The following is a 65438-nucleotide window of genomic DNA, read 5'->3' as shown; positions in this document are numbered from 1 at the left end:
TCTCTCTTCTCACGGGGTGCTCATGTCAAACATTGAGTTTGGATCCGCCGCCGCCTCGAGCACTTCCCTGCTTCTGAGCTTATCAAACGCCTTGGCACTGTGTTTGCGCCGGTTGTGCTGGCGCATCGTCGACGATCCCGCCGCGACTGCCTCTGGAACGTGTCTCACGACCTGCTGCCGGGGCTCAACGGAGGCAGCCAGCGTTCCCGAGTGCGCCAACGAGCCGCTGCCACCGCTCAGGAGGTAGACGCCGGCCGCTGCACCCAAGGCGCCGATGAGCAGCAGCGCCGCGCGTGGGCGACTTTTCTCGTCATCCATCCAGGTGTACTCCTGCGTGGCGGTGGGGGGGGGAGAGCGGTATGTTTTGCGCGCAAGCACGCGCGTGGCAATGGCGAGCGGCGGCCGAACGAGAAAAAGAATTTCGAAAGACAACAGGCAATATTGCAAGAATCTCCCATCCCTCCGTAGGGTTGTCTGTTCTTTCTTTTCTTTTATGCCAATAATCTCGTGGGGGCGTTCAGGGCGGCTCGCACACACACACACACACACACACACACACACACACACACACACACACACACACACACACACACACACACACACACACACACACACACACACACACACATGCATGCACAGACACACAGCCCCTTCCCCTCCCCCCTCAAGACCTTCCCAAGGGTGAGGACACGCGCAGGCCGCACCTCTAGTGAGGCCCGCATAGTATGTGGGAGACTCATGCCGCCGCCCCTGCCACCCCTGTGTCAGTGTGCCCGTGGTAGTGAGAGACTGCCGGTGAGAAGCCGGAGGAAGGTCGCTAGACTGAGATGAGACCGCCAGTGGAGTTGGGATTCCACCGTGCACCGCGCTGCGAGCCTGTCGTGTCCCTTGTCAGGAGCAGGAGAGCCCACCTGTGCCCCTGATCGTCCTTCCAAAATCCTGCTCGTGCAGGTGGGGAGGGGTGGAGGGGACGGATTGAAGATCCCTCACACCAAGATCGTGCAGGGCGGGGACACATGTCCCTAAATCCCATCTCGTCTCAGATAAATAAATAAATAAAAACGGACACCTCTACTGTGAGATGGGTAAAAAGGAACAGGTCCCCGCCCTTGCGATCTTTGTGCAGGGTTCTTTGTGGGTGTGGTCGGCGACTAGCCGGGGTCGTCCTCCCGATGGGGGACTAGCACTAGCCGTCTTGGTCCACACATGGTCCCTCGGGTCCCTGCTGCTCCTAATCTCTTCGTACATCCTCCTGCTGATCTCCGCAAAGTCCTCCTCCCTCCCTCGTCTCGCCCTGCGCGTCTGCTCCGCCTCACCGTCTTCTGCCCTGCGTCGTCTGGCGACGGGTCCTCCATAGTCGGTCGAGGTCGCCGCCCTCCTCGTGCCTCTTCCCAACGTTCCCTCGGCGGCCGATGCCGTCTGGTCCGGCTCCGCCGTCCCCGGGTCTGCCCTGCTCTCTTCTGCGCTAGTTTCTGTTTCGTCATCACTGGCGTTCCTCCTCTTCTTTCTCCCCTTCTTGTATGCTTTGTACATCGCGTCGATTCCCTTTCGCGTGAGCACCATCCTGAAGCCCGCCCAGCAGCTGAACCGCTCCCTAGGTCGAAGGAGCATCGTCAGTCTCACCCACTTCGCTCGCTGCCCACCGTCTCCGCTCCCTCCCGCTTGAGCCGCCGTCGCGGCCCTCGTTCGTCCCACTGGCTGCTGGCCTGTCTGCACGTTACCTCCGTTATCCCTCCTCCTCCGCGACTCCCTCAAGGCCGGCCGGGCCTCCTTCCACCCAGTGAAGAGCTTCCTCAGCCACTCGATGTGTTCCTCTCTCTTCATTATGCGCGCCGTAGCCTCACCATTGAGCTGGATCCACCTCTGCACCGCTCCCGTCGCCGCCTCGGCCACGATTTGCAAGTTCCTCGTGACCCCGGCGCCAAGGTCCCTCCGACTCTTCTCCGAGAGATCATCTACCAGCGCCGGCAACACCCCCCCGACGGCTGGGGCTAGTGCATCGTACCCGTCCTTCATCCAGCACCCTATAGCGTGAGCCCTTCAGCGCAGCGACATGCGCCATCCTCAGCGTCTTCAGCGTATCCTTGGAGTCGGGTGCCGCCTGTGCTACTTTGCTGATCGTCGTCCCCGTCTGCGCTCGCGCTACTCTGAGGAACCATCTGGCCTGCTCCCTATTCCCCAGGCAGGCGCCGCTAAGCAAGTGCGCCATCGTTGCTCTAGGCGGGTTCTCATCTTCCTCGGTCCATTGCTGCGCGGCTTTCCGCACGATCGGACACAGCGGGTCTCGCTTTAGTGCTGCCCTCCTCGCCGCGTCCCTCGCGGCCTTACAGACGAGGCAGCCCCTGAGTTCGCTCCTTGTGGCGGCGCCCGGGGTCTCTCTCTCCCCGCCTCTCCCCGCATAGTCCTCTCATAGTCCTCTCGTGGTGCGCTCCGTGTGGCACCCCCGCCTGCTGCCGCACCCGCGCTCCCATGACGGTCTTTGTCACCACGTTGTGATCATCCACGTCGGCGAATTGTATCTCGCGCTCGCCGTGCTGATCCTCGATCCGCTGGCGCTTGTCCCATTTGTGTCTCGTCGTTCCCCTGACCACATCGCTCCACAGCGGCCCCGTCACCCCTGCCGTGTGCGACCCCGCCGTGAGCCCCTCGCCGAGCCGTCCTCGCACCCACTCGTTCGTGTGGCCGCGCGTGGCGTAATAGGTCCTCATCTGGTCTCAGATCTCGTCTCAGAGTTTTTGACCGTTTAAATTATTTATTTATTTACCCTGTCCTCCTCCCCTATCCCTCGTTTGGTTTGTCTGTTTTCTTTCTTTCTTTTTACAATAATCTATGCATAAAGAGAACGGGGACGAGAAAGCGCCTCTACACGCCCGCGTAGCCGAGCTCCTGGTCGTGGGGAGGGAGCGGGCTTGAGCGCACCAGTGAGGACGTGGCGTGGGGTGGTGGGGGTTGCCGGGGCGGGCCCAGTGTATGCCGCGAGGGGGAGCTCGCGCCTCGTTCAGCCGCAGCATCTCTGCAACCTTCGCGTCCCGCTCCGCCTGCGCGCGAGACACCGGCGGGAGGGGAATGGACGGTGCAGTGGCTTGCGCGCGTGCGGGGCCGCGCCGCCGCGCCGCCTCCGCCGCCGCCGCCGCTAAGCGCTGCGCGGGCGGGGGGGCTGCGCCTCCTCGTCCTCGAAGCGAAACGCCTCGACCTCGGCGATCTCGAGCTCAAAGGGCGCCGTCTGCTTGTCTGCGACGAGCAGGCCGACCTCCTTGAGCGTCTCGAGGTTCATCGCCTGGCTGTGCTGCACGTAGCCGCGGGAGGTGAGCACGAAGGCGGAGAAGGGGAGGCGCAGCTCGCACCAGTCGCCCAGGACCGGAGACGGAGGCATGCGCGCCTGGTAGATGTCGACGTCCTCCCCGCCGAGGATGCCCACCGTCCGCAGGTTGAGCATGTAGCCGCGCCCGTCCGGCCGCACCCGCAGCCGGATCCCGTGGAAGTCCTTGAGGTCCCAGCCGTCGCCCTCGACGTCCGTCCGCATCGCGGCCCAGCCCGCGTACACCGCTCGCTTACCCGTCTCTGGGCTGACTGACGAGTTATCGCTGTCTATCTCTGTCACCGTTTGGCCGGCAAAGCGGGCGGTGCCCTCGCCCTCGGCCTCGCCCTGCTGCAGCTCGACGGTCGAGCTGCCGCCGTACTCGGCGTCGCAGTGGAGGGACCACCGGTCGCGCCAGCCCGCCGTGTCGAAGCGGAGCAGCGTCTGCTGCTTGCTGAGGTGCAAGAAGTCCTCGAGCCAGTCGTCGGTGCCGTGAGCGCCGCGCTGACGCAGGCGGGATAGGCGTCGCCACATGCAGGCACGGAGGAGAGGCTCGCCAATGCAAAACGGGTACCGCGCTCGATGCGGCGAGGTGGCGGGTGCGGCCGAAATCAGCCGGCGGGGTGCCTGGCTCGCGGGCGGCGAGAGTGAGGTTTTGACCAAGAATTCTTAAATCCGCGGGCCCCCTCAGCGGAGCTGGGAATAGGACCGCCGCAAGCGGCGTGGCGTGGAGCGGTTGAGCATCCCTCCGGGGGCCCCTCTGCGCCGGGGAGGCGTTGTTGGAGGCTAGGACGCAAGCGTCCGTCGCCCTTTGCAAACTCGGGGCCCACTCCGCTACGGCCTACGCGCCGACCCGAATTTGGAGGGCCTAAAAGTGTAAGGTGTTGCTGCGAAAAAGGGTTCGGACACATGGCGCAGCTCATGCCAAGAGCTAGAAGGGGAGCTAGAGAGAACGACCACCCTGTCCCGTTATTGCGTACACCAACACCACAAAAGCTCTCTCCTTGTCCTCACTCAGGGGGGTCACAACTACCGAGTCCCTCGACTAGCTGCCACGTTGCCGACCGAGAGCGGATCTCCTCCTGCTCCGCAAGGAGGGTGGCCAAGGCTAAAGTCTTGCCGGAGCCGGGCGCGTTGACGACTTGGAGAAGGTCGCCCTTGTACTTGTACTTGTAGAGATGCTCGAGGGGGTGCTTTGTGGGGCGGTGCGCAGCCAGGCCAGCAGTGAGGGGAGGCGCACCCTCACTCTCCTCGGTTGCAGAGCTCGTCGGAGGCTGCGGCACGACGGGAGGGTCGCGATAGCAGTCCTCGGGCGAGCCGACGCGCATGTCCAACCAGTGCTGGGACTCGTTGTGACGGCAGACGCCGGCTGCCTCTCCAACGCTTCTGCAGCGTCCTTCTTTGCCCGGTGCATGGGCTCGAGTGGAGCCGACTGCATCACAACGACGGCATCGGTTTCTTCCTCATTACGAATGGCGCTGTCTACATAGACAACATTGCGCCCACTGTTTGCTGCACCACCACGATGCGGTGCGCTGCGCGCGCCACGAGCTGAAGCTGCTCAAGACGCGTGACTTTGCCAACTTGCTCGAGTTCGTCGCCGATGACAGTCAGTCACCGTCTGAACCACACGTGTCCCTCCATTCACACTCTCCCAGTCCTTCCTGGTCTAGTGCCCGTCTGAACCACACGTGTCCCTCCATTCACACTCTCCCAGTCCTTCCTGGTCTAGTGCCCGACTTTTCCGCCCGTCGTGCTGAGTTGGTCGCACCTCCGTGCATCTTCGTCCTTTAGACGTTTCACCTAGAGCAAGCGGGGCGGCACGCCCCTTGGTCCACCCGCCAGCCGGGTGGGGCTTGCACGACCCACACGTGGCATGAAGCCACTTCAGACGACTCCACCCCTCGCCGGCGTGTGCGCTGGCGGCGGCTTTCTGTACGTGCTCGATAAGTGCCGAGTGATCAAAATGTCTCTTCCAGGATTGTCGCCCGTCGGCTTGTTCACGATCACCGGCCGATTACCCACTCGATCGTACTACCCACCCTGATCGTACCCACCCGTTCGCCGGAGCACATGCGCTGGCCTACCTAAACGGCCATCTGTTTGTTAGTTGCGCTGGCCATGGATGGGACGCCGGGCGCAACGCCGGCATCTCCATCATTGATGTGCGATCTGAGATGACGCAGCAGCCTGTGGTGAGTTCTCAAGACGAGTTTTGTGTGCGGGTGTACAATGGGGCTTTCCACCTCGTGCAGCAAATCGCAATCGCGACGCGCAGCCGCAGCCCTGCGGCAGGAAACGGGGTCGTGGGCACCGGCATCACGGTCGATGGGGCGCGCATGTGGGTGGCCCTTAGCGATTTGATCGAGAGCGAGGCCAACAGAGGGCGCGAAATGCTGGCGGGTAAGCTGGCCCTATTCGTGCAAGCGGGATGAACCGAATGAACACGCGACTCTCCGCAAGTACGACGGACTTGCCTGACTCGCTATGTGGTCTAGTATGTGGTGACACGGTGACGGCTGGAACGGCAATCAAGGCTTGACCGAGTAGTCCCACAACAGTCGGGACGAGGGGGGCAATAGCCTGGCGTTTGTGCCCCGTTTGTGCCGCGTCCCGTGCCCCCGAGTTCATTTTACACACCACGGGAGCCGCCTAAGCTCAAGATCGCCGCCTGGGACGCCGGCGCGGTATGGGCAGTCGGGGCGGGTCATTCTTTTTCTCTGTGAGAGGGGATGCCCGGCTCGCGCGGCGCGGGCGGCGCATGCTCGGGCGAGGCGGCCTCTTCCGGCCTTCTGGGCAGCCTTCCCAAAGAGGCCGTGCAAGCGGCTGCGGAAGGCGACGAGGCGGCGCTGCTGGCGTGGCTCGACAGCGACGGGCAGGTCAACGCGACTTGCGTGGTAGGCAATGGGAGCGGCGTCACCGCGCTGATGCTTGCCACCCACCACGGCCACGAGCGGGTGGTCGAGTTGCTGCTGCTGCGCGGCGCCTATATCAACCAGCAGAACAGCCACGGCGACACCGCGCTGATGACCGCCGCCGCTCACGGCCACGAGCGGGCGGTCGAGCTGCTGCTGCAGAGAGGCGCGGGTATCAACCTGCGGAACAGCGACAGCGACACCGCGCTGATGAACGCCGCCTTCAAAGGCCACGAGCGGGTGGTCGAGCTGCTGATGCAGCACGGCGCGGAGATCAACCAGCAGATGAGCGACGGCGTCACCGCGCTGATGCTAGCCGCCGGTTTTTGCCACGAGCGGGTGGTCGAGCTGCTGCTGCAGCGCGGGGCGGAGATCAACCTGCAGGCCAGCGACGGCCTCACCGCGCTGATGAGCGCCGCCATCCACGGCGCCGCCGCCATTGTGACCCGCCTGCTTCGGGCGGGCGCGGATACGAGGCTGCGCTCTGCGGACGGCAGGTCCGCGCTGCAGCATGCCAAGGAGAACGGCCACAGCGCGTGCGTCGACGCCTTCCGGCAGCACATCGCGGAGGTGACTGCGAGCCGGCGCGAGGCGGCGGCGGGCGGCGCGGGCGGCGCTTCCTCGGGCGAGGCGGCGGCGGGAGCGAGTGCCGCGTCCTCTTCCAGCTCGTTGGGCAGCCTTCCCGCAGAGGCGGCGAGAGCGGCTGGGCGAGGCGACGAGACGGCGCTGCTGGCGTGGCTCGACAGCGGCGGGCGGGTCAACGCGACTTGCGGGGTAGGCGATGTGAGCGGCATCACCGCGCTGGCGCTCGCCGCCATGGGAGGCCACGAGCGGATGGTCGAGCTGCTGCTGCAACGCGGCGCGGATGCCAACTTGCAGAGGAGCGAAGGCGGCACCGCGCTGATGCTAGCCGCCGCTCACGGCCACGAGCGAGTGGTCGACTTGCTGCTGCAGCGCGGCGCGGAGATCAACATGCAGAACAGCAAAGGCCGCACCGCGCTGATGCTCGCCGCCATCCAAGGCCACCCCGCCGTCGTGCTCCGTTTGCTGCGGGCGGGCGCAGACATGACGCTGCGCACTGAAAGCGGCAGGACGGCGCTGCAGCTGGCCAGGAAGAATGGCCACGCCGAGTGCGTGCGCGCCTTCGAGGAGCATGCGGCGGCGGAGGCGGAGGCGGAGGCAGCGGCGAGGGAGGCGGAGAGAGCGGCGGCAGAGGCGGATGCGGCGCGGCATGCCGAGGCGCTGCTGGCGGAGGAGGAGGCGGAGAAGGAGGCGGGGGGGCGCGACAAGGAGAGCAAGAAGGGCAAGAAGAAGAAGAAGAAGGGGAAGGGCGGAGGTGGAGGCGCTGGGCCGTCGCGGGAGCCCGAGGATGAGGCAGCGCTGGCGGCGGGAGAGGAGGCAGAGTTGGCGGCGGCGCTAGAGGAGAGCGCGAGGCTGGAGGAGAGGCGGGCGCCCGACGAGCAAGCGTCGTCCTCTTTGGCTGCAGAGAGGCCGCCTTCGGTGGAGGAGGAGGAGCCGCCGGACGACTTCGTCTGCCCAATCACGACCGAGGTGATGAGCGACCCGGTGATGGCGGCGGATGGGCACTCATACGAGCGGACGGCGATCGAGCGTTGGCTCGCGACCAAGTCGACGAGCCCTCTGACGGGCGGCGAGCTCGACCACACTTGTATCTTCCCAAACCACTCGCTGCGTCGGATGATCCGAGAGTGGCAGAAGGCGCAGTGACCCCCCCCCCCCCCTCTCTAGTGTCCTCTTTCTCGCATGCACTGACGTGGCATCCACGCACGCGCGCACCCCGCACACCGAGGGCTTGGATTACTACACGTGTATACAGCGAGCTGGGAAAAGAAAAACCCCGTTCGCGCTACCCAGCCTGCTAGCTGTACTGCACACATGCATGCATGCACAGACACACAACCCCTTCCCCTCGCCGCTCCAAGACCTTCTCCCAAGGGCGAGGACACGCGCAGGCCGCACCTCTAGTGAGGCCCGCACAGTATGTGGGAGACTCATGCCGCCGCCCCCTCGTGCAGGTGTGGACCCTGTCCTCCTCCCCTATCCTCGTTTGGGTTCTCAATTTTCTTCTTTCTGCGGCGAGGGCGGTCGAGTGCACGGAGCTAAGTGCCTCGCCGTCCTCGCGGGAGTCGCTTAGGCGGCTCCAGTGGTGTACCTGTGTTAGTGCCAGTGCGCGCCAGTCCCGTGCCCAGTGTAAAGAAAGAAAGAAAACATACAGCGCAAGGGAGGGATGGGAGGACGGCGTGCCCAGTGTAAAGAAAGAAAGAAAACATACAAGCCAAGGGAGGGATGGGAGGACGGCACGCCGCGAGGGAAGACATCTAAAATTCTTCTTTCTCTTGCTAGCTGTCCGGGTACCCCGGTACTGGCTGGGCATGCCTGCGCGGGCCCGCCAGTTGCTTGGCGCTCGTCTGACGCGGCAGCGACGCCCCGCGCCGCCGCCCCTCCCGCAATCGCCCGGTACGGCGCCGGCGTGGGAGCTGCTCCTCTTCTCCCTGCTTGGCGCACTATTGGTTTCTCTCGTCTTACGGCGCCGCACCCGCCGGAGCTGGAGCCGGAGTGCTGGTGGTGGCATCGCATCGGCGCGGAGGGTGCGCCAGTTCGTCCGCGCCGAGTTCGATAAGATCTCCGCCGCTGACGCTCGCGCCGAGTTCGAAAAGATCTCCGCCGCGGACGCTCGCGCTGAGTTCGGAAACGCTGGCACCGAGTTCGGAAAGGCCTCCGCCGCGGACGTCTCGCCGCCTCCGGGGCCGGACAGGGCGGAGCCCGCTCAAGCGACGCCTGCAGTGGCAGAGCCAACGTGCGACGTGCTCTCCCCGCAGCTTCCCTTCCCGTGGTCGCCTCCCACCGTGGCGGACGTGGAGGAGGACTCGGAGGAGGAGTACTTGCGAGGGTACGTGACGCGCCGCAGCGCCGTCGGCGCCACCCCCTCGCCCCAGTCGCCGTCCCGTCTGACGGCCCGCTCGCACAGCTCCGGCTACCTCGGCTCGCCCTACAAGACAGCGGCCAGCGCGGAGGCAGTGGACGATGCGGGCGATGCGGGCGATGCCGCTGCGATTGAGGCGGAGGCGGCACAGGCCGAGACACAAGCCAAGGCGGCACAGGCCGACGCGGTGGCAGCGGCAGAGATTGCGGCGAGAAGGGCGGCAGAGGCGGCGGCAGCAGCGGCAGCGGCGGCGGCGGCGGAAGCAACGGCGGAGGCGGAGGCGGCGGCGGCATCGGTGGAGCCGGTCGCTGCGTCGCCCGGCGGCGGGACGTGCCTTGCTGACGGCGGGCGGCGGGCGGGGAGAAAGTTTCGGAGGGCGGGCGGGGGCTTGCTGCCCCCACGCCCCTCTGGTGCGCCGAGCAGCGGCAGCGTCGACCTGCGCTCGAACGGCGCGCTGCGAGAGTACGAGGCTGGCGGCCGCGCAGCGCCGGGCCGCGCTGGCGCCTCGGCCTCGTACACGGATGAGGCGCGAGCACGCCCTCCCTCCCTCCCGTCCCTCTCCCCTGCCCTGCCCTGCCCCCCCCCCCTGCCTCGGCTGCTGCATTGCGGCAGCTGGCCCACCGGCGGACCTGCTTTGCCGCCGCAGGAGATGCGCGAGATGGTCGACTGCTACGTCCCCCTCCCGCCCGACGTCCAGCCTATGGTGTTCACACCCGCGTCCGACCCCGCCTCCGCCCTCGACCCGTACTACGGCACGCTCGAGTACCTCCAGTCGTCCGAGCGGCGCGGCAAGGCGAGCCCGCCCGCCCTCGAGCCGACCCGGCCAACCCGAGCTCAGCCGAGACACGCCCGACGCGCAGGCGAGGCAGCTCGCCGTCATCATCGGCGAGCGCCTCTCGCGGCCGGCGGAGGAGCTCGCCGACGGCGCGGCGGCGGTGGGGGAGGGAGGGGGGGAGGGCACGGGAGAGGGGCGAGGCCTCGCCGGTGGGGCGGAGGAGGCACGCGTGCCGCTCGCCGCGCGCAAGTCGCCGCAGCAGAACCGGCCGACGAGCGGCCTGCTGCACGGCCTGCAGCATGGCAAGCCGCCCCCCGCTGGAGGTGTTCGGCCGAGGCAGCGGCGCAGGGCGGGCGGGCCGGCCTGACGCCGCCGCGGAGAGGCGACTCCGCTCGAGCAGAGGGACCGGAGAAGGCGACAGCACTTGGACGCGTGCCACGCGCCGAGGGCATGTTGTTGTCCATCCGCCGAGCACGCGGGGAGGCGGTCGGCTAGCCAGGTGAGTGCACTCGCCGTGCGGGGCCCCGCATGGGCCGCTCGATTCTAGCTCGAGCCAGGCCCAGGGAGCGCGCTTGCGCAACAGTCGCCCAGTCGCCCAGTCGCCGCAGCTGCCAGATCGCGTCTCGCGAGAGACCGTCCCGCCGCACTAGGCTCATTGCGTCTGCGAGATCGTTCCGCGCGCGCACGCCGCACGCGCATAGTCCACTCGCGCTGCCGACGACTCTCTGCGTGTTATATTTGAGGGCCCGTTCGCCGACGACTGTAGGCGCCGCCGCCGGTCCACGCGCGCGTGTTCGCCTTTAGACACATATTTAGTGGCTCTTATATTTATTGTGTTGACACACGATACAGCTCTATAAAGAATCCAGCCCCTCTTGGTGGAAAGGCTTTGGTGGAAAGGCTTCGTTCCCTCCGGTCTACTCGTGTGAGGAGACCGGAGAGCCAGCGCGCGGGTGCGCGCCGGCGCCCCCCGCGCGCGCCGCCGGGGCGTGCGCGGTGGCCCCGGGGCGCCGGCGCGCGCCGGCCGCCGCCGCGCGGCGGCCAAGCTGCAGAACATGTGCGATCCAGCGCCTACGCCGCTCAAGGAGTCAGGCGCGGAGCGCGCCCCGAAAAGAAAATTTTGAGGGTTGCGTCGGTTGAGGAGGGCTAGGTGCGATTTCTATTAAGAGTTGACTCACACGCTAGGAACCACTCGGCCCACCCACAGGCCCAATCTCAAGTGGCGGCGCTCCGCGCCTGTGCAGCGGCGCGCTCCGCGCGTGTTCTGCAGCGGCGCGCTCCGCGCGTGTCTCTGGGCGCTACATGCGGCCGTCGCCGTGCCCTTCATCAACCGTGCGCTCGAGAACTGGGGCGGGCTCACTCAACTGGGAAGACCGCTTTTCACCACAACGACAGGTCACATGCACAGAGGGGCGGCAGGGGCGGCATTGGAGCTTCATGCAGTGGGGTGTGGTCATGACGCGGAAGAAGGCAGAGACCCCTCGTCTGCCAGACGCGTGCTACGACGTCAGGCCAGCTTCGAAGCAGCGTGGCCACAACTGACTGCAACAGACTGTCTTCATGTGTCTAGACTCTACCGGTACGCCGCGGTGCGCTCCGCGCACATAGGTGCCAGCGCGCTCTCCGCGCGGTATCTAGCCAGCGCGCGGCCGCGCGTGTGTCTAGCTAGCGCGCTCCGCGCGTGTGTCCAGCTAGCGCGCTCCGCGCGTGTGTCCGGGTAGCACCAGCGCGCTCCGCGCGCACGATAATCCAGTGCCTACACTTGTGACGTTGTGAGTAGGCAGTGTGAAAGCTTGTTTTTCTGCAGCTTGGTGCGGCGGGGGCGCCCCGCCGACGCGGCCCGAGCGAAAACGTAATAAACGAAAGCACAGCTGTTCGAGTGTATAGAATCGATACAGCCACACCAGGGGCGGCCGCCTCTCAGCTCTAAAAAGCCATATTTCTCGCTTGTGTGAGTCGACAGGTTACAGCGCGTGACAGTGTGTGGGACAGGGGGTGTCGCCCTGTCGGCGGTCGGCTCTCGACCCGCGACCGGCGCCATGCGGACAGGCCTCGGTCATCGCATCAGCTCTCTGTGATTTCTCATGGAGTGGGCGTGCCACTCGAGCTGATCGAGCATTCGTTCGCAGAGCTTGAACCCCATCGCGTCCTCCGCTAGCAGGCCATCCTCGCCAAACGTGCCCGGCTTCCACGCGCCGGTCAGCTGCATCGTTGCGCTCACGGGCAGGCAGCCCAGCTCGGAGAGATAGGCGCGCAGGGCGACGCCACAGCGGGCTCCGCCCCACATGCCGGCGGAGTAGGTGCAGATGCCGGAGGGCTTGTACGCATACGTCTGGGCTCCAAAGTGATTCATCATGTTGGTGAGGGCAGGCGCGATGGTGTGGTTCATCTCGGGCGTGCAGACTACGTACGCGTCCGCCGCGCGCAGGGCCTCCGCCGCGGCATCGAGCTCCGGCGGAACGGCCTCTCCTTCCTTGTAGTGGAAGTGAGCCTTCTCCATGAGCCGCATGAAGCAGCCGCCGAACGACTCTCGCGGATCAAACACGTCCACCGTGTGGCCTCTCGCGGCGATCCGCTGCTCGACGTGGCGGGCCACACTCGGACCGACGCGCTTCGCCCGCGACGATCCGAGGAGGAGGCTGACCCGCAGTGGACGTGGCATGGTAAAGGAAACGGGTGCCGCCAATGGCGGCAAAACACTTAAAATGAGCTCCATCACAAAAAACTTAAATAAAACTCCCCTTTCTCCCGGCCGGGGTGGGCGCGCGCGGGGGGCGGCGGGTGTGCGGGATGTCTGTGGGCCCGAGAGCGATATGCCATGTCCGCCCTGCGTTTGTTTCATAACATCGAAGGCATGTACGTAAGAGCTACATACACTAAAAAAATAAAATCAAGTCAGACTCCCGGCGGAAGGCTCCGGGCACCGCCGCCGCCAACGCGGAAGAGCAAGCCCCCGGGCCGTTCAGTCGAGTTCAGCATGCTAAGGTCAGCTCTGCGGCCCGCGGGCGCTGCTGCTCGGGCCACGCGGCCCGCGCTGCACACGGCAATGCGGGCGTGCGCCTCTGCGGTCACCAAGGTGACGGGCGGCTCGACGGGCGTCTTTCCGCAGGCGCCGAGCCCTCTGCAGGAGTTTTCGGTCGTCTACACCGACCGTGCGCTCAACCACATGTCGGAGCCGTTCAAGAAGGTGATGCTCGACATGGACGAGCTTCTCTGCGACATCTACGGCGCCGATACCGCTGTCATCATCCCCGGGTCTGGGACGTACGGCATGGAGGCGGTCGCGCGGCAGTTTGCGACGGGCAAGAAGGCGATGGTGCTGCGGAACGGCTACTTCTCTTGGCGATGGACCGACATCTTCGACACGGGCGACATCCCGTCCGAGTCGGTGGTGGTGCAGGCGCGGCCCTGCAACGTCGTCGAGGGCAAGCAGCAGTTTGCCCCGCCGCCGATCGAGGAGATGGAGGAGCGGATCCGCGCCGAGAAGCCGGCCGTCTTCTTCACGCCGCAGGTCGAGACGTCGACGGGGATCCTGCTGCCGGACGAGTACATCGCCCGGCTCGCGGCCGCGGTGCACGAGGTGGGCGGCATCTTTGTGCTCGACGCGATCGCCTCGGGCACCGTCTGGATCGACATGAAGAAGAACGGGATCGACGCGCTCATCACCGCGCCGCAAAAGGGCTGGTCGGGCCCGGCGTGTGCTGCGATCGTGATGCTGTCGGAGCGCGGCGTCGAGGCGACGCGGGCCACCCCGGGCACCTCGCTCGCATGCAACCTGGGCAAGTGGCTCTCGGCGCGCCGCCGCCGCCCGCCACACCTCTCTCACCCCAGCCCCACGGCGCATGTCCATGTCGCAAGAGGGTACGTTCGAGAGGCGAGGGGCGGAGGAGGGAGGGACGGCTGACGGGCTGGCCTCCTCCCGCAGGTGATGGACTCGTACAAGTCTGGCGGCTTCGCCTACCACACCACAATGCCGACCGATGCCCTCGTCGTGGCGCGCGCCTCGCCTCCGCCTCTCGCCTCCGCCTCTCGCCTCGCCTCTCGCCTCCCGCCTCGCCTCTCGCCTCCGCCTCTCGCCTCCGCCTCTCGCCTCCGCCTCTCGCCTCCGCCTCTCGCTCTCGCCTCTGCCGCATGGCTTGCGGCGTGGCTTGAGGAGCCTCCGCGAGGAGGCTGACGGCAGCCCCTCCCCCCCCCCCCCTCCTCGCGGCAGGCGCGTGACGCCATGATGGTGACGCGCGACTTCGGGTTCGACCGCGCCAAGCAGGCGCCGCCCCGGAGCCGAGGCGGACACGGACACGTCCAGGGACCCGTCCACCACCACCGGACCTGTCCTCAGGCCGCCTTCGAGCTTGGCGGTCTGGTGCGCGGCGTGCTGCAGGGCGACCGCGGCCTCGTCTCCGTCGCGGCGCCCGGGTTCGAGTCGCCGGGCGTGGTTGTCGTCCACACCGACGACTCGGCGGTCCTCTCCAAGTTCCTCTCCGCCGGCACGCAGATCGCGGCGGGCGTCCCGTTCAAGCTCGGCGAGAGTGAAGACACGAAGACCTTTCGCATCGGCAGCCCCTGACCCGCCTCCTAGACCCTTCCCACACCTTCCTACACCTTCCTACACCTTCCTACACCTTGCTAGACCTTGCTAGACCTTCCGCATCGGCAGCCTGCCCCGCCTCCGCCCCCCTCTCCCAGCAGCACGCCCCGTCGCTCTCGCCAGGCCTCTTCGGTATCGACAAGCTCGCCGACCCCACCGCCACCGTGAAGCACTTTGAGCGCGCGCTCGACGTCGCCGTCCCTCCGGCCATCGCTGCGCCTGCGGCGGCGGCTGCCTGAGGGATCCACCCTGGAGGGCCAAGGTTCTGGCTGCTGCAGAACTTTGGCGCCCGCTTCGAGGCGAACATAGGCTCTCACACACCCACTTGGAAGCTACGCGCGGCGAGGCGCCGCCTTACTGAACTGTCCTCCCACTGCCTACGCACATCTCGCATGCGCATCTCGGGCTCACATGGGTCATGGCACTTAAGTACGGCATATCGAGGGGCGCGCGCACAGATAGCCACGCACAGCCAGCCCGAGGCGGAGCAGAGGCGGAGAGACTAAGATAGACGGTATAAACAAGAACTTTAGTGGCCGCCCAGCCGCATTCAGCTACAAACCCACACAAATGCCCTCATCGTTCTGCGCGCACACACATACACACACAACTCACTCAGACCTCCCCATCGGGTTTTGCAGAAGCTCGTTGTGCAAACAAACGAGGTCCCGGTCAAGGATGAAAAATGTGCGCGCCTCCGCACCGCCCGCGTAGACTTTGATCTCGCTCGACTTGAGCTGCGTCCGAACCTTCTGCTGTCGGACGCGCGGCATGCAGCAGGTTTTGCTGTAGCAAGGGGTCCGCTTGAAGATGCAGCTGGCTAGGCTATTGAGCACGCGGTGGATCAGGGTTGCCTTAGACAATACGCTCAGCTCTAGGTCCTCAACCGTGTCCATATCCTTGACTTCGATATGCGTGATGGCGCAGCGGGGAATCACGATGAGCGACTCCTTGTTGGCTGTGTAGAGTTGGAGCACAGAAGGCGTGCAGCAGAGCTGCCACGAAGCAGCGGAGTCATCGGGCTTGAATTTCGGGTCCGAAATGGATGGACGCTTCCCAGATCGCTCCTCGGCGGCGTCAGCGTCTTTCCGCGCGAGCTGAACCATGTCTGCATGCTCCTGCCACTCCGCATGCCGAATGAGCTGATCCATTGTCGTAAAGATGGGCGTGCCATCGTCACCGTCCAGTAACTCGCACAAGTACGACCGGCGCTTCTCGAGCCTCGCCACGCCGCCGCTGCTCTTTGCGCCAGGCTGCTTGCGCGCCGGGTGTGGAGAGTCCTCGGTGGTCATTGTCAGGCCGGGGGTGCAGCCACCGACTTGCTGAATCAAATCAGGCTGTGTGGGTTGTGAAGGTATTAAATTCTCGCCCAGTTTGGCCGCTTTGTGTATCTCGAGACCTCGAGAGAAGGCCGCCCGCAGGCGAGGGCCCAACTGACTTGGCTTTCTTTTCGGCGGGCAATCGCCCAGTACTATTCTTTTTCCGTATCCTTTCCGTATTCTTGTCCCAAACAGGGTCTACGCCTAGTCCCCGCAGCAGCACATCCGCGGCGATGGACAGGTCGCCCATCGTCAGCGGCGGCAGCTCGTGCCTGCCGGCGAGCGGCACGGCTCAGTGGCATCTCGCCCCATCACGCGCCAACGCCGCCCGTCCTACTCGCCTCTCTCTCTCTCTCTCTCAGCGGGAGATGCGCGCCAGTGGCTGTCCGAATCGGCCGCGTCCGCCGCATCGTTCACCGCCATCCCCGGCCGGCACCCGGTCTGCCGCGCGAAGCACAAGTAGGCGTTCATGATGAAGGCCACGTTCACCTCAAACGGCTCCATCAGCTGTGTGTCCTGCATCTGGTACTCTCCCACCTGGAAGAGGTGCTGCCTCATGCACGGCTTCGTCGTCGCCTCGCGCAGCTCGGCCATCGTCCGCCGGCTCGCCTCGGCGCTCGCCCTCTCGCTCGCCGCCCGCTGCGCCGCCTCGCTCTGCCCGTGCGACGCGCTCTCCCGCGCCGCCTCGCGGCCCGCCGCCCGGCCGGCGGCTCCTGCCGCGTCCTTCATCCCGCCGCCGCCGCCGTCGAACAGCGACATCACCTGGTTGGTCACCAGCCGCCAGTACTGCCTCGCGTCGCTCGGCATCGCCGGCCAGATCTCGCGCCACACGTGGTTCTTCAACATGTGCTGCAGCGCGACGTAGACCGTGTTCTCGCCGCGACCCGTGCGCACCGTCGGCTCCTCCTCCCGCGCGTCGCCCCGCTCGGTCGCGTGCCACCGGCTCGCCCTCAATGCTCTGACTCGCGTCGTCGCCAGCCACTTGCCGAAGCGGATCGTCCACCGCATCGTCGGGTGCAGACCGAGGGCCGTCCGCTGCATCGGCACGCTCTTCCCTGCCGCGGCCTGCGTTGCCAGGAACTCGCGCAGCCGCAGGCGCACGACCCGAAGGTGCGCCGACAGCGCCGGCCCGTGGGGCGCTAGCATCGGCCGCTCATCGCCACGCGCAGCCTCGTCCTGCCGCTCGTCATCCTCCGCCTCGAGGACGTCCGCCAGCGCGCTGCGCCGCACACCCCGGCGCGCGGGAGGCGGCGCCGGCCGCGCCTCGGCCGCCTCGGCGTCGCGCACGGCGTGGGCGCCCTCGCCGTCCGCGCGGTCCATCGCCGCATCCCCATCCCCGTCTGCGGCAGCGCCGCCTGCGCCCGTGCCGGCCTGCTCTGGGACGGCTCGCCACCGCTCGTCGTCCAGCATGTGCCACCACCGCCGATCCGGGTAGCCGTCGTACTCGACCTGGTGCGCGATCCGTCCGTCCCGGTCCTCCTCCCGCCCCATGACGGTCGCGGGGTACCACCGCTCGGTGTTGCAGAAGATCTCGAGGCGCGATCCGGTGGGCAGGACAGTGTGGCCGTTGAGCGCCGCCCTGACATCCTCGCGCTGTCGCTTCCGCCGCTTCGCCTTCGTCTCCTTCCTGCGTAGCAGGGTGTAGTTCGGGCCCACCTCCGCCACGCTGTCCAGCAGCTGGGCGGCGCTCACCATCTCGACCGCGTCGTCCTCCGGCGGAAGCTCCGCGTTGCCCGCGGCCGCCTCCCGAGCGCTCGTCGCGCATCCGCTCGTGGTGGGCCTGCCGACGCGCCACGCCGGCGCCCGTGTGCCTCGCCGCCGCGTCCGGCGACGGCATCGATGCTGTCTGCCCGAGCGTGACTCGCAACTCCACGATTTGCGGTCCACCGACAAATTTGGCTGCCCCCACCCATCCAAAGTTGACTTGATTCCTTAGATACATACATAAAGATACATACATACATAAACAAGAACCTCGCGGCGCGCTTGCTTCGCAGCGCGCCAGAGAAAGTTTCGGCGGGCCGCGCGCGGCGCGGTGGCGGGTCGGGCGCGACGTACCGAGGTCCGTCTCTCTGCGTGTACTCCGCTCAATCCTCAAACGAGCGTGTCGAGCTCGGCGCCCCTTAAGGTGCACCTTAAGGCACACGGCTAGCTACTCCTCCCTGCCTCCGACTCTCCGAATCTCGTCGTCGTCCGGCCGGGCGTCGGCCGAGAAGTCGTGCAGCACAAGCGTGTTGTCGCACCCGTCCGAGACGAGCCGAGCCCCGTCGGAGCACACCGAGCCGAGCCACACCTGGTGAGTTGGAATGAGTTCTCAAGGCTCCAATGATCAATCAGAGGAGCACACCCAGTCGAGCCACACCTTGTAGCCGCCCAGCCCGTACAAGCAGCGCTCCTCTGCGCCGCGCCGCAAGTCCCACACGCGCAAGGTCCCGTCGCGCGCCCCGGAGACGAGCAGCCCGGCGGCGGCGGCAGCGAGGCCGACCACCGCGCCGCCGTGCGAAGGAAAAAACTGCTCCTCCTCGCGAGCCTCGTCGAAGCCCGCTGCCACCGAGGCCGCTCCGCCCGCCGCCTCGCCGCCTGCCGCCTGCGCCTCTCTCAGCCAGCGGCGGTGGATCGAGCCGTCGGCCCCGCCCACCACGACGCTCCACCCCTCCTCCTCGCCGCGCACAAACGCGACGCTCCTCGCCGACCCGACCTCGGGCGGCGCCCAACAGCCGCGCGGCGAGCCTGTGACCAGCGCAGCTGTAAAGAGGGGAGTGTGTGGCAAGCCTGCCCAGCAGCCGCGTGGGGCGAGCCGTCGCGCGTCGAGAAGAGCTCGACCTCGCCTGCGGAGGTTGCGGCCGCGACCAGCTCCAGCGGCGCGCAGCAGGCGGCGGCGAGGGCGGCGGCGGAGCACGAGACGACGAGCGACGGCTCCTCTCCGCCGAGAGAGCTCCAGCGGCAGAGGGAGCCGTCGAGGAAGGAGGCCCAGAGGGGCCCCTCCTCGCCGGCAGGCAGCAGGAGCGAAGAGGCCAGCGCGCCGACCTTGAGCTCGGCGGTCGGGACCAGCTCGTCGCCGTCCAGCCGCCACAGCCGCACGCCGCCCTCGCGCCCCGCCGAGGCGACGCGAGAGCCACACAGCGCCACGCTCAGGACGCCATTGCCGTCGTACTCGCCGTGGAGCTCGCGCATCGCCGAGCGCACCTCGGGCGTGTCCACCACCGACGGGTGCGCGTCCTGCGCGCACGCGAGCATGTCGCCCGACGAGAGGTCTGCGAGCACGAGGCCGCCGCGCGCGGTGCCGCATGCCGCCAGCGGCCAGTCGAGGGCGACGCGGCGAATCCAGTCGTTGAGAGCAACCGGGACGCTCGAGACCGGCGCGGCCTCGCGCCAACGCTCCGCGACCTCACGCTCGATCTCGAGGCTGCGGGCGCGAAGCGACGCGAACAGCGCGAGCTGCGCCTCGTCGGGAGCGCCCGCCGCCGCCGCACAGGAGCGAGGCGGCGCGTGACGCGCGCCGCGGGTTGAGAGCGAGAGCGGAGCGAGGAGCAGTGCCGACAACATGGATCTGGGCTGTCGGCGCGGTCGGTTCAGTTATAGTGGGCCCGGGCTGTGGGACGAACGAGACCTCGAGATAGGATTCGAGCGCGCCAGCGACTAGCGCCCGAAAGTGCCACTTTCGGGCAAGGCTCTGAGCCACGCCCCGTGCGTTGCTCGGCTCGAAGTGACCCGGCAGGACCTTCGTCCGGGCCCACGGCCGGCACGCCGTCAAATTTTCTCGCCGACCGATCCCGCGCGCTCGGCCGCCACCGCGGCGCCTTCGAGAGCGCCGTTTCGACACGCTGCAGCCACGGGCCGCGGCACCTCGACACACCGCCTCTCGCGCCGCCTCGAGGTGCTCCGATCGTGCACGCGGGTCGGCTCGGCACGGTGCGGTGCGGTCAAGACTCAAGAGTCAAGTGGGAGAGCGACTCCGGACTCGGACGAGAACAACTCGGACAACGAGGAGGACCTGATGGTCTAGTGGCCGCCCTCTGCCCGCGCTCCGCGCGCGCTAGCGCGCTCCGCGCGCTCTCCGCTCCGCGCGCTCTCCGCGCCGCGCGCTCGCTGCGCGCTTCCGCGCGCTTCCGCGCGCCTGCACAACTAGCTAGAGGTGCTCCGCGGCTCGGCACGGTGCGGGTAGCCCGCCTTGGTGCGCTTGATGCGGAGCTGGAGCGCCTCGTGGCAATAGACGAGGCGGTTGGAGACGGAGTGGCGCATGCGATTGCGGCGGTCGGTCTTAATGGAGCGGTAGATCGACCAGTTGCGCTCCGCTGCCGACGCGCAGACCGGCTGCGAGAGCACCGTGCACGCGACCTTGGAGAGGGCCGGGAGGTTCTTGCCGTACATGCTCCACCAATGCGCCGGCGGGAGCGTCTTGGCCTGGTCCTTCACGAATGGCCTCGAGAGAACGCCCGCGCTGCCTGGTAGGACGCGAGCTCGACGCAGGCCTCGCCCGCCAGCCTCTGCACCCCCGGATCGTCGACGGATCGGTGAGCGCGCGCATCGGGCCGGAGAGGGAGTCGGGGTTCGAGGTGAGGCGGGAGTACTCGTAGCGCATCGCCATCTTCTCGATGATCGAGATGAGCGCCTCCTGGACGTCGCCGCTCATGTCGTGCGCGAGGTACTCGGGGTCGAGCGCGTAGCCCGCGAGGTGCATCGGCGACTTGAGGTACTCCCAGCGCGCGTCGTGGATGTTGAGCGCCCCCTCCTTCCATGGGACGGTGGAGTTGGCGATCACCCCCCGAATGCTGTTCATCCGCGGCATCACCTTGCCCATGGCGGGGGCGGCGCCATCGCAGAGGCGGAGGAGCTTCACGACCGGCGTCGCAATCTTGAGCACCTCCACGAGCGGCGCCCAGAAGCCGCTCTCGTTGAGGATGATGGCCTTGACAGGGTGATCGTGGCCGGAGAAGGTGGCGCGGTGTCGTCGTCGTTGCCCTTCTTGAACTTCTGCTCACCAAACTCGGAGGAGACGACGACCTGCTGGAGGTCGGCCTTGACGCGCAGCATCCGCCCGAGCGCACGCATGTTGCCGGCGAAGCGGGTCGCCTTGGGGCGGTAGAGGCCGAACTCCTTTTTGTGGTTGACGGCGATGACCTCGCGCAGCTTGGTCCGCGGCCAGCGCTTCTTGCCCCAGAAGAGGTTCAGGATGGCGTTGGACTTCTTGATGACCGCCGCGACCTCTTCGATCTTGCCGAGGTCCTTGAGGTAGAGGTTGAGCACGTGCGGGCCACAGCACGTGCACGTAATCCACGGGAACTTGGTCTCCACGAGCTTCCACGCAGCCTTCATGACGGAGCACGTGTCCGTCACGACCTGCACGACCATGGGGGGGCCGATGCGCGTGATCTGCTCGATGAGCAGCTTGGCGACCGCGTACCAGGAGAGCAATCACCGTCAGGGGGGGAGGGGGGGGACTGGGGCAACACCGGGGGTGGCGGGATTGCCTCGGCGTTCTCAGAGTCAGCGCTCTTGAGTTGGTAGGTGCCCTCAAAGAAGGTCGTGGTCGCGGAGCCGATGAGGACGTTGATGAGATGCGACGAGTGCACGTCGTCCCATCCATCAGATATGATGCTTCCGCCGTACTTGAGCACCTCGCCGCGGACCGGCCGCTCCTCGGCCTTGAGCGTGTCGGTGGTCTTCTCGAGGAGGTCCCCAAGCATCCGCTGGCGCGTCGGCGGCTGGTAGGAGGCGGGGGCGGTCTTGAGCGCCTCGACGAGGTCCTTGAAGAGCGGGTGCGACACCTTGCTCGCCCCGACGTTGAGGCCGTAGAAGAACTCTCCGATCGCCTTGTCGCACGTCTCCGACTTGCCGGAGTACATCGAGGACTGGATGCTCACTTCTGCCCAAGCTTGGCCTTGGCCTTCGCCTCGCCCGCGGCGACAGAGTCGGCAACCTCGTCGTGCGCGCGCTTGGCCGCCAGCGTCTTGCCCTTCTCGCCCTTCGCGCCCAGAAGCGACTCCTTGAGCGCGAGGAACTCCGGGGAGTCGTCGGTGCACTTGTCACAGAGGTGCTCCTTGATGCGCGTGGCGCCGCCGCAGAACTTGACCCCGCAGAAGTTGCACTCGACCTGCGGCGACGTGTCGTGGTCGTTGAGAATCTTGACCGATCCCCAGACAGGGCCTTTGCGGATTGCCGGCTTTGTCGCAGCCTTGCGGACGCCGCCATTGCCTCCGACGCGGGCTGGCCCGGACTGCTGCAATCCAAGCTGCTGCTGCGGCGGCGGCTGGGCCGCCGGGGCGCCCTCTGGGCTGGTGGTGGTAGCATTGACTGCTGGAAGCTAAATGCGTGGTGTCTTGCCGCCGAAATGTTTGCCGCCGCCAGCTGATTTTGAGCGCTCGAAACGCGGAAATTCTTTTTTCTTGAATTCAAGGGTTGTATTCATGAATTCAAGATTTCTGGCCTTGAATACTGAGCGTTTACGCTCGTAATCCTACATCTTTTAGGACTAAGAGCAGCTCCGCTCCCAAGGTGACTGGTGACGCCTACGGCTACTCACCAGGCTCGCAACCCGAGCAAAGGTCTAGGCAGGGTTGCGCGAGCGAGCGCGCCCGCGGGGTTTCCACAGCTCTGCAGGCCCGCCGATCGTGCTGGGTGCCACGATTTTGGCACGAGAGCGAGCGCAGGACCACCTCCTCATCCTCACCGCCTCGGCAGCCACCTCATGCCAACCTCGCGGGAGATGCTGCCCCGGCAGCGTACTGACGGTGCCAGCCACCGCAGCTTCCGCCGCTGGAGCGACGAGCTCTACTGCGCCGGCGCCCTCGACCAGCGGTGTCCAGCCCTGGGCGACAGCGTCACGGCGGGCCGGTGCTACTGGGAGGTCCCTCCGACCTGGCGCGCCGCGACGGAGGATGACATGAACAGGACGCTGCACTTTCAGCGCTGGTCGATGGACCGATTCAACCCGCCCGCCGCCGGCGTCGGCTCCTACCGCCACTATTCCGCGAGCGAGGCTGCCAGCTGCGCGCGCGGCAAGCGCTTGCTGATCGCGGGCGACTCGACGACGCGAGACACGTACTACGCCCTGCTCGCCGCGCTCGGCCATCCCATCTCCAAGGGCTACCCCAGCGACCCGCAGCGGTACTGGCCCGAGGGCCAGTTTGACCCGCACCCGCTGCCGACCGGCGCCGTTGACGCGCACGGCCTCTGCCTGGGCAACTTTGACAAGCGGAGGACGTGCTCGCGCGACGTGCGGTGGGACGGCAACCGCAGCTCCGCGGCCTTCCACTTCCTCACCCGCTCCAACTCGAGCTGGGAGCTCGACCTCTTCTCGAGCAGCCTCGGCGACGAGCCGCTCGACGCGGCGTCTTGTGCGGTGCCCGGTGTGCGAGTCGTTGGAGGCACGGCCATGACATGTCCGGGACGTGCCCACAGGCGTTTGTGCAGTGCCCGGTGTACGAGTGGATGAAGCCGGACGCGTACAACTACGAGCTCTCCAAGGAGGAGCGCGCGCGCGTGCTCGACGACTGGGAGGCGGGAGATATGGGGAGAATAGGGGAGATATGGGGAGATCTGCTCGACGACTGGGAGGCCCGCGCCACTTCGCGGCGCAGCAAGCACCACCCGGGGCGGTACGCCAGAGGGGATGCCATAGGTCGGCCCGCGCCACTTTGAGGGCATCGGCGCCGCCTGCCTGCAGTACATCGAGGCGGTGGTGTGGCGGCGACACCCGCGCGCGGCCGTGTTCCTGCTCGGTCTCACGCCGCTGCCGCAGTGGACTCGCGTGCACGGCACGGCGCAGGTGGAGCCGAGGATGTTCGCGTCGGTCCACGCGGCGCTCGGGCTGCGCTGCTCACGCGGCTCGGCGGGCGGGAGGTACCCCCTCGTGTCGGAGCGAGGGATCGTCCCCATCGACCGGTACAACGTGGTTGGGCCGAGGCGGAGAGACGCCATCCACCCGCTGTACAACGCGCAGTTTGCGATCGTGCAAATCATGCTCAACCACCTCTGCCGCTGACCCGGCCAGGGCCTCCGCGCGTCCCTGAACACGACGGCGCGCACAGCGTTGCAACAGCCGCGCGTTCAATTCCCGTGGCTCCTCTCGAGGCGCAGTGCTAGCTCAATAGAGCTGCTCGCGCCGCGGCTGGCCCCGGCGCGGCTAGCGCTGCACGCCCCCTGCTCTCCCCCCGGGTCCTCTCGCGACCGAGAGTCGGCGCGGGTTTGTCCTTGTGTACTCCGCCTCAGCCCCCCCGCCCCGGCCCGCCTCTGCGCCCCCGCGCAGAGAAAAAAATGCTTTAGAAGAAAAACGGGCACGCATACTCTCCCGTTTTAACAACGCTCAAAGAGCTCAGCGGGTACGGTGCCCGAGCGCGACGCGAGGTACAAAACACGAGAATACGAACGCCGAACGGTGGTACCCACCTTCGTACAGACATAATACGTTACAACATGTGCATGCACATGTGCATGCACATGTCCCTTGCAATGCGAGTCGCTTCCCTAGAGTGCCGCCTGCAGACGACCGAGCGCTAGGCCCGGCCAGTAGCCATCCCTCCCCGCATACAAATACCCACAGATCGCTCTTCCAGCCCCGGGGTCCTACACGGAGCGTCTCCTCTTCGTGCCTCCCCTCATGCCTGCGTGGACGGCGATTAACGGTAGCCGCCCGACCCAGTCGCACCTTAGCCAGCGGCGACCAAACTCACTGTCACGTTGGCGACGCCACTCGGGCGGCTCAAAGCCTGCCCGATGGCTCGAAGCTGCCAGCCCGTCGGCGCTCATTCTCCATCCCAGATTGCGCACGAGATAGTTCAGGCCTCGATCAGATCGTCCCACGACGGCCCTGACGCGACCTCGTTGTACTTGACCTTGCGCTCCCTCTGTGCGGTCCAGCTGTCGCCGAAGTTGGGCACGTACTCAGAGCAAATCCGCCGCCCGATGAGGTAGCCGAGCGCCTCGTCGACGGCGGCGACGCTCGGCACGGGGCACGCCGGGAGCGACAAGGCGACTTGGACGTCAGCCTTGCGCTCGACATCCTCGCCAGCCTCCTCGCCCTCTTCCTCGCCCTCCTCCTCGCCCGCTTCCTCGCCCGCTTCCTCGCCCTCCTCCTCGGCCTCCTCCTCGCCCGCTTCCTCGGCCTCCTCCTCGGCCTCCTCCTCCTCCTCGTCCTCCTCGTCCTCCTCGCCCTCCTCCTCCTCCTCGGCCTCCTCGGCCTCCTCGCCCTCCTCCTCGCTCTCCTCCTCGCCCTCCTCCTCGCCATCCTCCTCGCCCTCCTCCTCGCCCTCCTCCTCGCCCTCCTCCTCGCCGGCCGCAAGCCCGCCCGCCCGCCCGCGCCCCACGCCGCCAGCGCCGCCAGCCGAGTCCTCCTCGCCGTCCGAGTACACCTCCGCCTCCCGTTCTCCATCAATTCCGTCCCAAGGCGTCCATCCGATCGGCCGCCGCACCACCCGCAGAGTGACGAGGACGTCGCGGAAGCCGTCGCGCACGCGGTTCACCAGGTCACTCCGGGCCAGCGGCTGCTGCTGCGAGAGCACGCGCACGATGGCACGGCGGATTGCAGCCCGCTGGGGCATGGCGCGAGCAGCAGCCAACTCGCGCGCCGCGCAGCTCTCGCACCCGCATCTGAAGGTGAAGCGGCAGCCTCCGTCGCCATCGCCCTTCAGATCGTTTAGCCACCACCTCACCATCGATGCGCGCCGCTCGAGGCCCAAGTCGTGCGAGTCGTCTTCGTTCCGGGCCCTGTAAATCGTTTCACTCACGACTCGCTTGCACTCGGTCACGTCAATCGGGCAGCCTGCGACGACTGCCCACTGAAGGCAGCGCTGGTGCCCGCCTTGCGCGGCCGCGGAGCACGTGGCCTCGTCCATAGCTACGCCATGCTCGTCATGTAGCCATTGCAGAGTACTCAGGTGTCCCGACCTCGCAGCGGACGCGCATGTCATCGGCCCACACGGGCAGCCGTTGGCGACGAGCCACTTGAGCACCGGCAGGCCGTGTGCAAAGCTCGCGGCAGACACGCAAGCCGATTCGCCCCACGGCACATCGCGGCTACGCAGGTACTTGAGCAGCTCGATCTGGAACTTGCCACCTCCAGCGGGGGTCCAGGCGAGAGCCGCTTCGGCGCACGCGCGCTCGTCGGACGGGCAGGCGCCCTCCTGAAGCAGCCACTTCACCAGGCCGACGTTCCGCTTTCTCCCGGCCTCACAGACAGCAATCGAGAGTATCTCCGCGTCGAGCGGTGGCGAGCTCGGCTGGCGCAGCAAGAGCTTAAGCGTCGCGATCTGCCCGATGAAGCGCACCGGCCGGGAGAGGTTCGTCGGCGAGGCAAGCACTCGCGAGCCGAGGACGGCCACGAGGTAGCATCCGTCAGCCTCGGTGGTGGAGAGCACCTTGCCGACGGAGCCATTGAACTCCGGCTTGTTGACCAGTCCGTCTAGCACGACGGTGTCGCCAACGGCAGGCGCGCGGGCATTCTCGTCAACAGTGATGTCGTCCTCCTCGTCCTCGTCCTCGTCCTCGTCCTCGTCCTCGTCCTCGTCCTCGTCCTCGTCCTCGTCCTCGTCGTCGTCGCCGCAGAAGTACCCAGCAACCGCTGTCAGCGCGAGCCGTGTCACGCGGCCACCTTGCCGAAGTAGCCATCCGAGCATCGAGCGATTTCCGGCGCGCGCCGCTGCAGCCACTTCTCGCTCGTCGCTAAAGCGATCGCCACCCTTCGACACGAGGAACTCGACAACAGCCACGGTGCTATGCTCGATAGCCCAGTCGATGACATTCGAGGTTTCCCAAAACTCCCAGCCCATGATCTCGAAGCAGCTGTCGTCTCGAAGCTTGGGCTTGACGTCCTCATCGAGATAGAAGCCGTGCCAGAAGCCCGGGTCGGAGGACTCGAGGAACTTGACCAGCTCGAGGCACTTCGACGGCGAGCACCCGAGGAGCTTGAAGGACGACACCGCCATCAGCATCGTGAACCCATCCCACGGGCAGCCCTTCTCGCGCAGCCAGCGGAGCGTGGGAATCACCTCGTCAAGACGAAAGGACTCAAAGACCATCGCCGGCACGCGACTGTCAAAGGGTACCCCGTGCCGCTGCAGCGTCTGCAACTTCTCGAGGTCGCCTTCTTGCGCCACCGCGAAGGACAGCTTCTCGTCTGTTGGGCAATTCTCCTCGAGGGCCCACACGACGTCATCCCACTTCCCTGGGTCGGAGGTGGAGGGTGCAGGTGGGGAGGCAGGGAGGTGCACAGGTACAGGTGGCTGTGGAGGGGGGCGGGCGTGCCTTCTATGAAGCACTGCAGAGCGACGTCTTCGTCGAGATGCCCGCCGTGCAACCGCGCCCACTTCATGAGCTCAAAGTGCCCGCCGTACGCGGCGGCGGCACAAGCTTGCCCCAGCGGCACACCGCGGTGCGCCAGCCACTCGAGCACGTCCTTCTGGTTGTGACACGCCGCCGCTTCTGCCAGGGACGCGTCAAGCGAGTAGCCGTGCCGCACAAGCCGCTGCAGGGCCTCGAGCTGCCCCTTGCCGGCCGCCGTCAGGCCCGGGCAGTCCCCAAACGGCGCCCCGTTTTGGATCGCCCAATCGAGAACCTCGAGGTGCCCGTGCGAAGCCGCCTGCTCAACCGTGGATAGGCGGCGTTCCTTGTTGTCCTTGTAGGGGCTGCCGTGGCGGCGCTGCGACTCCCAAGCGTCAAGCGGCACAATCGACTCCCAGGGGCACCCAGCGGCACGCGCTCGCTGCAACAGCTCGAGCCGTCCGTGCTCGGCAGCGTACTGGCAGAGCCGGTCGGTCTTCAACGTCTCGGGCCAGGGCATGCCGGCCTGAACCGACCAGTCAAAGAGCGATTCGCTAGCGCACATGGCGTGAAGCGACGTAAAGAGCGGCGATCCCGACTTGCGCTGCTTTGGCAGGAAGGCGTGCACAGCGTCGCGCGCCTCGCGGCAAGAGAGCGCGAAGGGGAAGGCGGCGTTCGCGCCGATCCACCGGACAATCTCAATGAGCTCGTCGCCGCTGAGCAGATTGAAGCCTTGCGCGTCCTCGTCAATCGCGCCGGCCTCCATCAGCATCAGCGCGCACTGGCATGCGCCAGCCTCGCGAGCTTGTCGCAGCACCGGGACGCCGCCCGACATCTTGCTCCGATCGAGGCTCACGCGCCCGTCATCGAGCAGCAGCTTGAGAGCCGCGAAATGGTTACCGCGCACGGACACCTGGAGCGCCTTCACCAGCTCGTCTGATGCAGCACCGAGGACATCGGCGTCCTCAGCAGCGCCGAGGAGGGCTGCCACCACCACCGCGTGGCCGGCACCGGCTGCGGCGCAAAGCGGCGTGCACCCGCTTGGGCCCGGGCTCAGCGCACTCACGCCGGCATCAAGCAGCGTGGCCACCGAATCCGCGCAGCCGGCGCGTGCCGCGTCGAAGAGCGCACTGCCACCGCAAGCGCCAGCTGCGAGAAGGAGCCTAGCGCAAGCCGTGTCCGCCACAACGCGCAGCGGTGGGAGGCGGTCGGGCGGACCAGCAAACGACACGCCATCCTCGACGGAGGTGGCGAAGTTTGGGTCAGCTCGCGCCTCGAGGAGCAGCGACATGCAAATCGCCGATCCCACCTCCGCAGCCAGGTGCAGCGGCGTGTTGCCCTCGGCGTCCGTGTGGCGCAGGACGCCGCGCACCTTGTTGCGCGAGCCGCGCGCGCTGGCGTCGGCAAGGAGCGCCGCCAACAGACGTGCGTCGCCAGCAGCCGCCGCATGGTGGAGCGGCGTGCTGCCTCCGCCGTCCACGTGGTCGACAAAGTGCTTGAGCAACGGGACCGGGCCGGAGCCGCGCGCGACGTCGAGCATGCACTCAGACTGGCACGCCTCTGGGTACGCGTGCGCCTCGGGGATGCTCAGAATCGTGCGCAGGGAAGGCTCTGCACGAAGGAGAGCTGCCAGCCGCTCCCATAGCGCAAACTGCCAGTCGTCATCGTCGACGAGCTCCCACTCGGCATGCGACAGCTCGCTTTCGAGCGCCGCAAGCGTCGCCGCGCCTCGGCCCTTTGACAGCACACACGGGAAGCAGAAAGTGGCGCCGCACGCCGAGCAGGTCCAGAGGTCGCCCCCGTGCTCGCAGGCGCAAGCGCACGAGAAACGCTCGTCGAGGTAGAGCGGCACCATCTCGTGTCCCGCGATCTCGCACCGAGTCAAGCACGCCTTGGTAGCCGCGCCGGCGGCGGTGGGCTCGAAGGACGGAAGCGACAGATAGGTGCGCAGGTGCGGCTTCGCGTTGAGAAGCACCCGAACCTCCTCCCACAGCGCCTCGCGGCCGGCCACAGGCTCCCACTCATCGTGCGAGAGCAACACCTCAAGCTGTGCCAGCCGGGGGTCGCCATGTCCCCGCTGCTCAAGGGGCGACTCGACAGCAGCATCGTCCTCGAACGCGGCCGACTCCTCGAGTGCGTTGTGCACGGCGGGCGTCGGAGACCCACTGCGCGCCTCTTCCAGCTGCCTCTCAAGATCGGTGCGCGCGCGCTTCGCGGCGCGAATCTCGTCCATCAGCTCGCGCTCACGCTTGGCCGCGGCGCTCAGCACGCTCTTCTCGCGCTTGGCCACGAGGCTGGCGTGGTACTGCACGTTGTCGGCGCAGTGCTTGGGCAGTTCCGAGCGGAGCATGCGCGCCGGGCAGCCTTGGTGGGCAAAGACGCAGCTCACAGGCGCGCGAGGGCACACGTTTTTGTGCGCGAGCAGCTCCTGGCGGGCGACAGTCTTCCCGCAGCCGAGCGGGCAGGGCATCGGCACCATTGGGCAAACGGTGAGGTGGTCGACCGCACGGTTCGAGCGGACTGACCCGCCACACGCGCAGCACAGCAGCAGCCGCCGCTCGCACACCTTTTCATGGTCGCGCATCCGGCCGGCCGTGTCGCTCAGGCCGCACCCGAGCGGACAGGAAACCAACCGCTGCTGGCAGACAGCACGGTGAGCGTTCAGCTCCGAGATGGTGCCCGCCCAGTGGCAGCCAAAGCTGTCGCACCGGGAGTGCATCGCATCGATCCGCTCGCGGATCTCGTTGGCGGGCGTGAAGCCACTCGGGTCGATCTCCTCGCAGCAGCACGGGCAAAGAGCCGCGCCGTCGTGGCTGCTGCTGCGCACGCACCACACGAAGAGGCACTTCTCGCAGGCAGCATGCCCCGCAGAGCACGCTGATGTCGGGTTGCACATGACCATCTGACAGATGGCGCACAGGCACGAGGTGTCGGAGCCAAGCTCCACCAGGAGCGGCTCGACAGGGTAGCCGCTTGCAGCCTCATTCTGGGCGACGCTTGACACAGGCTCGAGCTCTGACGCAGACTCGAGCTCGATTGGCATACGGAAAGAGAGCATCCGAGCCGAGGCGCCAGCGTTGATCTCCGTGGCATACGAGGAAAGGTGGCGGGACTCCCGCATCCGTTCGCCGTGCAGCCACAAGTGCAGGAGGGAGGCATCGTCCACGGCGAGGGACCATGCCCGTGCGCGAACGCGTGGGATGAGTTGCTGTATGAAGCGCTCGACGGTGACAGCCTCAGGGTCGCCGACGTACATGGTGATTGTCCCGCTCTCACTCAGAGCGACGCGGACTATCATCGTCCCGGGCTCTCCAGCAGGCACCGACAGGCACCGACAGGCTCTCCAGCAGCACCGACAGGCACCGACAGGGCGTCGTCCGGCCAGCGTTGCCGCCGATTCTTTTTATTTTTATCGCCTTCTCCCTTTGAAGGAGGTGGATATCCTTTGGTCGCGTTGGGTAGCGAGGATTGGTGTAATCCGAGCCACGGAGGCGTGTTTTCTGACGGCCGACCGTCAGTGCACGGAGTTGCCACTTCTCCGACTGCCCCGGCTATAGTTCCCGAGGTCGTCGGGTGTGACCCCTGCGTCCCCCGAGACCTAGCGCGGGTGGGTTGGAGGGGGCTCGCTGCAAGGAAGGGCTGTGTAAGAAGCCGATCCCCGTAGTCCGCCCCGCTCCTCCCCATCGGGCCGCATGAGCGGCCACGCCTCGCAGATTCGTTTTCGCGCCTGGGTCAGGCGCGCGGGGCATCCCCCGGGTCGCTCGACCAGCGATCCGAAGAGTGGCCGCTATGCGAAGGAAAGAGCCGACATCGTTGTGTGTGTGTGTGTGTGTGTGTGTGTGTGTGTGTGTGTGTGTGTGTGTGTGTGTGTGTGTGTGTGTGTGTGTGTGTGTGTGTGTGTGTGTGTGTGTGTGTGTGTGTGTGTGTGTGTGTGTGTGTTTGCGCGATGGCAGGGCAGGGCAGGGCAGCGGCGAGCAGCAAGTGGCGTCGGCGACGCGGCGAGGACGCGATGGTGACGCACACAGCGGCAGCGGGAGAGGACTGGATTAAGCAAAAAAGAAACGCCAGTCATGGGGCGGGCACATGGTGGGCGCTGGCTCCGTGGCTGGTGCGGGCTCGGGACAGCCATGGGGCGCCAGCACAGGGCTTACGCACATGCCACAGGCAAATTTGCGCTGCGCGTGTGTGTTTGCGTGCGCGCGGGGACGTACGCGCGGATTGCACGCGGTGTGCGTGGAGAAGGGCATGAGAGGCGCCGGCCGCGCGCGGCTCGGCGTGTGCGAGTGCGTGGTTCGTGTGGTTTTCGGTGCCCGGAGGGCGGCTGTGACCAGTCTTCGTGCCCCTCGCGCCTCGCCGCTCGCGGAACGAGGTCGTTTACAAGAAAGGTGCGCCCCCGCGCGCAGAGAGCACACCCACTCTCAGCACCGTCCACCCCGTACCCCGAGGACTCCGTGGACGACTCGCGACGCCAACGCGGTGGGTCGACGCGGTGGGGTACAGCTACAGGGGTAGCCGGTACTCCTTTTATGATTTATGGAAAATTTTATGGATTGCTTTTTGCTATGCGGAATGCGCGATTGCGCACTCTTTGTACTTTGTAGACGCTTTTTTGTTTTTCGATTTTCCCCGCTTTGTTTTGATTCTCTGAATACTGAGCTTTCCACGGAAAACACGAATACAACATACTGGGGACACATCACGAGAGACGAGCACATCCAAAACTGGCTGGAATTCCGAGAGCGCGCGGCGTGTCGCGACCGACACTCCAGAGACGCGACCATGTGCGCGACTACAACAACTCGATACGATACCGATCGCGCGCAAGAGAGATGCAAGCCCGAGGCCGAGTTGCGCGCGACCTGCTCAGCCGCTGCCACAGCAGCAGCCGAGAATACCTGGCCGAGGAGGCTGCCTGGCAGCCTCTGACTTGCGGCTCACTTACGGCCTCCCGGCCGGCGGAACCGGCGAACGGTGCGACCCGCCGGCGCCGCCGGACCGGCCCCGATGGCAAAGCCGCCACCGCCGGCGGCGGGCGCGCCCGCGCCGCCACCAAAGGCCGGCGCCGCCGCGCCGAAGGCGGGTGCTGCGGCGGGGGCGGCCGGCTGCGCGCCGCCGAATGCAAAGGCGCCGCCGCTACTTGGTGGGGCCTGAGGAGGGGGGGAGGGGGAGGGGGAGGGGTGAGCCCGCTGCTGCTGGTGATGCTGCTGCTGCTGCCGCCGGCACCGGCTGTCCGAATGCGGGCGAGGCGCCAAAGGTGGGCGGCGCGGCGGAGGCGCCCCCCCCAAAGGAGAGGGAGGGCGTGCCGGAGGGGGCGCCTGCAGGCACGGGCCGGGGGGGGGGGGGGTGGGGGGGTTAATGTTGTGGCGGGGCGGGGCGGGCCAAACCCCCCGAGGAGCGCCCAATGAGGGCGCGCCCCCCGCGGGAGCAACCGCGGCGGGCGGGGCGGCCACCGCGGGCGCGTCGGAACCCAAAGTAGGCTGCGCCGGCGGGGGCGCGCCCGCCCCAAAACTGAAACCCGTCCAAGCCCGCGGTGCGGCGGCGGGCGGCGGCCCCCCGCCCAAACTTAAACCGGCGGAAGCGGGCGGAACAACCGCGGGAGGGGACGCGGCGGGGGCCGAAGCCGCCGCCGCCTCCGCCCCCGCGGGCGGCGCCCCGAACGTCACTGGCGCGGGCGGCAGCGCGGACGGCACGGCGGGGGCGGGGGCGGGGGCGGCGGAGGCGGCGGCATCGCGAGCAGCCTCGGCTTGCTTGGCGCCGGCGGCGGCGGCGGCGGCAGCGGCCTCGGCGGCGCGCGTTTGCTCCTACAGGGAAGTGTGCGCTCACGGCGGGCAAGTGTGCGGGGAGGGGGGAGGGGGTGGGGAGGGCGCGCGCACCTTGAGCGTAGTCAGCTGGCGCTGCTCGGCCGCAACCTCTGCGCGGAGGCGAGCCGCCTCGGAGGAGAGGTGGGCCACCTCGCGGCGCGCCGCCTGGCGGATCTGCTCCGCCTCCTCCTGCGCCTCCGTCGTCAACCGCATCGCCTCGCTGCGCGCGCGGGCAGCCTCGCCCTCAGCGACACGCGACGCAGCCTCGCGCAGGTTACCCGCGGCCTCAAGCGCTCGGCTGCGCTCGACGGCGACCTGCGAGCGGATGGAACGCGCCGCCTCCTCCGCCTCGCGCAGCACCACCGCGTCGGCCCCGTCCAAAGTCCGGTGCCTTTTTGGCGCGGCGGCGGGAGGCGACTCGATGCGGTCGTCGTCAGCGGCGGCGGCGGCGGCGGCGGCGGCGGAGACCTTGGCGAAAGAAGCAAACGCCCCGCCGGCCTCCCCCAGCCGTCGCTTCCGCGTGCCCCCGCAGTTCTCTTTATCAGTCAAGAGCATCTGGGCGGCGCGCAGCTGGCCGACGCATTTCTTTTTTGGGTGAGGGTCACTGAGAGTCGCCGGCTTCGGGTCGCGCAAGAGTTGAGCGCCTGCTGGGATGGGTAAAGGAAGAAGTACCGTGCTTTTGCTCAAAACGAGGCAGGGCGTGCACATAATACCGCCTCGGTGCCACCTCCGCCTGCACAGCGCATTCTGCATTACAGTACAGCGCCTGCGTAGTTTTCCTTAGGTGAGTTTACTGAGAAGCTATGCAAGACGGAGAGTACAGCCTTTTCTAGGTCTGGCTGGATACGCCTCTCCCGCGCCGGCCCTCACTCTTGCGCGAGCGCAGTGCTCACGGTGATGCATCCCCCCGCGGCGAACAAACATTGACCTCCTGGCCAGTTCTGCACAATGACTCAGCTCGCTGTTCCGATTCGGTCTCGTGGGTTGCATAATAAATCCTGGATGGGCGTGGTGGGAACCGGCGGCTCCAAAGAAGTATACCACTTTGCAGCGCGCAGCGCAAATTTAGATTGAACAAAATGTTGTAGAACATTTTTTTCAGTATGATCTACCTCGGTGGACTCTGCAGAGACTGAGTTTGACCGTTTTGGCTGGCCACCCTGTCCAGAGAGGCAAGGAGGTGCCAATCTGGGGTCTTTCGACTGAGTTTCGTCCTTCCCGTTCTCCGACCCTCCCCGACCCTCCCCGACCCTCCCCGACCGCACGATTCCCTCGTTCACGAGCGGCAGACCCGGCAGAGGGCTTTTGCGGCTACGCGCTCGGCAATCCGCTCGCAGACGGCTGGGCGGATCTCGTCGCACACGGCGCACGAGGCCTTGCGGCTCTCCTCGGTCTTGCCCTTGCGGCAGCACCAGCGCCCCTCGACTTTGATCTTGACACCGCCGCCATTGGGGTCGTTGAATGCGCAGATGCACGAGCCATCGAGGAAAAGCTTGACGTTGACAGGTTTGCGGCCGTTGCCGCACGTCTGGCACAGCTGCTTGCACGGCTGCTCGCTCTCGGCGCTCTGCGGGCACGGCTTGGCCGAGGGCGCCGGACACAGCAGCGAGCACGCGCGCCTGCGGCTCGCGACCGTCGCGCCGCTGACCTGAATGCAGTCGCCATCCTTGACGGTGTCGATGTTGATCCTTTTCTGGGGATCGTACGCCGCCTCGTGCCACAGCAGGTGGCCGCACGGCGCGACGAGAGACACGTAGAAGGCGTCGGTGCGCGCCACGCCAGCGTTGGCGCTGCCGACGGGCGCACCCCAGCCGTCTTCGTAGCCCGGCAGGTCCGCGTCGGCGGCCACGTGCTCGCTGCTCACGCCCCACTGCTTTGCCGTGCGAATGACCACGCCGTGCCGGTGCAGGTTGCGCGGCGCCGCGGGCGGGCCGGCGTCGATGAACGTCGCCGCCTCGTCGTCGCCGGCGGCGATCACGAGCGAGCAGATGATGCGGCGGTCGCATCCGCCATTGGCGGCCTTGCCGCCGCCGGCCGCGCAGGCGCTGATCGTCGAGCCGCTGCGGCTGGGGATGGGGCGCACGAGGAGGAAGCGCCGCACGCGGTCGTCATCCACGAACTCGTACGCCGTCAGCAGCGACGCCGTCTGCAGCCAACCGATGGACGCGCCAGGCGGCGGGCGCCGAAAGACCTTGGCGTAGTGCTCCTTGAACACGCGCGAAAGGTCGCCGGTGCGCACCGCGCACTCCTTGAGGCCGAGCGGGAGGTAGTCGCGAGAGTTCACGTCCTCTCCCTCGGTGAGCGCGAAGCTCGTGCCGCCGAGCGCCGCGAGCCGCAGCGCCGACGCCGTGAGCCGCGCCGATTCGCGGAAGAGCGCGGGCGGCGGCTTCTCGTTGTGGCTTTGCCAGCTCAGTCGAGCGTTGCAGCAGTCGAGCGCGCGGTAGCGCTTGCCAGCGAAGCGCTCGCCGTAGTGGATGAAGTTGAGCTCGTGCGACGGCTTGCCCTTGGCGTCGTAGAAGCCCGCCGTGTGGTTGGCGGCGATCGACGCGGGGTTGGGCTCCTTGAGCTGCGGCGCGCAGCGCGGGCACGAGCGGCGCGGGTGAGTCGGCGCGGCGGGGCCGTAGCACAAGGGTATGTGGGATCAGCGCACCCCATCGGGCTGGCCCCACGAGCAGACGGCCATGATGCCGTCGCACGGCGGCATAAGTGTGGTTCTTGCCCAAAAATGCGTGTGGTTTTTGCCCATGCATTGCGTTTTTTGCATTTTTTGCATTCGCATGCATTGACCTGCATTACAACTGCATTACAACTGCATTCGCTGTTTGCATCTCGTTGCATTATGCAATATTTGCATTTTCTGCATTTTGCGCGTGTTTGCATCTCGTTGCATTTCGTTGCATTTGCATTTTCTGCATTTTGCGCGTGTTTGCATCTCGTTGCATTTCGTTGCATTTGCATTTTCTGCATTTTGCGCGTGTTTGCATCTCGTTGCATTTGCATTTTCTGCATTTTGCGCGTGATTGCATTTCGTTGCATTATATGGTGCGGACCCTCATGGGAAAATTGCGCCAGCCACTTGAGACGGTCCTGGTCGAGCTGCTACCAAAAATTGCATTGCGTGACACCACCTCCCTGCCAGAGAAACTTCTCTTCACCTCTGATGAGCACCTCAACACCAACATGGTTCAGAAGGCCATCATGCTTGTAGAGAGTGGAAAGACAATGCTAATGAAAAGCAAAAACCAGTCGATGACCAACAGTCCAACTCTGTACTATGTGCTGCGGGTTGGCACAAAGCTCACCAAGGCAGCTATTTCAGACTACAATAGGCTGCTGCTTGGCCTGGAGCCAAGGCAGGACAAGGCCTACCTTGCTGCTGACGACGGTGACTGCACCAAGGGAGTGCTGGTGGCAAGTATCCGCATTTGCCAGAGCATGCACTGCCTCTTCCCGCCGCTAGGGGGCGGCGCGGAGCCTCCCCTCCCCCCAAACCGCTACAACCCTGGCAAGCTCGTATGCACCTGCAAGGCGTTCCGGAAGACTGGCATTTGCTCACATCTAGTCGCTGCAACCGCCTTTTGGGACTTGACCAATGAGGAGGGGACAGGTGGATATGATTTGCAATTTCTCAAAGCTTTGGTTCAGCCGACATCCGGGAGGCGCGCAGCCCACCGGCCGACTAAGACGAAGAAGGCTCTAACCCAGCAGCCAGATGGGGACGTGGTCTCTGCGGAGGAGGAGGACCGCCCTGATGACGGTTGGGATTCCGCGCCTGACGACTGGGCGCCGGATGCGCTTGCGTCAGGCAACAACAACCCCCCCTTAGATCAGTGATGCATGTTGCTGAGTAGGCAAGGCCAAGGACAATGGGAGGCCCTTGAGCAGTCCATCCCTTCGGCCATCTGGCTCCGGTTCCTGCCTCCTCTAATGTAGAAGTTTGCATGCATCAAGATGATACACCATTTTGTTGGCTAGGCGGGCGCAAGAGGTCTGTTAGCGCCCCCCCCCGGCGCCCCCGGCGACCGGCACCCACCGCGAGCAGCACTTCGTCCGGTCCCTCCACCTCATCTGCTGCTGCCTCATCTGCTGCTGACTCTGACCTCGCCGCCGTCGTTGCTCTTGTCCGCGCGGCCGGTGCGGCTCTTGAGCACCTCGGAGGAGAGCTCAGGTGCACCTTTGACGACTTGTTTTGCACTGTCAGCTCGGCGGACAAGCACTTGACCCGCACTGATGTTCGCACTGCGGTTGCTTACTTGTGCACGGAGTACGAGATTGTAGTCGACCGCCACAGCAAGCACCCTGGTATGGACGTCATTATCTTTTTGGAGGATTAGGTGCACACGCAATGGAGGCCGTGTCGCGTGTGTCAGTGACTCCATGCAACTAATGCAGTTTCCCGCCGAATGCAAAGAATGCAGAAAAAGCACAGCTAAAATGCAGTTGCCCACCGAACGCATAATGCAACGAGATGCAAACACGCGCAAAATGCACAAAATGCAAATGCAACGAAATGCAAACACGCGCAAAATGCAAAAAATGCAAATGCAACGAAATGCAAACACGCGCAAAATGCAAAAATTCAGAATGCAGTCTTGAATGCACAATAATGCGTTCAGATGCCATGATATGTGCGATATGCAACATAATGCAAAAATGCAAAAAATGTGCATGGGCAAAAACCACACGCATTTTTGGGCAAGAACCACAACACACCCTGCTCGGACGGCCGCTCGACCGAGCGCTCGAGGTCGTCGCTGATGACCGACGGCGTCTCGGGCTCGCGGCCGCGCCTGCCGTACTGGTTGCTGCAGAGGCGCTCGTTGCGCGACCGCAGCGCGCCCGCCACGCCGTTGGCGCCCTGCTCCTGCAGCGCCGTCGGCGCCGAGTACTGCGCGACAAAGGCGTCCGCGCTCTCCGCCGGCCAGCCGCATTTGACGCGGAGCTCGTTGCCGAAGGCCTTGAGCATCTCGACGTACGCTTCGCCGCCGAGAGGCCCGGCCGCTGCAGTGGGAGCGTGGCCTCGCGCTGCAGTGGGAGCGCGAGCTCGCGCTGGCCGGGGGAGGGTCGGGGGAGGCGGATCGGCAAGACTGAAGCGCGTCGCTGGAGCAAACTCCCAGCTCGATCCAGAGGCGGGGCCGGCTGGCGTCGCGAAAGCAGCGTCCCAGCTCGATCCAGAGGCCGAGCCGCACGGCGCTGGAGCGACTGAGGCCTCGGCAGCCGCCTGCGGTAGTTGCGGCTGCCCAAAGGGCGACCGGACTGCGCCGAGCTGGCGGGCAGGCGGCGCAGGCGGAATCGGGTCCAGCGAAGAGGCGCCTGCCTGCGCGCGCTTCGCTTCGAAGGCAAGGCGCCGCCGAAGCGGCGGCAGAGGGCCGCTGTCGACGGCGCCCACTTGTTGAGCATGTCCTCGCTCGATGCGCGCGATCTCTTCCATGAAGGCCGGGTCGTCGATCGGCCATTCGTCGTCGCCAAAGTCGAAGAGGGGCGGCATCGCCGGCCGACTCGCATCACCGGCGACAGGCTGTCCAGCCCGCAGAGCAGGTGGTGGCGGCGGGAGGTAGGCAGCAAACATCCCTGAAGCGTTGCGCTTGCCACATTCTCGCAGCGGCGGCCGGCCGTCTGGAAAGCCTAGCAGCGGTGGTGCTTGTCGGGGCTGTCGCACGGCGAGGCCCACATCTGGTGGAGGCTGCGCGGGCCGCTGTCCGTCTGGCCCACTCGGCAGCATGTTCGGCCGGCGTGTTTTGTCTGCATCTTCGCGCGGCGTCTTGGTCCACCGCTCTTTAGAGGAGACCCCACGCCAGGGAATGTGTGTGAAAGCGCCGTCGCAACTGCCATGTCGGCAGGTTGCCCGGCGTGCGGATTCATAATAAGTCTCGTGGGTTGCATAACCAGTGTCTGCTGTTCGCGTACATGAACAAACACTTAGCGAACGAACATGAACGAAGTGTTTTTTTTCGTTTGTTCGCGGATTTATGATGCCAGCAGCCGGCCGCTCTGCATGGATTACGTGCAGCAGGTCTGGCGGTTACAGAGAAGTGGCGTCGCTGGAGCCGAGGCAAAGTTAAACGAACCGGAGCTCCAAGAGCATGAGCGAGACGGGGTCGTGCTCTGCATTGAGTTTACTCTGGACGACAAGCAGCAAGAGCTCTTTCGCAAAGGGCTCCTCAAGTGGACCGCTTTAATGATTTGGTGGCGTGGCCTTTTTGTCTGGGATCACGTGCTTATCCCAATGAGCATGCTTAAAGGTGAGCAGGCCTTCAGGGCCATGTATGAAGGCCGGTTCCAGTTTAAACTGGTTCTCGGGATCTTCAACAAGCTTGCAAGCCGAATAGTAACCAACCCATTGCACCGACACATGTGGCTTAATAAGTACATCTATGGCATGAGGCACGTAGATTCGCGTGTTAGGTGGATTGAGAGGCCGCTAGATAGCACATTGGGCTTGCACTGACTTCCATTTATTTGTGTACTAACTGTTTTTTACATTTTAGTGTCGTGGGGGTTTCGGATTCGGGTTGTCCTTACCCACCGGCACCGCTTCGCATAGTAGAGTCCGTTTTTATTTTTATTACCTCACTGGGTCTGAGACCATCGCGCGGAAGGAAGAGTTCGAGCAAGACATCCTAACGCACGTCGACGAGCCGGGGGGGGGGGGGGGGGGCGTGCCACGAGCCGTCTCTCCACGGCGTCTCTCCACGGGGCTGCCGCTAGTAGGCGTGGCGTGGCGAGGTGGGCACCTGTTCCGACGTCGACTGGGCTCGGTCTCGGCGCCGAGCGCGGCGTGCGGTGAGCGGGGCTCTCGCTGTAGGTGCGTCTGGCTCGTCGACATCAAGCCGCCCTCCTGCTCAAAGTGCTCTGTCCTCGGCGGCGACCATGGGGACAACCTCTACTGGCGCGTGTACGACCCGCTCTGGCCCATCAGAGCGCTCGAAATATGTCCCCCCCGCCCCATCGCGCGCGTCAGCATTGCCGACCCAGGGGCGTACCTCATCTGTATGAGGTTAAACATGTGCGAGAAGGCCGCCCAGCCTTGCCTGGCCTCGAGCGCCGCGAGCACCTGTGGAGCAACCACTTTGCTTGAGCAGATCCTCTCGCTTCATCGGCTGCCATCTCTCGCTACCATCTCACCGCCGATTTGCCGGCGACGCCGATGCGGTTAAACATCAGTTGGAAGCGGCACCCGGGCCCAGCGAGCGACAGCGCCGCCGCGATGCTCCGCGCTCCTTCGTCGCCCACGTCGCAGAGGACCATCGTCACCGCGAGGCGCGGCGGCAGCGCTGCGCCCGTCGCGACCGCGGCAGCGACCGCGGCGGCTCCAGCGTCGCCGATAGGCATGAATGCAAAGGAGAGGTTCTGCAGCCGCGGCGCCACGCCACGGCGAAAGACGCCGCAGATCGCCTCGACGCCGCGCGCGCCGTAGCGGTTGTGCCCGAGTGCCAGGACCTCAAGCGCCGGGAGCGCGCCGTCCTTGAGCCCCGCGACGAGCTCCGCCACGCCGTCGTCGTCGAGGCGGGCGCCGACCACAGCCACGGCTCGCAGGCTGGGCCGGGAGGGGGAGGGAGGGCGGTCGGGGGTGGAGGGGCGTCCGCGAACGGCGGCAGGGGCCGGGTGCAGACCTCGAGCAGTAGTTGAGCGCCTCGGCGAGCCTCGATGGCGAGCACCAGACGTCGCCGCGCACCAGCGGCAGCCCCGCGACGCTGAGCTTGTCGAGCGAGCCGAGGATCGCCGCCGCCGTCTGCTCGTACAGCGCCAGCACCGTGCCCTTGTCGGCGCCATTGGTGAAGCGGCATTTGGCGAGCAGCGCCTCCATCCGCGCGGGCGTGGCCGGCAGCCGCATCTTGGCGCCGCCCGCCTCGTCGGCGACGTCGATGACGAGCTTCCAGCCGGCGGAAAAGAGCCTGAAGGGGTGCGAGAGCTCGGCAGAGCAGCGTTCGAAAGTCGTCCAGCCGCGCGACTCGCGTCCGTGTCGTGTCAAACCCAGCGGGCAGCTCGTCGGGAAGCTGCGTGAGCAGCACGACGGTGACGGCGGCGTGGGCATACCACAGGTCCATCGTGTGGTGGAGCATGCGACCGAACGCGGCCTTCTGCTCCCCGGTCCGGCTCTGCTCGTACGCGCGCCGCTCGGCGACCAGCCTCTCGCCGTCCGCCATGCTGTGCAGCGTCTCCTCGCTCATCGCGTAAACCGCGCCCTCCGCCAAAGCCTCGTGCGAGTGCCGCTCGTCGACGATCCACTCGCTGTCCACTCTCCGGAGCTCGTCGTCGCTCATCGAGTACAGCGCCGGCAGCGACATCCACGCCCTCCACAGCGCCGGGTCCTTTTGGTAGCCCGAGCCCCAGTCGAGGAACACGCCCATGTCGGAGAAGCCGTAGTCGCGGCACGCGCCGAGCAGGCCGCGCCCGCCGTACAGGCTCCGCAGCTTGCGAGAGAGCAGCTGCAGCTGACGGCCCTCCCGGTCTGGGTGCGCCGCCTCGAGCCAGCAGTACGAGATGGAGACGATCGGGAGCAACTCGTCGACGTTCCGCTTCCGGCGGAACAGGCTCGCCATAAGCTCAAGCTCGGTGGAGAATGTGTAGTCGGCAAACATCCGTTGCAAGAGTTTGCTGTACTCGCGGGTGTCGAAGCCGCGCCTCGCGCCCGCCTCGATCCGCCGCAGCTGCTCGGCAGTCACGAACGCCTCCTCGGGTAGCTCCTGCCGACGCGGCAGCGCGCCGCCCTTGTCGGCGAGCGCCATGAGCCACTTGAGGCTGAGTAACCGCACGTCGCCTGCCCGCACGTTCGCATCGCCTTCCAGCGCCGCCCAGACCGAGGCATGATCGCGGTATTTTGCGCCCTTATCGCTAGCAGCCGGCGCGTGGTCTCCCTCTGAGGCGGCAGCGGGCACACGCCGGGGACGCGGGGCCTCGGCGTCATCGGCCGAGGGCACGCACCGGGGACGCGGGGCCTCGGCGTCATCGGCCGAGGGCACGCGCCGGGGACGCGGGGCCTCGGCGTCATCGGCCGAGGGCAGGTGCGTCTTGCGGCGAAAGAGAAGCACCGCTGCCTCGTAGGCGAGGAGGACGAGGGGCTGGAGGAAGAGGATATCGACGATGGTCGTGGCCACCAGGAGGTAGAGGGCGAGAGGCAGGTCGACGAACAGAACCATCGGCACCACGAGTGGAAAACTGCGCCAGCGGAGCCAGTCAGCATCGCTCGACCCGCTGAGCCCAAGCGCGATCCACGGCGTGAAGAGTGTGGCAACAAACGAGATAGCAACAGGCGCGAACACGACAGCGAGTGGAAGAACGAGAAGAGGGACCAGGAGAGTGGAGAGAAGGATCAGGAGGCCACTGGCGAAGCGCATGCTTGTCGGCGGAGCCCTTGGGAGGGTTTGGAGTTTCTGCGGGGTATGGTACCTCAATGACAGACCCAGCCTCCCGGAGACCGGGGATGGGCGGTCAGGACCATACCCCCCCACCCTTTGGGCCGCGAGGGTACCATACCATACCCCGGAAAAAGTTGGAACCCAGGCGATCCGGGATGATAAAGAAATTTACGATAGACTCCCTCGCACGACACTGGGCACGGGACTGGCGCGCACTGCGGCATGATAAAGAATTTTAGAAAGCCTCGTCGGAACCCAACAGGATCGGACCCTGTGGAGAAGAGGAGATACAGGCAGCCTTTGGGGCGGGCATGTGGGGAGGAAAGCTGCCGAGCACGTGGGTGGGAGGTGATAGACGCGGAGATGTACGCGATACTCGCATACCTACGCAAAATGGCGAGCGCGAGCGATGCGCAATCGAGACGGTGCTTAGTACTATGCGACTGCAAACCCGCGCTGCAGCAGATTGAGAAAGCGCACCGCGCGGGGATGCCAGAGGGCCTGAGGAACTGGGAGAGAGGCGGTCTCCTAGAGGCGATTGCGTACTATAGATCGAAGCTAGAGGCGGTGGTCTTTGTGTGGGTGCCATCGCACGTGGGAATAGCCTGCAACGCGTACGCCGACGCGGTGGCGACAGCATACCTCGGAAATAACGACACAGAGGACGCCTCAAAAGTGGTGCGGGACGCAGTGCGCGAACTCGGCCATGCATGTACACGGTGCGAAGGGAGGCGGCAGAGGACACAGAGAAGAGGGAGATAGTGGACCGACGGACGTATGGGCACATGTGTCAGAGCGCGCACGAGTGGGTGTGCGAGCAATATCGAAAGACGGTGAGGCCGGGATCGCACACGAAGGGGTGGCGGGACGGCTGTGGAACGAAGTGGGCAAGTGGCCGTAGCCAGCCTCAAACACCCATCGCATGGGACAATAAGATGAGATTGCCAGCAGATGAGAACGGGGGGAAGGACAGGCGAGCGACATTTGACGACGTCGGGGGTCACAATGTGACGACCAAAACGATCCTGGGGAGCCAAGGCGCATTCTAGATTGCCCCGCCACGACTCGAGGAGTGCGTTTTGGGGATGCAGAGCGTGCAAGGCGGCTAGGGATGAGGCCGCAAAAAAGGCGCGCGAGGCAAGGAGGAGAAATGGAGAACGGATAGACTGCGACGACTTGGACACAAGAAGACAGTGAGCCACCACAGGCGTCGTTGGCGCACAAACTGAGCGGCAGCTGCGGGCTGGAAATAAGGAAGAGGCGCGTTACTTCATGCGGAAGCTTGACAAACACACGGCGAGGGCGACAGCAAGAGTCGAACGGGCGGCGCCTGACTCAAAAGACACAGCCACATTCCTGAGACGCGCGAGGGCAGCTCCTTAAAGAGGCAATGTGGGGTCTAGATTTGGGGCGCTCACCGAAGAGGAGTACGACAAAATAGCGCCCGTGATTGCCTGCACGCTGCCCGCACTCACGGACTCCATACCCGAGAGAAAGAGGGGGGAGCTTGCAGGAGAGGTGACACGAGGGAACTACAGGTAGTGGGGAAGGCAGCCTCGATCGCCTTACAGACATGGGTGCGAAACCAACGACAAGACCAAGGCACGGGCGGAGGAGAGAGAGAAGAATATAGCATGGATATAAAGCGCCTGTTCACGGCATGGAGGGTGAGCCACGCTGAACGTACCGAACGTAGAGCCGAACGGGAGGAAACCGGGGAAGAAGACTCCGAGGAGGACGAACCAGTGGAAATCCCGTTGTCAGCCGTCACGATGCACCCGAAGGGGACCCCAGCGCCAGCATCATCCGTGGAGGTACAAGTGTTCGAAGAGAGAGTGGACCTGAGCAACGATATGACTTGGCGGCAAATGATCGCAGTGGGCGTCAGAAGAGTCGTCCTTGCGCGAGGAGAGCTCGATAGACTCGAGGGGCCAAAATATGCCGCCCGCAGGGCAGACCTGTTGTTGTTTTTTGTTTTTTAGAGCTGCGACGAAAGGCGAGAGAAGCAGCGAGAGCAAGGGGGCGGCAGGCGGCGGCGGCGTCGTCGCAGAACGAGGCAGAGGAGAGCGACGCGACAGAGGAAAAAGCGACAAGAGAGAGAACGACGAGAGTGGGACGACCGCGGGGTGGCATGAAGGTTGCAGCGAGAATCGGCGAGAGAGATAGGAAAAGGCGGACGACCAAGGGTGGGCGACGGCTAGCGCATCACACCCCTCTGAGCTCTGTGTGGTGGCGGCGTGCCGTCCTCCCATCCCTCCCTTGCGTTGTCTGTTTTCTTTCTTTCTTTCTTTCAGAGGTAGAGAGGTGCTGTGTGGTGGCGGCGTGCCGTCCTCCCATCCCTCCCTTGGTTTCCCTTTTTCTTTCTTTCTTTAAAGAAATAGACTCTTGTACTTTGAGCAAAAAAGCTCCTCATCGCAAACCCTGTCAGCAGAGTCTCCTACGGGAATGTACGTAAGAGCTACATACACTGAAAAAGAATTGCGCGGCCCCCTCGTCCTGCCGCGCTCGATGCGACGCCTGAGTCGCCTGCTGAGTCGCCTGCCTGAGTCGCCTGAGTCGCAGCCGCCATCGCCGATGTGGCCTCACCGTAACGTCCCGCTCGGCCTGCTCTCCAACTTCCTCTCCACCACCGCGGGCTCCATCGGCATCGCGCGTGACGCCTACGTGCTGCTGCTGCCCGAGGGCGTGGGCACAGCCACCAACGTAGGGCTGATGGAGGGGATGAGCGGCGTCGTCAATCTGCTCACCTCCTTCGCCGCCGGGGTCGCAACCGACCGCTGCGGCCGCAGCCCCGTGCTTCGGCTCGCGGCCGCCGCCTGCGTCTTGCAGGCGTCGGTCACTTGCCTCGCGGTGCTGTACCTACCTTCGAGGTCGGGCCCGCAGACCGTCTTTGTCGCGCTGTGCGCGGCCTCGACGCTCTTTGGCGCCGTCAAGGGCTCGTATTTCGTCGCGCTGGAGGCCATCTTTGGCGACTCGACGCCGCAGGCGCGGCGGACATCCTTCTACGTCTACAAGCAGATGTCGGCGACGGCTGGCCTCTCCGTCGGGCCGCTCATCGCGGTCGCCTGCTTCGCCCTCTCGCACGACACGTGGACCCGGCCCGAGCTCGTCTCGGTCATCGTCGCCGGCGCCGCCATCGCCGTCGCGCAGGGCGTCGTCTGCCTCTTCTTCCGCGACGTGCCGAGGCCTCCGCGCGAGCGACCTGCCGACGGCCCTGCCGCGCGACTCCTCGACCAGGGCTCAGTCTCAGACGGCACCGCCTCGGGCAGGCAGCGACCGCCGCCGCCGCCGCCGCCGCCGCCGCCGCCGCCGCCGCCGCCGCCGCAGCCGCAGCAGCCGCAGCCGCAGCCGCAGCAGCCGCCGCCGCCGCCGCCGGCGAGCGCGCCCCCAAGCGCCGCTGCCCGTGCTAGCGGCATCGGTGGCGGCGAGGACGGCTGCGGCGGGGCTCGAGTTGGCGGCTTGTGCGCGTCGCGGCGCGTCGCGCCCTTTCTGGCGGCGTCGAGCCTCTCGCTCGGGTTCGGGTCGGGCATCGCGTACAAGTTCCTGCCGCTGTACTGCATGCAGTCGCTCGAGCTGACACCCATCGCCACGCACGCCATCATCGCGCTGATGCAGCTCACCGCCACAGCCCTCAACCTGCTCATCCGCCGCCTCGCCCGCACCACCGGCCCGATCGGCGCCGCCTTCCTCTTCATGCTCGTCGCCAACGCCGCCCTCGCCCTCGTCTGCCTCTCGGCCGATTTGCCTGTGCCGACGCCAGCCATCGCCATCGCGATTGGCGTGCGCGGCGCCTTCATGAACTCGATCGGCGGGATCACGGGCGCGGTGCTCAACGACCACATCTCGAGCGAGCACCGCGGCAAGTGGGCCACGCTGCAGTCGCTCTCCAAGACAACCTGGTCGGGCTCCGCCTTCATCGGCGGCGCTCTGATCGACGCCGTCGGCTATGAACGCACCTTTCTCTGGCCGCTCGCCTTCCACACCCTCGGCATGTGCCTCCTCCTCCCCATCCTCCGCAGCGTGCCGTCAGAGCCCCGGAGGAGGAGGCAGGAGGAGGTGGCTCCCCTCAACCTCCCCGCCACCGCCGGGGCTGGGGACCTGGGTTGTGACGGCAGGGCAGGCTGCCGGGCGAGCAACCTTGCGGTCTGACGTGCACGTGACGTGCCTAGTGTGGTGGGAGCGGAGAGGGGCGATGAGAAAATTCGTTTTCGTCTTTTTCGCGCACGATGCGAAAAAGAAAGAAAGCAGACAACCAAAGGGATTGGGATGGTAAGGGTTGCCAGACGTTAGGAGCTGAACAGTGTTGCTATAGTGTTAACAGTAACAACAGAAACAACACAGTGGGGCTCCGCCTCCCCAACAACAGTAGCTAACGTTAGGCCGACTGAACAACAGTAAGGAAGGCCTGGCAGTGACCCACGACGATCTCTAGTGTCCAGTGCGGGCAATGCCCGAAAAGACCCGGAAAACCCCAGGTATTTTCGGGTTTTACCCGGGTTTTTTGCGTTGCCATTTTCTGCTTGCTGGCCGCTGAACAACAGTAACAACAGTAACAAACAGTAACAGTAACAGCATGGGCTGGGATGAACACTTAAACAACGGTGAGGATTTCAAAGCCAACAATAGCGCAACTGTTAGGCCCCAAATTAACGTTAGGCAACCCTATAGTGGGATGGGAGGACGGCACGCCAAGAAGAGGAGAAAGAAGAGGAGAGGGACTCCGGTGATGACGAAGCAGAAACTAGCGTAGACGAGAGCAGGGCAGACCCGGGGACTGAGGAGCCGGAGCAGACGGCATCGGCCGCCGAGGGAACGTTGGGAAGAGGCACGAGGAGGGCGGCGACCTCAACCGACTATGGAGCGGACCCGTCACCAGACGACGCAGGGCAGAAGACGGTGAGGCGGAGCAGACGCGCAGGGCGAGACGAGGGAGGGAGCAGGACTTTGCGGAGATCAGCAGGAGGATGTACGAAAAGATTAGGAGCAGCAGGGACCCGAGGGACAATGTGGAAGACGGCTAGTGCTAGTCCCCCATCGGGAGGACGACCCCGGCTAGTCGCCGACCACACCCACAAAGAACCCTGCACAAAGATCGCACGGGTGGGGACCTGTTCCTTTTTACCCATCTCACAGTAGAGAGGAATTAGAGGTGTCCCTTTTTACGCCGCTCGCCGCCACCACACAGGGATCGTTTAAGGAGAGGAGTGTGGTGCTAGCCGTCGCGCCACCCCCTTGGGCGTCTCTGCCTCTTCCTATCTCTCTTCGCAGTCGCGCACGACACTGGGCACGGGTTCTGTCGCTAGGCAAAAAAAGAAAGAAAGAAAACATCCGGCTCGCTGGGTGCGCTTCTTAGCTCCCCGGCCCTGGATGTGAGGTTGCCGACTGCACTCCAAGTGCTCCAAGAAAACAGACAACCCAAGGGAGGGATGGGAGGACGGCACGCCGCCACCACACAGGGGTTTTAAGGAGAGGGGTGTGATGCGCTAGCCGTCGCCCACCCTTGGTCGTCCGCCTCTTCCTATCTCTCTTCGGACTTCGCAGTCTCTCGCCGATTCTCGCTGCAACCTTTCATGCCACCTCGCGGTCGTCCCACTCAGCACTCTCGTCGTTCTCTCTCTTGTCGCTTCTTCCTCTGTCGCGTCGCTCTCCTCTGCCTCGTTCTGCGACGGCGCTGCCGCCTGCCGCTCCCTTGCTCTCGCTGCTTCTCTCGCCTTTCGGCGCAACTCTGCCCTCCTCGCGGCATATTTTGGCCCCTCGAGTCTATCGAGCTCTCCTCGCGCAAGGACGACTCTTCTGACGCCCACTCCGATACTTACTAGGAAAGCGGATACAAAACTCGAACACAGCACAGGAAAGAAAGAAAGAAAACAGACAGGCAAGGGAGGGATGGGAGGACGGCACGCCGCCACCACACAGGGTACGATACAAAAAAGAAAAAACACACAAGGTAGGTAGGTAGGTAGAAAGGTGAAGAACAGCCAGGCTCGGACTGGACACCAACGCGGTATGGGTGGACGCTAGACAGATGATGACGACACGCACGAGCGACACACAGACACAAACAGGCTCACAAGACACACAGCCAGCTGGCTGCCACACACCCTGAGTAGGCGTACACAAACCAAGGTACGGCTAGCACCCAAATCTTTTTCGGGACGCCGATCCTCGTCGGCATCGGCAGGTAATTGCAGGTCGCCACGACGTATTATTCGGAATGACTGCCGCCTGCTCCTCTTGTGGGCTGCGCGTGCTCTTCCTCGACGTCGATGGCGTCATCTCGGCGAGAACGCCCGGCAAGATTGAGTCAACTAAGCTCAAGCGCCTCGTCGCGGTCTGTGAATCTACTCACGCGGCGGTCGTGGTGTCTTCGCACTGGCGGCTGGTGCCGGTTCAGCTGCAGCTCCTCGTGCGGACGCTGCGGCTGGAGGGGCTCGACGTGATTGGCGTCACGCCCTCGCGCCGCCCGTGGGATCCTCACCGGCCTCTCGAGATCACGGACTGGCTGCGGGCCTACAACGCCGCCGCGGACGCACACGCTCAGCCGCGGGTGCTCTTCTTCGCGGCCGTGGACGACCGCCCCCTCCTCGACGAGGTGGGAGGCGGCGAGCTCCTTGGCCACTGTGTAACGACGGACAAGGACGAGGGGCTGACCGAGGCGGCCGCCGCAGAGCTGAAACTCGCGCTCTGCCGGCCAATCGCGAGGCCGGCGCTGCTCGGCGGCGCGCCCCCCGCCGATTCCACCACCGGCGTCGCGGGTTGGGCGGGCGGCTTCGTGCGGCTGCAGCGCCGACCGCGCGGGGAGCTGCCCGGCGCGCCGCACGCGTACATGGCGCAGTGGCACCGCGGCGACGAGCGGGAGAAGCCGGAGCGCTGCATCGTGGTGAGCGACTCGGCCGTCGACCCTTCCGCCGGCCGGTGGGCGGGCCGCACCGTCTCGAGCCTGCTCGCCGGGCTGCGGCGCGGCAAGGAGGTGCCGGGCGAGGACGAGCGAGGCATCAGCACGCACGGGGGCACCCTCTGCGCGGCGGTGCGGAGGGCGTCGGCCAACCCGGCGAGTCCGCCGGCGCCGACGAGGCGGGCCTCGGAGGAGGCCAGGACGGTGCACGGAGGCTCCGCCTTTCTGTCGTGGCGCCACCTGCTCCGGGGAGGCGCGCCCGCGTCGCCAGGGTCGCCAGGCCGGCAGCGGCAGGCGGCGCCGGTGCGCAAGCCGCTGGCGCGGCCGGTGGCGATGCGCGCGACGGTGTCCCTCGACATGCTGGATGGGCAGTGCGAGATCTCGCCGCCCGGCGAATAGCGGCGCTCCGCGGGCGGGGGTGCGGGGCACTCCGCATTACGTGCACATGCACATGCGCATGCACATATGCACATGCATGGGGGAGCATGCATGACTGGTTTCAACATACTGTTAGGGGGGAGATTCTACGTTCGCGAGTGGGTCTCTTCACAGTGGCCGTGTGCGCGCTGAGCATGCGCCATGACCCATGTTGCGCCCCTCGTACCTACTTGCGCGTCTCTACCGTGTGCCGTCGTACCGTGGTTATGTGGTTGCACTCATCTCTCATGCTGCAGACCGGGACTGTGTGAGAAATAAACAGAGAACATCTCCCCAGGACTGCGCTTGGAGCACTTGGAGTGCAGTTGGTAGCCTCCCATAAAGAATTTTTTTTATTTTTCGCCCGGCCGGTAACAATGGTCGAGAAGCCCGCAAGCAAGCGTCAGCTCGAGCCCTCGTCCGAGCGCTGGCTGCGCTCTCGCCAGAATCCTCCGCAGGACGAGAGGTCGGCTGCGCGCGAGCAGGCGTCGCGGTTGCAGCGCTCGCAGCGCACGTCGCGGCGCGCGCAGCCGCAGCAGCAGCAGCAGCAGCAGCAGCAGCGGCAGCCGCGGCGGCAGCGGGCTCAGGCCGCCGCCGCGGCGCCGCCGATTACCGCCGGAGGCGTCGACACGCTCCGCGACGCGCTTGCCGAGCGCTCGGAGCCGCCCAACCTGCAGGTGATCTCGCTGCACCGGTTCATGCTCGACCCCACTTGGCACGCGGAGACGGGCGTGCAGGTCACCTCCGCGTGCGGCGACGCGTTCGACGTCGTGCTCTCGGACGGCGCTCACATCCTCAAGGTGGTGCTCTCGACCGCGCTCAACGAGCTCGTCTACTCGGGCCGGCTCGAGCCGCGCGGCGTCGTCACCGTCCGCGGCTGGGAGGCGAGGGCCGACGAGCGCGCCCTCTCCGCCTCGGCGCCGGATCTGATCGTCGTGACGCAGCTGGCGCCGGTGGCAGCGCCCGCCGCCGCCGGCTCCTCCTCCGCCGCCCCCGCCGCCGCCTCCTCCCTCGTCCTCGACGACTACTACGTCGCCTCCGAGAGGGACGGACTCACCTTTGCAGTCGCAGAGCCGGCGGCGGGAGCGGCGCCGCTCGCGAGGCCACACCGCGAGCCGCTTCCCCTGGCGGGGCGCCGGAGGCACTACCTCAAGCTCCGCTCCGACGAGGTGGAGCTCACTCGCCGCTGGGCCGCGCGCGCCGCACCAGAGAACGACGACGGCGGCGGCGGCGGGGGCGGTGGCGGGGCGCTCAGCAGCCAAGCAGAGATGGGCACTTGCTATTAGTTGTTAATCAGAAATGTTACTATTACTTAGGCGCTCAGCAGCCAGGCAGAGATTGACGCGGTCGCAAGGGATGGCGCGGAGCGGGTGCGGTTCGGCACCGTCAACGAGATCGCGCGGATGCAGCAGCAGCGCGACGCCGCCGAGCGGCGGCCGGCGGGTCGCCCGCCGCAGCGGCTGCTCGCGTCGCGTGTGATGGTCGGGCGGGTGGTCGGCAAGAGCTCCCTCAGCCACTGGGGCGGCCCGCACGAAAAGGGGGCGCAGAGCTTCGCGACGTGCTTTGAGCTCACCCTCGCCGACGCTTCCGGCGAGATGGCGGTCGAGGTGTGGAACTAAGGAATCACCGTCATCTACTTGGTGTCATTACTTAGGCGAGATGGCGGTCGAGGTGTGGAACTCACGCTGCGAGCGCCTCTACGCGGCCACCAGGCGACCATTGCGCGCCACACGGCTGCCGCGCCTGCCGCCGCCGGCTGGGGTGAGCCGCGCCTGCCCACGCGCCGCAGGCCGGGCGCCGTGCTGATGGTGCGCGACTACGCGCTGCGCGAGGTTGGCGGCGACGAGGGAGACGTGCGGTTAGACTACGACGGTTGGTAATGGCGCATCGCTGTTGGCTAGGTGGCCGGGGACGAGGGAGGGAAGCGGTTCGTCGCCAAGCTCAACCCGGCGAAGCACCCGAAGGTCCCCGGCAGGGTCGACGTCCTCACCGAGGCGCAGGTGCAGCAGCTCGACTCCCTCCTGCCCGGCCGATTGCTGCCGCCGCGCCGCCCGCCCCTCTCCGATGCGAGCGGCGTGCGGCGCAAGCTGGCGGTCGTGCACGCGGCGCAGCAGTACCTCGGAGAGGCGGAGGAGCTGGCCGACGTGATCGGGCGCGTCGTCGCTTCGCTGCCGCCCTTCCGCTTCCGGCGGCAGCCCAACGGGGACCGCGCGTTCGTCCGCTTCGTGCGCGCGCGCTGGCTGCAGGTCCTCGTCGCCGACAGCGGCGGCGGAGGCGCTGCTCAGCTCCCTCTCCTCCTCCTCGAGCACCACTGCGGCGGGCCGGCCGGCGCGAGCGGCTTCTTCGACGGCGTCGCGCCGGGCGACGACGTGCTGGTCCGCCGGCTGCGTGTCTGCGCCGCCGGAGGCGATCTCGGCGGCTTCCTGGCGACGAGCCGGTGGTCGCTCGCCTTGCGGGCGGCGGAGTTGCTCGCCGAGTACCGCGAGGAGCCGCTGCGGCTCGCGCTGCTCGGAGAGATCGGCAAAGACGCCCGCTCGCAGCAGCAGCGCGGCAAGCGCGACGCGGCGGCGCGGCAGGCCGGCGCGTGGATGGCGGCGCCGCCGCCGCCGGCCACGGGCGGCGACGTCGGCGCCATCTTCGGCGGGCTCCCCCCAGTGCAGGCACTGCTCAAGAGAGCGGGCGGGGAGGCGGCCGGCGCAGCTGGCGACGCGGTGCGGTGCGACTGGCGGCTGCAGCGGCCGCTCGTTCCGATCCGCGACGTAGCTCGCTGCCTGGAGGAGCTGCACGGCGGCGAGGAGGCGTACGTCGTGCTGCGCGCCTCCGTGGCGGCGGCGAGCCTTTCTCACCGAGCGGGGGAGGGGTCCCCCTCCTGTGCAGCATCACTCCATGCTCGTTGTACGAACCGCTCGATAGGCGAGCCTCTCGCCGAGGGGGCAGCACCCGCCACAAGCCCCGCCACAAGCCCTCCTCGGCGTGGCGCGTCTCGAGTCGCCTCTCGCCGCGCAGCCCGTCCCGGTCGCCTTTGCGCTGGCCGACGCGGACGCCAAGGGTCGCGGCGGCGCGCTCTGGGCGGCCGTCGTGAGGAGCGGGGCGGACGAGGCCGGCGCGGCCGACACGCCGCCGCCGCGCTGCACCGCGCGCGCCGCCGGCCAGGCGCTCCAAAAGCTCGAGGGGCGGGAGGTGCTCGTTGCCCTCGACCTCGCCCGCCCCGCGGGCCGGCCGGCGGCGGCGGCGCTCGTCGGAGTCTGGCCGTTGCCGCCGTGAGCCGCGACGGGCAGACGCCCCCCCGTGGCACACACAAGGTCTGGCGCCGCTAGACAGGCTTCCACGACCTCGCTCGAGTCGGCATGAGGGGGCGGGTATCCACATCGGACAGGCGCGCACCCGTCGACCGCCGCCCGGGTACGTCGAATGAATAGCCGTTGGAGTGTGTGGGCGATTGCGTGTGTCGCTTGTCGCTCGTGCCGGCGTGTGTCCGGGGCGCCCACACTGATCAACCCCACACTTACGCACGTGCCGTGGGGGGGCACCCACGCCATGGCGGGCTCAATGCATGACATGCACGCGCATTTGGTGCGTCTCGTGTGTCTCCCGGTGGGATGTGGGAACGGGCTCTGAGACCAGCTCTCCTCTCTCACCTCTGTCCATATGGCATGTTGAGCCGAGATTAGGAGCCAAAAACAAAAAAGTGTTACGCATTCGAAAAAAGACGCAGGCGCCTCTCCGCTCTCGCGCGCCGCGGGACTCCACGCCGCACGCGCGACGCGGCGGGTCCCGCCCGCCGCTCAAGCGAGATTCCGAGACGTCACCAGCCCCAAGTGACAAGCGCGAGGGCAAAGGCGTGCAAGGGCGAGAGCGGGTAGCGAAAGTCGAGCGAGTACGTCGCCTCGTCCAACTTTCCGTGCAGCAGCACGATGGGCGCGTCCGCGGCAACCTTGCCTCGCAGTGCGGTGACCAGCTGGAAGTTGCGCTCGGAGGCCAGGTTGGCGCGCCCGTGGAAGGGCAGCTCGAAAGCGTCCGTTGAGGGGTTCCATCTGCGGGCGGCGGCGAGGCGGCCGTCCGAGGAGGACGCGGCAGAGCGCGAGCGGGGCGGGGCTGGCCGGCACCGAGGCAGCTTCGTCATCAGCAAAGTGGCTCCTGGCGTCGGCTGGCCGACGAGCGCGTCGTGCAGCTGCGATCGCAGCTCGCCCGGCGGCCTACAGAGCCGCGGCGGCGGGCGTCGTCTCTCTGGCGGAGGGCGGACCGCCCCTCCTCAGCGAGGGCTTGCCTCTCTAACGCAGCAGCGCACTCGGCCTCCCCTGGCAGCCACTCGCGCCCGCTGCCGTCCCGCGCCTCGGCCGACTCGTCCAAGGGGAGCAGCGCAGCCATCGTGTTGACCTGCGGCGGGGCCAGACGCGCGAAGGAGGCGGCTTGGAGAGGGCGGCGCTCTCCCGCCTCCCTCTCGCGGGGCGTGGGGTAGCGCCTCGGGCAGGTCCAGGACACTTCCTAGACACTTCCTACTGTGGGCCGGCGCCTCGGGCAGGTCCTGCGAGAGGGCGCGCGTCTCGTGCGAGCAGCTGAGCGACTCCCACGAGGCGCGACTGCGACGAGGCGGGCGCGGAGCTCAGCGGCGGCTGCGCCGGGACTGCCTCGCCGGCGGCTCTGTTGGGCCGGGCTGTGTGTGGCGAGGCTCTGTGGCTGGGCTGTGGCCTCTGGCCTGCTCGAGGAGCGGACCCTCTCGACGGAGTAGGCGCCTCCGCCACACGTCGTCAGCTGCACAAGTGCGCTCGCCGAAGCAAAGGCACGGTCGGCTCCTGCGGCCGACACGGGAGGAGGGAGCGTCGGCCGGAGGCGGGAGGAGGGCGAGGCGGGACTGTCTCGCTCGCCTATCCGCCAGTGCTTGCCCTCCTTCCGAGCGACGAGCAGCAGGACCTGCGGCCGGCGGCGGCAGCAGTGGCTTCGCGAGCAGCCACGCGGTGTGGGCCGCGGTGGTGGGCGCACATTGCCGTCCTCGACGTGCATGAGCACGTCTTTCTCTCGAGGCTGGAGCCGGACCACGCAGCGGAGCGATCCCTCGGCGCGCGGCCGCGGACGTATAAGCCGCTCGCACTGCGGGTCGTACGAAGGCGGGATGTCGATCAGGTGCTGCGGGGGCTCCTCGCCACCGCCGCATGCACTCCACATCTCGGGTCGCGCCGAACGCTGTGGAAAACGGGCCCGTGAAAAAGAATTTAAACAAAGACTCTGTCTCACAGCACACAGGCTCGACACAGGTGCGAACTGGCGCGTGCTAGTACTATCACGTGAAAAAGAATTTTAGCGCATTCTCCGAGGAGAGCGATGAGTCAGAGGTCCTCCCATCCCTCCCTTGGGCTGTCTGTTTTCTTTCTTTCTTTTAGAGAGAGAGAGAGATTTGTTCTTTTATGAGTCAGAGGATGAAACAGCAGGAGAGAGAACGACGTCGACGAGAGTGAGTGAGAAGACCGCGAGGCGGCATAAAGGTCGCTGGACGCTGCGAGAATTGGCGAGAAACTGCAAAAGAGAGATACATGTAGAAGAGGCAGACAGGACGCCCAAGGGTGGGCGACGGCTAGCACCACGCTCCTCTCCTCAAAATCCCTGTGTGGTGGCGGCGTGCCGTCCTCCCATCCCTCCCTTGGCTTGGAGCACTTGGCATGCCTGTTTTCTTTCTTTTTCTGCGCACGGGACTGGCGCGACAAACACGCTGAAAATCTCTCTCTCTCTCTCTCTCTCTCTCTCTGGCGCGCAACTACACACTAACGTTCAGGTTGCTGGTTGGAGTTTTCTGGTCCGTGGTTCATAGCACATAGCGGGTCAGCAAAAGCCCTTGCTAAAACGGCGGGACCGGGGTAGGGCTATATCGACAGAGCTAAGAGGGCTCAGCCACCCCTCCACCCCTCCACCCTCCACCCCTCCCACCCTCCCGGAGCGAGAGAGGTCCGTCCTCGAGCCCTCTCACTTCCACCCCTCCGACCGGAGGGCTCGCCAGCCCACAGGGCTGGAGGGGTCCCCGTCGGATCGGCGTCGGGAGGGCTCCACAGGGCTAACCCCCTCCCCGGACGCCGGGTGGGCTCGGAGGGGCGGTCGGACAAGGGAGGATCTTCGTGGCGGGAGAGGGCTCGAGAGGGGTCGGAAGGGCCCTCCGGGAGGGGTCGCAAAAAGAGTAAAAAACGAAGTCGCGGCTTATGTGACTGCATCCCAAGAGGGCTCGGAGGGCTCGGAGGGCTCGGAGGGCTGGAGAGGGCTGGCGGGCTCCATTCCTCGACAACGTTTTATTCGCTCTTCATCGTGCCTGAGGGAGGGTGTAGAGGATGTAGAGTGTAGAGCGCTGTAGAGCTGTAGAGCTGTAGAGCGCTGTAGAGCTGTACTCGAGTAGAGCTCTACATCCGCCGCGGGACGAAGCGCCTGCGTTGTAATTTTCCAAGTCTGCGGTGTTCTGAGTGGAGTGGATGGAGGCGTGTGGCGTCTTTCTTCCCGTCATCCAGAGAGCCGACTCGGCGGCAGAAGACTCTGGCATCGCCCTCGCGGACCGCAGCTTACTTACCTCTTACCTAAAAATCCTTGGGGCCGGCTCTGGTGAGTGCCGGGCCGGAGCTAAGAAACCACGGCGTGGGGAGGGTGATGAGGCGCAATCACCGTCCCAGCCAGAGGAGTACTCGTCGCCCTGAATGGTTGCCCAGGTTACTCAGGACACCATCCCGGCGTGAACACGACGAACTGCCCTTCTCCGATGCACGCGCGGCACGCGCCACGGCGCGGCACGTGCCGCCGTCTTTGTTTGAAGTAAAAAGTCGAATCAGAGCGGTGTCGGCGTTTTCCTGAGTTTTCTCCTTCGGACCGCCCAACCGGGACCGCTCCGGGACGCACGCCGGCGAAGCACCATCAAGCTGCTGTACGGCCGCGGTTGCGCGGTATCGCCTCCCCTGGCTTAGCTAGACTGAGATATATTGTGCACAAGGTTGGCCTCTACAATATATACACTGACACTCTACCTCCCAGAGCTCGTCCCGGTCCGCCACGGCCATCCTTGGCCTCCGGAGGGCCCCCGGCCGCGGCGCGGTGCGGCGGCGTCACAAATCCGACCACAGAGCACCGGGACGCGGTCGGGCGATCTGAGGTCCAACTAGGCGTATGCATTGCCCATCCATGGCTATCACCTGGACCCATCAACAGGCGCCTGCGGCGCCGTGGTCACGAGGTGTTGTTCACACCTGGGCAAGCATTCATGCAGCACAGTAGTGACTAGTTTCTTGAAACCACCACCAAGGCTGCCCGGCGATGGCAGGGCAAGCTGGTTACGCTCGGCTCTCCGAGGAAGGGCCTGCGTGGCGCGGCGCTCCGGTTCAGGCCTCGGCGGAGCTCAGCAGCTCTCCCAAGGCGCCGTGCCGCGCGTCGCCGTGCGAGACGAGCGCCGGTGCGGAGCCGTCAACCGCGAGAGCGGCAGGCGGCGGTGCGGCGAGCCGCGCCCGCCATGCTGCTCCCGCCCTGCTCTACGAGCCCAGCCTGGCGTGCGCCTCGCTTCCCTGGTGGCTCGTGCTGCTGCTGCAGGCCGGGCTCTGGTGGACGCTGCAGCAACAGCAGCCCTCGGACCCGTCCGACGACTACTCCGTGTGGCGCGACGGGTGGGCCGCGGCGGCTGGCTCGCACGGCCTCTGCTCGTCCTCGGAGCGAGGCATGCTCCGCTTCGACGAGGAGAGCGGCGCCTTCATCGGCTGCGACGGCAGCGCGTGGTCGCGGCTCGCGTTTTGCTGCGCGCCAGACCAGCCCGAGCCCCCGACGCTCGCGCTCGCGCCGGCGGGGAGCAGCGGGAGCTCCAACGCGCTGCACGCCTCGTGGCGCCCTCCCGCCGCACACGGCTCTCCCGTCGTCTCGTACTCGCTCTTCGTCTCGCGCGAGCCGCCGGCGGCCGCGGGCGAGCCCGCGGCGGCAGAGGCGGAGGTGGCGTGCAGGGGGGAGCGGCTCGAGTGCACCGTGCTCGGCCTCAACGCGTCGCAGCCCCACTTCCTGTGGCTCGTCGCGCACGCGCCCGGCGGCTCCTCGCCGCCCTCGGCCGCCGCGGCTCCCGCCGGCCGAAGGACACCTCTACCCCTGCCGAGATCCGGAGGAGGGAGGGGTGTGGGTTGCTGGTAGGCACTCCAGCCGGCGCCGCAGCCGGTCGCGCTTAGCGCACTCGACGACGGGGACTGCGCGTTCGGCATCGGCGACGCGCTCGCGCCGCTCCCGCCGGAGAGGCGATCGGGTGGAGTGACTGAGGCGCTGAACTTGTCGAGTTCAGGCGACGCGCTGGTGCTGCAGTTTGACGAGCCGACCAACCGTCCGCTGGCGGTGGAGGGGTCGCTCTCCGCCGCCGCGGTCGAGAGGCTTCTCGACTTTTCGCCTCCGGTGCTCGACAGCAGCGGGCTGCGAAGCACTTGCGGACGAGGCGGGCGTCGAGGAGCCTTGCAGGAGGGTTCCTGGACCTTTCCTGTAGGCTGCTCGGCGCGTGGGACGAGGCGGGCAGGAGCCTGACGCTGCGGCACGGGAACGCGACGCACGGCCCCGGGCCAGCGCGGGACGTGGACCTCTACCTAGCGGAGGCGCGCCAAGTCATTCCGCAGCTAGTTAGTGTGACCGCGGGGAGGAGCGGATTTGCCACTCTCGCCCCCGGGAATCAAGGAGCTGCAGCTGATGAGCGCCTGCCCCCCCTCCCCCCCCCTTTGCGGAGGTGCGCGTGCGGATCAAGCCGGAGGGGCTCGCCCTCGTCGCGCCGCCCGGCCTCTCGCTCGCCGCCGACAGCTCCTCTCCGCCGCTCAAAGTGCCGGGCTGCTTTGTCGACGGGTTCGAGGTGCGGCAGCCGACCCCTGCGGGCCGGGGACGGGGAGAAGAGCGGGGTGAGAGAGCGGGGTGAGAGAGCGGGGTGAGAGAGCGGGGTGAGAGAGCGGGGTGAGAGAGGGGTCGGCCGCACCCACGCGACCGCCCCGCACGGGCCTGGGCGGGGCTGGAGCGGCTGCCTCTCCGCCCGCGCCGTCCTAGCTCTGCCCCTTCCCCCCTCTCGCCCCTTCAGGTCGGGGAGTTGCGCTGGTACGCCGAGGGCAGCGACCCGGAGGCGTACAACGTGTCGGTCGACACCGCGTCGCCCCACTCCGGCAAGCACTCCCTCCGGATCGCGGGAGGGAGCGGTGCGGCGGCCCGCCCCTCCGGCCCCCCTTTCCCCCTCTGCAGCCCCCTCCCCCTCCTCTGGTCCTCAGGCGGCCAGTTCGACGGCCTCTCCGCCTCGCTGCCCGGCGCCTCGGGTGCGCACCTGCCGCACTGCCGCACTGCTCCACACACACGCGCGGCATCTGTTGTCTCATGTGACATGATGTAGTGCTATGTCACATCAGGCGAGCCGCGCGGGATCTCCTTTTGGCTGCGCACCTCGGTCGCGGGCAACGTCGGCTACCTCGCCCTCGGGGGCAAGTCGCTCGCGCAGTCGGTCGTCTTCTTCCACCTCCGGCCGAGCGGCCAGGCGGGCCTCCTCTCGACGCACGGCTACTTCATGGGCGGAAACTACTCGGTCAAGAGGTGGCTGCACGTCGACATCGCGCTGGACTGGAAGGCGCCCCCGGCCCCCGCCCTCCCCAGCCCGCTCTCGGCCGCCCAAACACACACACACCCGCCGCCGCCGCCGCCACCACCACCAGGCTCGCTCAGCCGACCTCTCGCTCGACGACAAGCTCGTCGCCTCCAACGTGCGCCCCCCCCCCCCCCCCCTCCTCCTCCCCCTCCCCCGCCCTACTGTATCCCGCCCCCCCCGCCCGCCTCCCTCCCACCAGGTGCGGTTTGTCTCGGACGAGGCGCTCGAGGGGCGCACGCTGCACGTCTTCAACTCGGACCCGGGCACCGTCTGGTGGGACGATTTTGTAGTGCACTGACGCAGCACGGCGAGCGGCGCAGCCCGGCCCCCAAGGCCTTTGGTGGCTTCGGTTTTGGCTCGGGTCTCTCGCGTGCCCGTGCCTCTCCTCTGCTCAATAGTTTGCTCGCACCATCCGCCGCACAGCTGCCCCACACTCACCGTGGAGCAGCACACGACCATTTAGTCTGAGCGGTCTGTGAGGCGGGGGTTGCGGCGGGGTTCTTTTTGTTGATTAGTATTTCCCGGCGATGTTATGCTGCCGCTCCTGATCGCTGATGCGCCTCTCCGGCCGCTCTTTCGCCGCGCTACCTCCCTCTCCCTCTCCCACTAGCCTCCGGGGAAAAAGATATCAACAATGGATGGCGCGTTTCGTAGCGCACGCGTCTGTGTGAGCGAGCGAGCGTTGGAAGGGCGTGGGAGGGGCGATGCAGGCAGGGGGGAATGCAGGGAGACGGAGGGCTCGGTAGTGGCGGCAAGGGGGGTGGCGGTGACGGCGGTGGAGGTGAGGGAGGGGAGGGACAGCTGGAAAGTGCAGTGTGACACCCAAAAGGTGTTGGACAACGGTGACACGAGGGCTGGGGGTGTGAAGGGCATAACCATGGTTGCGTGCAGACAATGGAGATAGAGCAGCCCCGGAGCGGAGGCCCGCCCGGGGTATTCAGTGTGTCGCGGGCGCCTAATCGGGATTAATTCCGTCGGGCGCCTACGAATTTACGTTTGCCGTCGGTGTTTCGCAAGCGCGCCTGGCGGCGGCTTGTGCTATGCCTGCTTTGGAGCCCGACGGGAACGCGGGAGCTATGGTCTGGGACATGGGCTGGCCTTCGTGGGGCCAAGGCTTTGCCTCGGTGCCCGCAGTCGGTGCCCTTTGCCTCGTGTTGATGCAAGGCTTTCCGGGGCTAGTTGGCAACAACCTCACCATGGAGTCAGACCAACTCAGCCTACCCATTACGGTTGGCGGGGCCTCCGGCTGCGTCATGAGCGCAGCTCTCACCGCCACCAGCCCCTCCAAGTACCCCAGGGCGATTCTCGAGTTCGTCCTGCCCGCGCTCATTGTGACCACGGCCTACGTTCTGTTGCTGACAGGTGGGGGTGAGCACCACACCACGGGCGACAAGAAGGGGGGATCGCGACCCTCGACCACCAGGGGCAGCGACTACCTGTCCCTGCTCATCCCACGGTATGTGGGCCAATCGCGCCGGGCATTTATCGGGAGCCTCTTGTTCTTCCTCACGTTCCTGGTTGCAGCAGCAGATGCTGTGTGCCCGATAGGGCGAGGCAACTTCTGTTATCAGCACGACTGTTGATGAATTCTGGACCAAACTTATCTTCGCCGGTGTCCAGTCCAATTCTCCCCAGCTTGCGTACTTACTTGTCGCCGACGCCAACCGAGGGGTGAGCCGTTCCCAGCTCCCCACGTGCGTGCGTGTGATATTCGAGGGCTCGACCGGATCGTGAGCTTTGTGAGGCCGCAATCTCGTACTTAGGTCTTAGCGATAGGCAGGCACATCATGTGGTATGACAATCTCAGCTTAGGCCTTAGCTCGCCCCCCCGCTTAGGCCGCTTAGGTGCTTAGGCGGTCTCTGGGGTTGGGTGGGACCTGGGGCCCGCGGGCGGGACTGACGGCTTGAGCCACTCTCTGTCTGGTGGCTCTCTACGGAGCGTTTACACAACAGCTCGGCACCCGTGGTGCGTGGACTCAGCCGAGGCCGGAGAGCGTCTGTGACGACAGCCTTCCTTGTGTGAGTGAGTGAGTATTCTTGATACGAAACCACGACGACACACACCAGTCGACTCGCATCGGTTGCCTCCATTAACGGCGGAGCTATTCTCGCGCCCACACCACACCTGGCTCCAACGTGGACACGCCCATAGCCTGGGCTGCTGGGGACACTACTAGGTCATGCATGGCATCAGAAGTTTTATCTCTGGGCCCCGAAACGCATCTCTAGCAGCGTCGTTACGCATGCGCCCTCCCCCCTGGGCGCATGCGCCTCACATCTCGCCAGAGCATAAGCCCTTGGTGTGCGGCGAGACGAGTTTTTTGCCATCGCCGCGAGCAGCAAGCCGCCCGCCGCAAACAGCCGGAGGCATCGCCACGGCACTGACTGCGCCGCGATCCCGCCCCCGTCGACGAAGCTCCCCCCGCGGAAGACCGCGCGTAGCGACGCCTTGACGATCGAGATGAGCGCGCTCGAGGCTCGCCCACCTACTGCCCCTGAGAGTTGGTTACGAGTGGGATCAGACACACACACACACACACACACACACAGCCTTCCTTGGCGGTCTCACTAATGAAGCAACGCGTGTGCGGGCGCTAGCCATCCTCCTCCACGTCCGCTCTCGTGGCGACGACCATCCATCGCCACCGTATAAGCACCCACGACAAGGCTGCATCCCTCTCCCCCCTCTGGGAAAACTCAAACAAGTAAAGGGGTCCCGTACCATGCGGAATCGACCCGGTCAAGTGCTCAAGTGCTCAACAAGTAAAACAGTACTTTTAGTTTACTGCGAGAAACTCTCGCTGGACGTACGAGCGCGCCCGGACAGCGGGGCTAGACGCGGACCTCTCCAGATAGACTTCTCCGGCGTCGACATGTCGGCCGACATGTCGACTAGCTACGGCAGCACTTGCATCTCGGCCGAGGCGCTCCAGGCGATCATGGACAAACGCATGGTGCAAAGCGGCCGGAAGCCACAGTGGCACACGCACTTGCAGCGTCAGCTCAAGGGGTACGTGGACGCTCTGACAAAGCCGCACTTTGCGGAGGAGAGCATTGCGTGCCTGCGCATGTTCAGTGGCGAAGCGCTTGAGCCGCACGCCCTTCAGATCATCAAGGCCGCGCGCGATGGCAAATTGCACTTTCCGGTAGAGGCTCTCGCGCTGCTGGGCAAGCTCGATGACCGCACGCTGGAGCTTCGCGCGGGCCGACTGGCGGAACTGCTCACTCACGGCTCGCCCGACGTTCGCTATGGCGCGCTCTGCCTGCTCTCTCGGCTTCCGGCAGAGCGCTTGCTTCGTTGGCAGGACGCCATCGGCAGCTTGCAGCCCGCCGATGCGGCTGACGCCGCTGACGCGGTGGTATTGCGACAGACAAGCGATCTAGCGGCGCGTATCATTAACACTATCTACGCCCCAGGAACGGCCGGCTTCCGCCGTGCCCAGGCCGAGTTCAAGGCGCACGGCGAAACATCCGACGGCAGGCCGGAAGGCAAGAAGCCCGCGAGTCGCAGAGGAAGTCGGAAGGCTCAGAAAACCGGGTAGGTGTAGGTCAGTTGTTGTCGGAGGGGCTGCCCGTGACGCGCCTTGAGTGGCTCCGAAGAGAGAACGCTTCATGTGAAAGATCACAATGACGATCCCGACACTCCTCGCGCCGTCCTCTCGCGCCTCATGACTATCTCAGCCCGGGGCCCGGGGCGGCGCGCGCTCGCGATCGATCGCGAGCTGGGCGCTGCACACGATGCGCGGCCAGGCGGCGGCAGCCTTCTCGCTCTTGCTTGCCCACCAGGCCTGCCCCACAACCTCCGCCTCGCGACGCTCGAGATCTCCGCACGAGCGTCTCGTCGCCCATTCCGCTCTCGGCGCGTGACTCGCCGCCAACTGCTGCCGCAGTCCTTCAGCGTCGGCCGTCGCCGCCGCCGTGCTGCCGCCCATCATCGAGGGATGGGCGGAGAGGCCGGACCACCGCCCTTTTGCCTTTTATTTAAATCGATCGCACGACAGCCAGCTGTCGTCTCGCACACACGCCTCCATCCACTCCACTCAGAACACCGCAGACTTGAAAAGTGACAAGTGCGCTGCCGCAGGCGAAGAGAAATGTTGATCCGCAGCTGGGGCTCCGGACCCGTTCACACTCGTGTCTGGCCTTTTCTTTCTCGGGGCGCGGCGCGCCGTGGTTTCTTAGATTTTTGCGGAAACCGCTTGGTAGGGTTTGTTAGTGCCACGGTTTCTTAATGCCCGCAAGCCCCCGTAGTGTCCGCCAGTCCGGGCGAAGAAACCTTTTTCCCGCGCGCTTGATATTCCCAGCAGCCAGCCGCGCGGACTGGAAGCTCGCGCATCGGGGAGTGCACCGTCGTCCGGCTGATGCGTTGTGATGTCGTGCCCCTCCACGCCAGCCCCGGGCATCATGGCTCTCGCCATGGAGGCTGGCGTGAGTGACCCACCACCGCTTGCTCCACGGCGGCATGGCCAGCGAGAGCGCCTCGCTCCGCCAATGCCGCCCGGCCGCGGCGCGCTGCCGCTGGCAAATCCACTCACTCAAATGCCGGTGTGCTCGCGCCATCAAAGGGCGCAGGTCATTGAGTTCCACTGCAAGCCGCCCAACGAGGGTAAATCCTTCTATCGCTGCAACGCCGGCGGCCGCGGGCCAGGGCAGTGCTCGCACCTGTGGGTGTGGTCCCACGAGTGGGCCGCATACCGGGTGCAGTGCGAGGCATATGCTGTGCCGGAAGCACCTGGGACAGGCGGCCCGGCACCGCCGGGCACCGCATCCGCCGCAGCCGCCGCCGCCGCGACCGCTTCCGCCGCCGCCGCCGCCGCCGCCACTGCCTCCGCCGCGTCCGCCGCCGCGGCCTCTTCGGGGCAAAAGAGGAGCCGATCATCTGCAGGCTGCTCGAGCTCAAACTGGCCGCCCAGTTCGCCGGCCAAGAGGCCTGTTCCGGAGCACGCCGCTCCGGTGCAAGTGTGCGCCTCTGGAGGCTTCATGAGCGGTGCCGAGGTGCAGCAGCAGCTCCACCGGCAGCAGATGCTGGCTCCAAGCATGGCACCGCCGCCTCCTGCGTCGCCTCAGCCGCCGCCGCGCCCACCGCCGCCGCGCCCACCGCCGCCACGCCCACTGCCGCCGCGCCCACCGCCGCCGTCGCTGCCGCCGCGGCCGCCGCCTCAACAACAGCCGTCGCCGCAGCACCTCATGCCGCCGCCGCAGCTGTACCAGCAAAAGAGGCCGCCGCCGCCTCAGCACGGTGCGTCGGCGCAGCAGCAGCGGCAGCCACAACGGCCGCCGCCCCCGCAGCGACAGCCCGCTGTGCAGCCGCGGCAGCAGCTGCGAGGCGAGCAGCAGCGTGCGCCGGGAGCGCACGCGCCCGCCTCCTTCTTCCGCTCGGGCGGAGGTCGGCCGCTCACCGTGTCAGCCTCCGGCCTCGAGCGCGGCAATGCAATGGTGGAGGCGGCGGAGAGCATGAGAAGCGAGGGCGCGACCGTTGCGAGCACTGCCCCCGGCGGCAGCCTCCTCGTTCCCGCCTCGGTGGGGGCGCGAGGGGCAAGCAGCTCGTCGGCGCCGCCCCAGCGGCCGCTGAATCGCAACTTGAGCCAGCGGTCAGACCCGAGAGCCTTCCGCGCCCCACGTGCGAGCCAGGGGAGGCCGCCTCAAGCAGCGGCGGCGCAGCCACATCCGCCGCTCCCGCAGCCGCCGACACACCCGCCGCTCCCGCAGCCGCCGCTGCCGCCCCGTGCGCCGGCCCTGCCACTGCAGCATCGTCTGCCGCCGCGGCCTCCGCCGAGTCAGCCGCAGCCGTCGCAGCGGCAGCTGCAGGCTCAGGCGCAGTGGCCTCAGCCGTCGCCGGTGATGGCGCGTTCCAGCCCCCACCACCAGCCGCTGCCGCCGCCGCCCTGGCCGCCGCCAGTGCCTCCGCCGGCCCCGCCACGCCAGGCCGGGGCGACGGAGCTGCGGCTCTGCGCCCCGCCGGCGCGATCCGTTGCGAGCCAGCCCGAGGTCGCCACGGTGCAGCATGGCCGGCCGCCGCCGCTGCAGACGCCGTCCCAGTCGCGAGTGGCTGCTGCTGAGGAGGAAGAGTGCAGGCTCTCCGACGTGCTGGCTCTCGCCGACGCGATGCCGACGGCGTTGCCGCTCGGCGTGGCCGGCGAGGCGTCACCGGACTCGCAGCCTCTTGCCCGCTCCTGCCCGCCGGCGCCGCCCCAGGAGCTGGACCTCTCGATCGAGGCGATGGGCAGGCGGCTCGGCGTGCCGGCGCCGGTGGTCGACGCTTGCAGAGCCGAGCTCCGC

General features: G+C 66.4%; 13 protein-coding genes across 13 annotated transcripts in view; 6 read left to right on the top strand and 7 right to left on the bottom strand.

The window, feature by feature from the left end:
- Window positions 1–9: 9 nt before the first annotated feature.
- Window positions 10–3832, bottom strand: EMIHUDRAFT_106958 (hypothetical protein; the record flags this gene model as incomplete). The annotated part of the gene is made up of 4 exons (XM_005758484.1): window positions 10–330; window positions 2460–2708; window positions 3021–3038; window positions 3194–3832. The coding sequence occupies 4 exons, from the start codon at window positions 3830–3832 to the stop codon at window positions 10–12; spliced, it is 1227 nt and encodes a 408-aa protein (XP_005758541.1).
- Window positions 3833–5174: 1342 nt separating this feature from the next.
- Window positions 5175–7941, top strand: EMIHUDRAFT_219426 (hypothetical protein; the record flags this gene model as incomplete). The annotated part of the gene is made up of 3 exons (XM_005758483.1): window positions 5175–5248; window positions 5409–5701; window positions 7700–7941. 3 exons carry the CDS (start codon window positions 5175–5177, stop codon window positions 7939–7941), a joined length of 609 nt encoding a protein of 202 aa, XP_005758540.1.
- Window positions 7942–11988: 4047 nt separating this feature from the next.
- Window positions 11989–12594, bottom strand: EMIHUDRAFT_106956 (hypothetical protein; the record flags this gene model as incomplete). The annotated part of the gene is made up of 1 exon (XM_005758482.1): window positions 11989–12594. One exon carries the CDS (start codon window positions 12592–12594, stop codon window positions 11989–11991), a length of 606 nt encoding a protein of 201 aa, XP_005758539.1.
- Window positions 12595–12839: 245 nt separating this feature from the next.
- Window positions 12840–15073, top strand: EMIHUDRAFT_465919 (hypothetical protein). The gene is made up of 5 exons (XM_005758481.1): window positions 12840–13776; window positions 13858–13926; window positions 14143–14229; window positions 14269–14485; window positions 14641–15073. The coding sequence occupies exons 1-5, from the start codon at window positions 12910–12912 to the stop codon at window positions 14754–14756; spliced, it is 1356 nt and encodes a 451-aa protein (XP_005758538.1). The 5' UTR covers window positions 12840–12909; the 3' UTR covers window positions 14757–15073.
- Window positions 15074–17988: 2915 nt separating this feature from the next.
- On the bottom strand, window positions 17989–19382 carry EMIHUDRAFT_219420 (hypothetical protein; the record flags this gene model as incomplete). The annotated part of the gene is made up of 3 exons (XM_005758480.1): window positions 17989–18129; window positions 18199–18534; window positions 18744–19382. 3 exons carry the CDS (start codon window positions 19380–19382, stop codon window positions 17989–17991), a joined length of 1116 nt encoding a protein of 371 aa, XP_005758537.1.
- A 5231-nt stretch (window positions 19383–24613) lies between these two features.
- On the bottom strand, window positions 24614–30390 carry EMIHUDRAFT_106952 (hypothetical protein; the record flags this gene model as incomplete). Its single annotated transcript, XM_005758479.1, has 2 exons — window positions 24614–26997; window positions 27201–30390. 2 exons carry the CDS (start codon window positions 30388–30390, stop codon window positions 24614–24616), a joined length of 5574 nt encoding a protein of 1857 aa, XP_005758536.1.
- Window positions 30391–31682: 1292 nt separating this feature from the next.
- On the bottom strand, window positions 31683–33448 carry EMIHUDRAFT_465918 (hypothetical protein; the record flags this gene model as incomplete). The annotated part of the gene is made up of 4 exons (XM_005758478.1): window positions 31683–32239; window positions 32316–32407; window positions 32778–32893; window positions 33102–33448. 4 exons carry the CDS (start codon window positions 33446–33448, stop codon window positions 32027–32029), a joined length of 768 nt encoding a protein of 255 aa, XP_005758535.1. The 3' UTR covers window positions 31683–32026.
- Window positions 33449–39776: 6328 nt separating this feature from the next.
- On the bottom strand, window positions 39777–42231 carry EMIHUDRAFT_106949 (hypothetical protein; the record flags this gene model as incomplete). Its single annotated transcript, XM_005758477.1, has 4 exons — window positions 39777–39947; window positions 40019–40430; window positions 40507–40788; window positions 40868–42231. 4 exons carry the CDS (start codon window positions 42229–42231, stop codon window positions 39777–39779), a joined length of 2229 nt encoding a protein of 742 aa, XP_005758534.1.
- Window positions 42232–44760: 2529 nt separating this feature from the next.
- On the top strand, window positions 44761–46401 carry EMIHUDRAFT_219409 (hypothetical protein; the record flags this gene model as incomplete). Its single annotated transcript, XM_005758476.1, has 2 exons — window positions 44761–45429; window positions 45682–46401. 2 exons carry the CDS (start codon window positions 44761–44763, stop codon window positions 46399–46401), a joined length of 1389 nt encoding a protein of 462 aa, XP_005758533.1.
- A 3861-nt stretch (window positions 46402–50262) lies between these two features.
- On the top strand, window positions 50263–52915 carry EMIHUDRAFT_219407 (hypothetical protein; the record flags this gene model as incomplete). Its single annotated transcript, XM_005758475.1, has 9 exons — window positions 50263–50517; window positions 50608–50733; window positions 50881–50934; window positions 51067–51171; window positions 51277–51396; window positions 51466–51939; window positions 52225–52386; window positions 52478–52642; window positions 52886–52915. The coding sequence occupies 9 exons, from the start codon at window positions 50263–50265 to the stop codon at window positions 52913–52915; spliced, it is 1491 nt and encodes a 496-aa protein (XP_005758532.1).
- A 454-nt stretch (window positions 52916–53369) lies between these two features.
- EMIHUDRAFT_219406 (hypothetical protein) lies at window positions 53370–54727 on the bottom strand (the record flags this gene model as incomplete). The annotated part of the gene is made up of 5 exons (XM_005758474.1): window positions 53370–53598; window positions 53671–53760; window positions 53853–53941; window positions 54278–54475; window positions 54545–54727. 5 exons carry the CDS (start codon window positions 54725–54727, stop codon window positions 53370–53372), a joined length of 789 nt encoding a protein of 262 aa, XP_005758531.1.
- Window positions 54728–56842: 2115 nt separating this feature from the next.
- EMIHUDRAFT_453510 (hypothetical protein) lies at window positions 56843–59457 on the top strand (the record flags this gene model as incomplete). The annotated part of the gene is made up of 10 exons (XM_005758473.1): window positions 56843–57435; window positions 57514–57577; window positions 57695–57946; window positions 58057–58149; window positions 58269–58388; window positions 58608–58722; window positions 58792–58836; window positions 58927–59117; window positions 59227–59274; window positions 59359–59457. 10 exons carry the CDS (start codon window positions 56843–56845, stop codon window positions 59455–59457), a joined length of 1620 nt encoding a protein of 539 aa, XP_005758530.1.
- A 2575-nt stretch (window positions 59458–62032) lies between these two features.
- EMIHUDRAFT_106945 (hypothetical protein) overlaps window positions 62033–65438 on the top strand; it is a gene marked incomplete at both ends in the record, with an annotated part of 8104 nt that continues 4698 nt past the window's right edge. The window contains 2 exons of the mRNA XM_005758472.1: window positions 62033–62515; window positions 63732–65438. The exon at window positions 63732–65438 is cut by the window's right edge and continues 4698 nt beyond it. Of these exons, the coding sequence (XP_005758529.1) occupies window positions 62033–62515; window positions 63732–65438 (2190 nt within the window). The remainder of the gene's footprint in view (window positions 62516–63731) is intronic.

This window comes from Emiliania huxleyi, assembly GCF_000372725.1.
Source record: "Emiliania huxleyi CCMP1516 unplaced genomic scaffold EMIHUscaffold_86, whole genome shotgun sequence".
Lineage (NCBI taxonomy): Eukaryota > Haptophyta > Isochrysidales > Noelaerhabdaceae > Emiliania > Emiliania huxleyi.
The sequence above is the reverse complement of the archived record's forward strand: the minus strand, read 5'-3'. Positions and strand labels throughout refer to the sequence as shown.

Bases quoted from the DNA above. Each gene is read 5' to 3' on its own strand.
- EMIHUDRAFT_465919 (XM_005758481.1), top strand. From the start codon at position 12,910: ATGCTAAGGTCAGCTCTGCGGCCCGCGGGCGCTGCTGCTCGGGCCACG. The intron at 13,927-14,142 runs GCGCGCGCCTCG...TCCTCGCGGCAG, and splicing joins CGACCGATGCCCTCGTCGTG to GCGCGTGACGCCATGATGGT. The intron at 14,230-14,268 runs GTCCAGGGACCC...ACCTGTCCTCAG, and splicing joins GCCGAGGCGGACACGGACAC to GCCGCCTTCGAGCTTGGCGG.